At 40.8% G+C, this 72,089-nt stretch overlaps 2 protein-coding genes and 2 pseudogenes across 2 annotated transcripts; 2 read left to right on the top strand and 2 right to left on the bottom strand.

Annotated features, from left to right (window-relative positions):
* Window positions 1-18,547: 18,547 nt before the first annotated feature.
* LOC146620407 (uncharacterized) lies at window positions 18,548-19,659 on the bottom strand. Its single transcript, XM_085369887.1, has 4 exons — window positions 19,617-19,659; window positions 19,319-19,412; window positions 19,045-19,132; window positions 18,548-18,931 (listed from the first exon to the last, which is right to left on the bottom strand). The coding sequence occupies exons 1-4, from the start codon at window positions 19,657-19,659 to the stop codon at window positions 18,548-18,550; spliced, it is 609 nt and encodes a 202-aa protein (XP_085226013.1).
* A 2,967-nt stretch (window positions 19,660-22,626) lies between these two features.
* Window positions 22,627-24,541, bottom strand: LOC146620406 (uncharacterized; annotated as a pseudogene).
* A 12,244-nt stretch (window positions 24,542-36,785) lies between these two features.
* LOC146620405 (protein TANC1-like) lies at window positions 36,786-53,465 on the top strand. The gene is made up of 7 exons (XM_085369824.1): window positions 36,786-36,792; window positions 37,402-37,728; window positions 46,302-46,424; window positions 48,837-49,118; window positions 49,410-49,564; window positions 52,846-53,077; window positions 53,188-53,465. Exons 1-7 carry the CDS (start codon window positions 36,786-36,788, stop codon window positions 53,370-53,372), a joined length of 1,311 nt encoding a protein of 436 aa, XP_085225950.1. The 3' UTR covers window positions 53,373-53,465.
* A 15,193-nt stretch (window positions 53,466-68,658) lies between these two features.
* LOC146620404 (tonsoku-like protein) lies at window positions 68,659-71,656 on the top strand (annotated as a pseudogene).
* Window positions 71,657-72,089: the final 433 nt, after the last annotated feature.

Here is a 72,089-nt window from a genome sequence, read left to right as displayed (position 1 = left end):
TGGTTTTTGTGCCAAATCATAACATTTGTCTTATGTTATAGTATTACTACTAAGTGGAGGAATTTCTGTCATGTTACAGTATATGTGCTGATTACAGTATTTCTGCTAAATCATAGTATTTCTACTATATTATATTTTTCTTTCTAAATACAGCATTTCTGCTATATAATTGTATTTCTGCTATGTTATAATATTTGTGCTAAACCAGAGTATTTGTGCTGAAACATAGTATTTCTGCCAAATTATAGTATTTCTGTCAAATGATAGTATTTGTGCTAAAACATAGTATTAATTTAAAATTACAATATTCATAGTTCATCACAGTGTCTCTGGTAAATCACAGTATTTCTGCTATGTTGTTCTATTTTTCTAAATCATAGTGTTTCCGTAATGTTTAAGTATTTTTGGCTAAATATATAGTTTCTGTTATCTTATACTATTTCTCCTAAATTCTTGTATTTTTGAGAAGTTATCATGTTTCTGGTAAGTTACAATATTTCTGCTAAGTTCTGCTATGCTATCGCATTTCTGCCAAGTATTATGTTTCCTCTAAGATATTGCAGTTCTGCTAAGTTATTCCATTTTAGCAAAGTTCCTTTGCTTCTGCAAAGTTTTTACAATTTCTGCAACTTTTCAGCTTTAAAGCATCCACACTGCATTTTCGCAGGAAATGCACATTTTTCTAGTATTCATTTTGAATTGATTCTTTGAAGAAATAATTCAGACAGAGTACTTGAGTCTTTACGATATTTAATTTATATCCTGAGTTTTTGCCAAAATATTTTAATGCTTTAATCAACCGAGGAAAGGTCGTGTCAGGATCCTGTAGGTATATAATTATATCATCTGCAAAGAGACCTATTCGTTGTTCAATTTTAGAAACTAAAACCCCTTTTAAGTCTGCACTTTGCCGTATATACTGAGCCAAAGGCTCGATATACAGAGCAAAAAGGGCTGGACTCAGGCAGCAACCCTGCCTGGTTCCTCTGAAGAGCTCAAAACTGTCTGTCAGGTCCCCATTTATTTTAACTCTAGCCAATGGCCTGTGGTACAAGGATTGTATACACTCGATGAAGATACTGTTAAAGCCCATTCTCTTCAAAACAGCAAAAAGAAATATCCAAGAGACTCTATCGAAGGCCTGTTGTCAGCAATACAGACTTGTAATTCTTTTTTAATCTCTTGTACCACAGATTCATTGTTAAGAATACCAGTATTTAATTTCCACAATGATTTCTTATTCTGATTATATAAGTGAATAGTCAAGTGTATGGCGCTGTGATCCGACAGATCAGCTATACCGATATTACACTCTATGACTCTATGTTTATCGCTTCTATTTATCAAAAAGAAATCTACCCTTGAGTGTACCTTATGGGCTACTGAAAAATGTGTATAGTCCTTCTCCAGAGGGTGTAATTCTCTCCATACATCGCAAAGATCCACTTCCTTTATAAGTAAATTAAGAGCCTTGGATTTATTATTTTTGCGTCTTTTTAAGCCTGTAGTATGTTTAGTATGATTTAATACACAGTTCCAGTCACCCCCACATATCAGAGTCCCTTCACTAAAACTAATAATTTTTTCAGATAGTTTTTGATAGAATTTTGGGTTGCCCTCTGGAGGGGCCTACACATTTATCAGAGATACCACATTATTATTAATCCTCCCTTTAACAGCAACATATGTACCATCCTTGTCACAGATTTCCTCTAGAATTTCAAAATTTACCGTATTAGAAATTAAAGTTATAACTCCTCTTCGTCTGCTAATCTTACATGAGCTGTAAAAGGAATTTACATAGCCAAACTTTTTAAATTTTTCATGTTCTTCTTTTGACATGAGTTTCTTGAATGAATATAATCTGCGCCTTGTGTCGTTTCAATTTAGATAACAACCTACTCCTTTTAACCGGATTCCCCAGACCATCATTGTATTTCTTGGTTTGTTTATTCTTGTGTTTTGTTTGGTCTTGTTTTGGTCCGTTTGTCTCTTCTGTTGTTGTTCGGTTTGGTTTTGCTTTCCCCCTCACGGTGATTAAATTGAATTTGTTGTATATGTTGTATAAATAAGAAAACTAATAAAACATAAATTTAAAAAAAAAAAGAAGTGTGTGTTTCTGTCGTCATTATTTTACGCGTCGGGAGTGAGAACGGGTTGATTTCACTCACATGTGCTGTACCAGTGTACCTGCACATGTGATGTGACAATAAGTGATTTGATTTGAGAGTTCAAACTCACTGCTGTAATAACTTATAATGATTAATATAATAACTAGAATATTGGCCACATATATTTACACTGACTTTAGTCTCATGAACAACATTAACTAATTGTTCAGGGCCCTAGAGTGCGACCAAATTTATCAGTGGTGCGACTAAAATAAATATTTGGTCGCACCTGTGCGACCAACTGTTCCGGTAACAAACAAAAAAAATCTCTGCAACTCTCCGTGTGGTCAACAACAGACACACATTATGCCCCTATCGTGGACTAAACCAATCAGAGATAGTCAGGGGCGGGACCTCTCTGATTGGCCGTGGTCCAGTTGAAAGTGCAGGTGGAAGAGAGAGGTGAGTAGCTTGAATAAAGCGATATTAATTCATTAACGGATTCCACACAAAGACCTAAACACAGAGCGGACCCGACACATCAGAATCAGCTTTGTCTTTCTCGGCTTTCTCACCCGACGGCCCGAACACGGACACGCTGTCGGAGCTTAGCGATTCTTCGGGTCCGCTCTGTGATAGAGCCATAAAAACCATGAAAAAATGTTGCCGTAATATGAAGCGATAGACTTTTTCATATCGTCATCCATATGTGTCGTTATATCGAACAGCCCTATTTTGAACTCTCCTCGTCCTTTGAGTGCGCAGTCACCTTTGTTATATAGCAAGGTATTTAAAATGAATAAATAGATATCCCGTTCATTTCAATACGCATGATCTGAGCATGCGCGGAATGACACGGAGCTATTCTTTGATCCTTTGATCTTCTCAAAGGGGAGACTGTGACGTGACGGTCGACGTCACCATCTCTGCCACATGAGTCCATAAATAGAGGTGCTTTAACACAGTTTTCCTTGGTGCTTTTCAGACATGGCCCTGCAGCAGTTCCAAAGTGAGTCAATGGAGAGAATAGCTCAGCGTTTAGAGCTTCTCATAGAGCAAAATAGAAGGCTTAATGCTAGGATGGACAACATTCAAAGGGAGTTGAATGAACTAAATGAAGAGACTGAGAATGTGAGGCATGAGAAAGTACCACAGAGTGCTGTTGCCAACTTCGTGCGTTTCGTAGGTCTAGGTCTTGCCATAACAGGCACTATTCTCGGTGCAGTTTGGGGCAAGTTGTCTCATTAACTTTGGGGCAAGTCGTCACATGTGACAACTTGCCCCTGCTATGATCCTGGGCCATGTTGGCCCAGTATTCTTAGTTTCTTGTATTTTGTTCCTTATTTAGGCCATGTTTCCTGAGTTGCCCTGTTGTGTTGTTCCCTAAGTGTTTTCCCTTCGTGACTCTTACCCCCTGTGTGCCCCTCTGTGTATTTATGAGCCCTCGTCTCTCTTTGCGTTTATTCCATGTTTCCCCTGCCCGTTATTTCTATGTTCTCCCTGTGCTCTCTCTCTCTCCTCCTGTCTGAACCCCCGTGTACTTCCTGTTTTACTTTGTGACTCTCTCGCCTGTATACGTCATGTTATGTTCACCCCGCCCTGTCTCGTTATGGTTATCTGTGTCAGCTGTGTCCCCGTGTGTTCCCATTTCCCTCGTTAACCCTCTGTGTATTTATGTGCATGTCTCCCCCAGTCCAGTGTTGCGTCGTCAATGTCTCCTCCCCAAACCTGTGTGGCTTTCTGTTCCCTCGGTCTTCTGTTAATATTTCCGCTTTGGTTCTGTTTCATTACAACTCCTGCAATAAAGCAGTCTTTTGAGTTCAGTTCCTGTCTCCATGAGTTTTGCGTCTGGGTCCTCTTCTGCCTCCACACAGCCAGTTCATGACAGACATGGCCCCTGCAGCAGTTCCAAAGTGAGTCAATGGAGAGAATAGCTCAGCGTTTAGAGCTTCTCATAGAGCAAAATAGAAGGCTTAATGCTACACTGAAAAAAGAAAATAGTTGAACCAACTTAATTTAATTATTTCAATTGGTAACACCAAATTTAATTAAGTTCTTTGAAATGAAGTTAATACATTAGATTAACACAACTGATTTAACTCATTCACTGCCAGCCATTGGCAGTGAATGAGTTAAACCCATTGACTCATTCACTGCCATTGACGGCTATAGACGTCAATGGCAGTGAATGAGTTAAGTTACATGTACTTAATCAATTAATTGTTGTCAAATAAACATTTTGCATTAATCCAACTTAAAATTAAGACATTTCAACTTAAAGTTTTCAGTTTTTCCAACCCAATAATTTGCATAACCCAAAAGTAAAATATTGCTCTTTGCTAACCTAATCAATCAATCAATCAATCTTTATTTATAAAGCACTTTTCATACAGAAAATGTAGCACAAAGTGCTTTACATAGTTAAAAGCAGCCCACCCCACCCTCCAACTCACTCCCCACACTCTCATTAACATAAATGATGTGAATACACACATCTTCCCCCACCCCCCACCCACACACACACACACGCGCGCACACTTAAAGAGTAAAAATTGGGCTGGGTTCACATGAGCCAAGTGAGGAAACACTATAACAGGGAGCCGTCTGCACCGGGAGCCGGTCACAGACCGCAGCCTCCAGGCTGGGCACACAGCAGGAGGGAGGCAAAGGAGCCCCCCAGCCAGGCTGAGAGGACCCCCAGAGACCCAGCAGCCACGGTCGATCACAGCCCCGGTGCAGAGAGCCCCCTCCGAGGAAACACTGGAGATATGACACAATAGGCTATATACAGGGTAAAATGATAAAATAAATAAGAACGGGATACAATATAAATATAAATAGAGTAAGAAGATTAAAAAAATGGATAAGAATAAAATCAATAAATATTAGGTAAAGCCTAAATTAATAATAAAATAACAGGATAGAATAAATAAGCATAAAATAAATAAACGTTAAGTAAAAGCTAAATTAAAAAGGTGGGTCTTGAGCCTGTTCTTAAAAACATGTACGTTCTCTGCGGCCCAGGGCCCTGTGCTTCGTACGTCGCTTACTACATCCAAGATCAAATGAAACATCCAAGACCAAACCATCGCGCTAACCGTGAGCGCGCTAATCCGGTTCCCCGAACACACCTGCTGTTGACGATTAGTACAGCTGGACGCAGTAATGTGACATCACTGGGTGTCGTAAAAGGGGCTACGCATCGATAGTAGAAACATTGATCGGCAACCCTCTGATTGGTCGGCGAAAATGTCGACGGAGCGCGCTCGGCTCAGTATTTTTCGGCAGCAGAGCAAGAACTCTTGAGTGAGGGATTTCAGGAGTTTCAGAGTTTAATCAGAACGCAAGGGAACACTGCAAAGGCTGCAAAAGCAAGGAGAGAGGGCTGGCAGGAAGTTGCTGACAAATTAAACTCGTAAGTAATTTAATAATGGAGTGGATTGATATAGCGCTTTTCAAGGCACCCAAAGCGCTTTACAATGCCACTATTCAGTCACTCTCACATTCACACACTGGTGGAGGCAGCTACAGTTGTAGCCACAGCTGCCCTGGGGCAGACTGACAGAAGCCAGGCTGCCATATCGCGCCATCGGCCCCTCTGGCCAACACCAGTAGGCGGTAGGGTAGATTTATTATATTACACTATATTATCCAATATTATATTACATTATATTATAATATGTTATATTTTATCCTCTTTCACATTAGAGCCACGACAGGACCCACTAGAACATGGGAACAGGTAAAAGTGAAATATAAGAATATTCTACAGAATGGTAATATTTATCACTTATATTGCTTTTCGTCTCTTGGAAAGAGACCCTGGAATAATCTGTTTGTTTATAACAGCAACCAAGAAAAGGGCAGAGCAACAAAAGACAGGTGGTGGTCCTGCACCCCCTCGTCAACAAGTTGGTTAAGTAAATAATACCCTCACGGGAAAATCGATATCTCTCTATGAGCACACTGTCGCGCTGAGCTAAAGGATCCTGTCTGTCCCGCAATATACGCTGAATTCTGAGGACTCTCCTTATCAATCTTGCACCTTCCGCAATGGGTGGCTCGCGTATACGGACAGGACATGGCTGCGACAGACTTCCCAAATCCACCTTCGCTTTTATAGCCGTGGTCTCTCATCTTGATTACACGAAGTAATTTACAATTGCTACTCTGAAATATGAATTACATCTGTAATAATCACATACATGTAATAGAATGTTAATAGTACATTTCCCTTTTTTAGGAAATGACCTGTATGTATCTGTGTGACATCAATAAAAGGATCAAGTGCTGCATTATCTTTAGTTACATTGATGTTATTTATTTATGGTGAAACAGTGGTGGAATATCGCTGTTGCTTTCGTATAAATGACGCGGACATACCTGCGTGGCCGCGATCTAATCCTGTTTACATAAAGTAAACCTGCTCCCCAGCAGGTTTACGCTTACGGCTCTGTTGCTATGACAGCAAGTCCCGGATGAGCTTCGGGGAACCGAACGATCCAGGATCACGCAAAATCGTCAACAATCTAATCCAGCTAACTTACTTAGCGAGGTACGAAGAACAGGCCCCTGAGCTCCTCCAGCAGGCTGTTCCACAGACGAGGACCATACCACTGAAAAGCTGCCTCTCCGTGAGTATGTGTCCTGACTTTAGGGACAATCAAAAGGCCAGTACCAGAGGACCTCAGGGTCCGCGAGGGTTCATATGGTAAAAGCAGATCTGAGAGATAAGAAGGCCCAAGACCATTAAGACATTTAAAAACCAATAAAAGAACTTTAAAATCGATCCTGAAACACACGGGGAGCCAATGCAGCGATTCTAAAACCGGTGTAATGTGGGCCCGCCCTCTGGTCTTCGTCAGCACACGAGCTGCCGAGTTTTGCAAAAGTTGTAAAGTTGAAATATTCTTCTTAGGAAGACCAGAGAGCAGGGCATTACAGTAATCAATGCGACTGGTAATAAAAGCATGCATCAGCATCTCCGTGTTGGCCCGAGAGAGAATAGGGCGGAGTCTGGCTATATTTTTTAGATGATAAAATCCAATTTTGGTTACATGTTTAATATGTGGGATAAAACCAAGCTCAGAGTCAAAAATAACACCCAGGTTTTTCACTTGAAGTGAAGGACATAGTGAAAATGCCTCTAATTTAGACAAGAGTTTCTCTCTCTGAGCCTCAGGACCGACGATTAAAACTTCAGTTTTGTCCTGGTTAAGCTGTAAAAAGTTTTCTGCCATCCAAGATTTTATATCTAAAATACAGTTAAAAAGGGCATCCATTGGTCCGGTGTCATCAGGAGACACAGAGATGTACAGCTGCGTGTCATCAGCGTAACTGTGGAAGTTCACTCCATGCCTCCTGATGACACCGCCGAGAGGGAGCATATACAAATTAAAAAGTACAGGGCCTAGAACCGACCCTTGAGGCACACCACATGTCATTTTATGGATCTTAGAGGAGCATGTATCCATGCTCACCATAAAAGTTCTGTCTGAGAGATAGGAAGTGAACCAGTTGTGTACAGCACCAGAGAGGCCCACCATGTGTTTCAGTCTGTTTAAAAGAATAGCGTGGTCTACTGTATCAAAGGCTGCGCTTAGATCCAGTAGCACCAGGACTGAGAGCTTTTGGGCGTCCCAGTTATATCTAAGATCATTTAAAACCTTTAGGAGAGCAGTCTCTGTGCTGTGGTTCACCCTAAATCCAGACTGGAATATCTCCAGGATCTGTCTATCATTTAGAAAGTCATTAATCTGAGTAAAAACAAGTTTTTCTAAGATTTTACTTAAAAATGGTAAGTTGGATACAGGTCTGTAGTTATTAAAATCATTACAATCCAAATTGCTCTTCTTCAGAAGGGGCCTCACCACCGCCGTTTTAAAGGCAGCAGGGAAGACACCCAACTGAAGAGAGCAATTCATCATGTATAAAAGCTCAGCCTCAAAAAATCCATAAAGTGTTTTAAAGAGTGAAGAAGGGATTGGATCTAAAAGACATGTGGTGGGTCTCACTGTGGAGAAAACTTTCTGAAGGTTCTCAGCATTAACCAGGACAAAGCTGTCCAGTGTCTCCTCAGGTACAATCGAGCCCTCAGATGTGTTTACAAACATATCGCATATTGCCGCACAGCAAGAAGGTCCTGAGTTCAATTCCAACATCAGGCCGGGGTCTTTCTGTGTGGAGTTTGCATGTTCTCCCCGTGTTTGCGTGGGTTCCCTCCGGGTACTCCGGCTTCCTCCCACCGTCCAAAGACATGCAGCTTGAGGGGATAGGTTAATTGGAAAATCCAAATTGCCATTGTGTGAATGGTATGAATGTGCGAGTGAATGTGAGTGCGAATGGTTGTCTGTCCCTGTGTGTTGGCCCTGCGACAGACTGGCGACCTGTCCAGGGTGTACCCCGCCTCTCGCCCTATGACAGCTGGGATAGGCTCCAGCGCCCCCCGCGACCCTGAAAAGGATAAGCAGAAGCGAATGGATGTATGGATGGAAGAAGGGATTGGATCTAAAAGACGTGGTGGGTCTCACTGTGGAGAAAACTTTCTGAAGGTTCTCAGCATTAACCAGGACAAAGCTGTCCAGTGTCTCCTCAGGTACAATCGAGCCCTCAGATGTGTTTACAAACATATCACGATTAGATAAAATATCAGATCTGATGGCGCTGACCTTTCCCCTGAAGTGGTCTGCAAACTGCTCACAGAGTGAGTCTGTGGGGGTTCTTTGGGAGCTGTTAAAATCAGGGTTAAATAAATGATCTATGGTGGAAAAGAGGACCTTGGGATTATTTTTGTTATTACTGATTATTTTGGCGAAGTATGAATTTCTCACAGTTCGCACCGAGGTCTCCCGCTGAATAAAACCGGTGATGTTAAAAAACACACAGTAGTGGTCAGAGACAGCCAAGTCAACAACAGAGGACACGCTGGTGGACAGCCCATGGGTGATGACCAGGTCCAGAGTGTGTCCACTGTTGTGAGTCGGCTGTGTGACGTGCTGGGTAAAATCCAAACAGTGAAGAATGTTTAAGAATTCTTTTGATGCAGAGTCAGAAGGATTATCTATGTGCAGGTTAAAATCACCGGTTAAAATTATCATATTATAGTTTGAATGTATGTTTGTTAAAAATTCTGAGAATTCCTTGATAAAAGCAGCGCTGTCTTTAGGTGGTCTATAAACTGTGACAGATAAAACTGAAGGGCTGCTGAAAACAATAGCGTGGAATTCAAAAGTGGTAAAATGATCAAATAAAATTTGTTTGGAGGTGAGTGTGTTGTTGGCTAAAGATGCAGTCCCACCACCTCTCTCACCACTTCTAATAGAAAAAGAGAAATTAAAATTTGGTGGGGAGGCCTCAGTGAGAACAACTGGTGCATCCGAACCCAGCCATGTTTCAGTTAAAAATAAACAGTCAAGTTTATTATCTAAAATTAAATCATTAATAATAAAAGACTTGTTCAACAGAGAGCGGACATTTAAAAGTGCCATACTGATTGAGACTGGTGGATTTTTGACAATAGAGTTGAATGGATGTTGATATTTTTGAAGAGGCCGGAGGTTATTAATGTTTTTGGAGTTACTGGATTTCTGATAATTCTGTTGCTCTCTGTTTGTGATTATGACGGGTATTGTGTTGACTGTGGGAAAGAGAGGTCCGAGTCCAGAGTTTTGTGTATTACTGTTAAAAGTGGAACAAATATAGGAGCTGGAGCCAGGGGAACATCAGTCAGTGGCAGACAGATCTGCAGGTAATGTCAATTTGGGGTAGTGACAGGGCGATGTGCGGGAGTGCTGTACACCAAATGCCAAATTGGCGGACAGCAAACGGCGTCCCCAGGCGTTGAGGTGGAGCCCGTCTGCCCCAAAAAGATGCCTCCTCTCCCAGAAGGCATCAAAATGTGGTTTAGTGTAAATTACTTTTTGTAGTGACTCTAAAATGAAATTTTAGTTTGTGTAATAAAGCTTAAATCAAAATTTTAAGTTGGCTGAAAATATTTTTCAAAAATTCAAAATCCAATGTTTTTTTTTTTTAAATGCTTTATTGTATAAATGTAATAAAGTATTACCTTTATGGCAACCAACACAGCTTTTGATCAAACACATTACACATTTGTCCTTTTCAAAACACATATGCACAAAATGCAAGTAACGCTTAGTAGGACCACAAAGTTGTCATCAAAGTGTAAAGTGCAACACAGTATTACACAAATATCAATCTCAACACATATAGTGTCAACTATGAAAAAGTGCCCCAAGAGTATACAGAAACTTCTCTTCAGCTATAGCCAATGAATAAATATCTGAACAGTGTAGCTGACCAATGGGGATGAAAAAATATAAACACTCCTTTAGAGTTTTAGAATGTCACAACAGTTTGTTGTATAACTGAGCACATCAAACCTGAAATGCAACCTTTCCCTTGAAACGAAGGCAAATATGTCTGAAAAAATTTTTAAAAATAAATAAAAATACCATACAAAGTATGTATAAAAGCACATTAAATTGGGGTTTGAGGTCTCTTGGAGCATAAAAAAGGCCCAACATCCAAAAGAGACTACATATTTTACATGCTATATGTCCAAACACAGTTGTTCCTTCGCATTATCCCAGCCAACATTTATATGTGGGGCCCATATGGTTTGGAAATGGGCTGAAAAATGGGCCCCATATAGGATTGTCCACGGGTTCCGTAATGGCCCCATGTTAAATGCCCATATAGGTGTTATATTGGTAAAATCTAGGAACTAAATGGGCCCCAACTGGGCAACATACACAAAAACCCACCCAGGCCCCATCTTTCCAGTTTTTGTGGGTACCATGTGGGCATCACATAGGCTAAAAAGTGGGTTTTAAGTGGGATTGTCCACGGGTTCCATAATGGCCCCATTTTATAAGCCCATCTTGGTGTTATATTGGTAAAATCTGGGAACTAAATGGACCCCAACTGGGCAAAGTACTCATAAACCCACCCGGGCCCCATTTTTCAAGTTCTTAGTGTGTACAACATGAGGAAAACATGAGCTAAAAAGTTGGAATGGCATTATCAGTGGGTTCTGTAGTTGCATCTTACTACCTGTTTGAATTAGCTAATTTCTGGCACTGGGTGGGTCCCATGTAGAAAAACAGCCACAAAATCAATTTAACAGACAGCCAATACGGCTTCTGTGACACAAAGACACTAAATATATTAAAGCTGACTGCAAATAGAAATCAAGAGGGGACACAAAACACATTTTGTTCACATTAATTTTGTCACACAACTGTGGGTTTAAGTAACTATTCCAAGGAGTGTGAACTTAAAAAACTCGAAATATCAAACTACATTCAAATTGCTTAGAGTTGGAACTGTAGCAACATGGGAAAAAATAAGAAGGGAAACTCAGAACCTTGACTTGAATCAGCAGAGGTGTCTGTTATGTTTTTTACAGAGCCGTTAGTCTATTTTGTCCCCTAGCAGCCCTCAGTCCTCCTCTGTCTCTAGCTTCAGTGAACCATTTGGAGAGAGCTTTCTCTGCTTCTTGCAGGTTGACTTTTGCAGTCAAAGAATTCTTCTTCAGTGCCTCTGCAAATGAAGAGGAAAAATGGGTAAGCCAAAGTAAAGGTAACCGTAGCTTACTTCCTTTCGGAAAGATTTACAAAGAACAATGTTTATTTCACTTTCTTGCCTCAAATATATAAGATGGCACAATAACCAATCTCACTTACACTTTCAAACACTTTATTAAAAAAAGTGTCTCAAGTGAAATTAACTTACCATACACAACATTAAAGAGGCGCAAATCTCGGAACTTTTTCTTCCCATGTCGGCCAAGCAAGTTGTACTCCACGGCAAGCTCGGGTGATATGAGGAATTTCATCATTCTCCTTGTAGCATCATCTACGCTTGTTCCCCCTATATCTGCTACCATGGCAACCTGAGGGGAACATACAAAAAGGACAGATTAGATCATAAGTGTCAAACTCTGGCCCGCGGGCCAAATTTGGCCCGCAGCCTACTTACATTTGGCCCGCGAAGCCATACCAAATTACTATTAGAGCTGGCCTACTGGTATTATACAGCTAATATATATATATATATATATATATATATATATTGTTTAGTATTAAGCTTTGCTTGTTCCATATTCAGTTTTTCAGCAAAATGTGTTTGAGTCCATAAGAAAAGATTCATTCCTATATCTGGAGGAATAAATATATTTCAATAAAAATTAACGTTAGCCCGCGACTTTGTTCCAGTTTTGAATTTTGGCCCACTGTGTATTTGAGTTTAACACTGGCATCTGGGTAGGATGCCTCCCTGGGGCGTTTTGGGCACATCCAACCAGGAAGAGACCCAGAGGAACACCCAGGACATGCTAAAGGGACTATGTTTCTCTGCTGGCCTGGAAATGCCTTGGGATTCCGCTGGAGGAGCAGGGCCAAGAGACTGGAGAGAGCGAAGTCTGGGCCTCTCTACTTAGTACCGGATTGGGTCACAGGGGGAGCAGCCTAAGCTTAAGATAATGGACCAGGAATGGAGGATAAATGGACGCTTTACATATTACTTAATGTTAATTGTGTGGAGATAAGAAATACTACACAGCAAAATCTCCAGTGTTAAATTAACACTGGAGAGTGTCTATATGGGTCCACATCTCTGAGTGTTAAATACAACACTGTTGAGTGTTAAATTAACACTTTTGACAGTGTTATATGTTTAAAAGTAACCTAGTCAGTTTTGAAGATTAACAATGGTTAACACTGAGCAGTGCTGATTTTCTAATACTGGAAAATAACTCAAAATGTTAGAAATATTCCAGTACCGTCATGGAAAACCACCATGGTGGACAACCAAAACAGCAAAAGTAAGAGGGAATTCATGACGATGTTTACGTGAAGCGAAATTTTCAGTGTAGTTTGGATCTTCTTTTGCTGCTGGTTCAGTCAATATTGTTTTGAGAAAGATAAAACCTGCAGCTTCAGAATCTAGCACAAAAAACACAAAGTGCCGTCGGCTGAGAAAGGCCACATCTCACTGATTCTGATCTGTCGGCGGGTCCGCGCTTTGTGTTTACATCTTTGTGCAGAATGCGTGTCTGCTCTCATTTACTTTCTCCAAACTAAAATAGGTTTTATTTGATAAATATATAATCAAAACCCACCCCTATTCCTTACCCCTTTATCATTTATCCATAATGTTAAGCAGGACACCTGTGAATATTTTGTTGTTTTAGCTGTAAAAGTGTCATAAAATCAGCTGTGAGTGTGTGTGCTTTTATCCCAGACAAATCTTTTTTTACACACACACAAATTCTTTTTACACATACAAATCCTGATTTACAAATACAAAATATTTATGACCACATTTTGAGCCCATACAGTGCACCTAAAACAAAAAATCTGCAGTGATTTACATTTGTTGAATGATCAATTTTGTAAATTAACAGTCTGTTTGTGTGCACAGCTTACAAAACTGTACTGTAAGGCTGATTGCATGGGATGATTGATTTTGATTGCATCTGATCTGATTGCATTCTAAAATGTTGTTGCTTAAAAATAAAATCTGCAATACATGATAATTAAGAACATCAGCATAAAGACTTATTAAAAAGTAGATACACAATTTCTATAGAATGGAAAACAACTCAGTTAATTTTTGTTCCCATGAATACCAGCATCTTAAACAACTCCAACAACTATGACGAAAAGTGCTTTCCTGCTCCCCTCACCATCCGCTGATTAACACTGAGCTGCTGCTGTCAACACCATCAAACTTATTTAATGTTTAATGTTATGTTATTTTTAAATCTTTACCAAAGCTTAACGACTATGGATGCTCACACCTGGTGTTAAAAAAAACTGTTAGAAATTACAGGAGTAATTTCTTTTTTTTTTTAAAGCGGCACTGCATTTTTATTGGTTACCATGTTTATTACCACTTTTATCAGTAAAAACCTTCCTATAAAGTATAGATTTCAATTCAATTCACCTTAATGAGCTGCACTACTTTACAGTCCTGTGAGCTCTGGTTACTGACAGCAGGTGTGAATGTTTGGAGTCCTAAACTCAGATAGAGATTAGAATAACAAGGGAATGTAAAATGTTTTGATGCACCTGACAGCAGCAGCTCAGAGAGAACTCCAATTGTGAGGGGAGGAGCAAAACTGTCAGAGTTGTGGGACATGTGAAGAGAGCACTGTTGGCATTATGTTAGCACAAAACATTGAAATTTCAATAGATGTCTAATTGTGAAATTGGTCATTGACTCCTGCAGCTAAATAAACATTTATACCGATTACCAGAAGAAAAAAAATAGTAATGCACTCCTTTCACAGATGTCCCATTAACCATCACTTTTCAAAATAATCCGTGCAAGCTAATGAATATGGCTAATAAGTAATACAAATAATATGAAAATGACTTACATGTCAAAGATGGTGTTTGAGATCCCAAAGAATCTAAATGTCGTAAGGAAATAAAAGAAAGTACATGAGAAAGAAAAAGTTGCAAACGTTTCCATTTTTTCCAGGATAATTCAATATAGGAGATTTACTTACTAATCCACAAAATGAACAGTGTAATTACAAGTTTGAAATGCACTGCAAGTGTTTATATGGTAAACTGATCAACTCCAACAGCAAACACTGGCAGTGCAAAAATGTACCTAACTAGCTGACAGACTTTAAAGTCACGGGAAGATATATATATAAATGGTGACATATCCCAGAACAAATCTGAACATAAAAATATTATTAATTGTCTATCTTCAGCAACTGTGTGCTGTACAAGCACTATAAAATTTTAACATGTTTCATTTACAGTTGAATGACACAAAATCACTTAGGGGGGCACATATGACCTGCAGGCTGCACTTTGGACATCCCTGCAGTAGACTGCTACATAGACTACTTAACTATGCATAGGGGGATATTTAGTGAAAGACTTAATTTTATTAAATAGTTAATTAAGCCATCAATGGGAGTTAGATTTAATACTAGTGTTTTACACAGCATTCAGCTATAGTAAGATGTTCTGCATTTTCCTACATCACCATCTGATCTGAACAGCTGCACTTATTTATTAAATTAATAACTGCCTTGGACATTTTTCAGTAACCAATAACTAGATGGAACAGCACAGTATTTAAGGCTACGTCCACACGTACACCAGTATTTGAAAGCGGAGACTTTTTTGAAACTCATGCAAGGGTGGAGATTTTCAAAAAACGTTTTTGCGTTTAGGTGTGGATGAGGGAAACAGAGGAAACGCAGCATCAAAGGTCTGTGCCTTTTTTGACATCACACCATGTGCCAGGTTATTGCTTCGGTGAAATGAATTTCTACAATGACTTAGAAAAAATACCATTACTGTTAATTTTACTCTATGCAGTGTTAATATGCTTACATACACACAGTTACTGTCCCTCCACACATAGGACTCAGTTCTGCTTCTATGCACCATCTTTGTTTACTCTTTCCCACCCAGGCTTCATGACTTCTGATTGGCCAACATTTCTACACATTAGGAATATATCGCCACCTGCTGCTTTAGCAGCAGCGTTTTGGCTTTTACGAGTGGATGGGATTTTTTTTTTTTTTTTTTAAGGAAAACAGAAAATGTCCGTTTTCAAAATTACCCATGTACGTGTGGACGTAGCCTAAGAGAGTGATCCAGGCAGTGTTTAGGCTATCAAACCTTCAGTATTTACCTTGGTGTTAGTTTTAAATTCCTTTAAATAATCGATGTCCTCCAGGAACCAGCAAGTCAAAAATCTGCTCGCAACTGAGGACAGACCACACTAGTCCATAGGCGGCGCAATCTGCTCCTCCCTCATTTCAACAAAAAAGACTGCGAAGACTGGTTGCCGCTCACTTTAAAAAACAACTTTATTTAAAAAGTTGTTTTTTTCATAGGCGGCGCAATCCGCTCCTCCCTCATTTAAACAAAAAATACCGCGAAGGGCTTTGGAGTTGACGTCACGCCGCAATGCATTGTGGGAGCGCAGCGCCATTTTCGGGGTCTACGAATCAAAACAAACACGCTGGTCGTGTCCAAATTCATGGGCTGCATTCTCCTGAGGACCCGGCCTTCGCGGTCTATGTGGGCCGGGTCCTCAGAAGATCGGGTAGGCCGGAAGTAAACGGCCGTGAAATTGGACGGTCTAGCCTTCTCGATCTACTCCCGCCCTTAATTCAAAGTATTTCCGGTCGTCAGCGCCAGGGCACGAAAATGGACCCCGAAATCTTTCTCCGTTTTTTGTGTTCATTTTTAATTATCAACGATCTAAAAAAACTGTGTCGCGGTCGTCATCGCCGGCATGTTTTGTACTCCAGGCTCATCAGAGAAAATCATATCCAGGTAAAACTAGACGCATTTAGGAATTACTTAGCTAGTTTTATGGATAATTTCAGTGACTGAATGACGGCGGTCATTCAAAATATATGAACAAAATCTCTTAGAAAATGTTCTTCTATAAGTTTACATTTATTTTCAGTTATTCATATGATCTGTTACTTATTTTTGTACATAAAATTGCAGTAAAATTGTCAGAAAGCCAAAAACAGCGTTATTTTTGAGTTCACAAAAAAGCTTAGCTACACAGATGAAATGTATAAAATGTTATTTCTCAGTGTTAGTATATTTTACTCAAGCTTAGTAATCAGAATAATGCTTTGATGTCATAAAATAAATGAAGTCATACCTTTCTATTAAAACTGTTTATGCTGTTCTCCACCTTTTCCTTAACCAGAAAAGGCCGTTGTACTGCAGGATTAACCAAAGTGTACCAGTCCTGGACCATTTTTTTAGCCAGGAGGATCCAAGGCCTGATTTTCGGCTAAGCAGGGAGTCTCTGGCAGTGTTGTTAAATCTCCTGAACCAGGATCGGCGGCATGGATGGGGTGCCACAATTGAGATCCTGGTGTTTCTTTTCTGGTTGGCAAGTGGAGCATCCTACAGGGTGGTCTCAAGAGTGTTTGGGATGCCGCGTTCTACTGTCCACTACATCGTCCACCGAGTCACGAAAGAGGTGTTGGCCATTCGCTACCAGGTCATCCACCTCCCAACAACTCCAGAGGACCTGGAGGTAGTGTCCCGTGGGTTTGCAGGGCTGGCACGCCACAGAGCCTTTATGAAAGCGGTGGGTGCAATCGACGGCTGCCACATACGCATCAAGTGTCCAAGTGGCCCTGATGGTCAGTGCTATAGGAACAGAAAACTGTTTCCATCAATCATCTTGCAGGCGGTTTGTGACCATCGGGGCCGCTTCATCGACACATACGTGGGCTGGCCTGGGTCGGTGCATGATTCCAGGGTGCTCCGCCACAGCCCACTGTACAGACAGTCCGTCTACCCTCCTCCAGGGCATTTCATCCTCGCAGATGGAGGGTACCCATGCCTCGGGCGTCCACTCCCCCTCATCACACCCTACAAGAGGCCAGTCCAAGGTGTGGGAGCCCAGCGCTTTAACAGCCATCATTCCAGGGCACGCTCCATAATAGAGCGTGCTTTTGGGATGATGAAGAACAGGTTCAGGGCCATCTTCCTGCAAGCGCTGGAGGTGCACCACACCTTTGTACCTCATGTAAGTGACCACCCAATGTCAAATTAATTGTGTGTGTGTATATATGTATGTATGTGTGTGTGTATGAAAGAATAATGTGTATATGTATATCATTACAGGTAGTAACAGCATGTGCCATCCTCCACAACATTTGCCTCAGTGCTGGTGACATTGTGGCTCCTGAGGATGAACCTGAGGAAGATGGAGCAGAGGATGATGAGGGGGAGGCTGGATTGGAGGCAGTCAGTGGTGCTCTGTGGCGGGACCAGCTGTCTGCCGAGGTGTCTGCCCTGGAGGAGGTACCACCAGACCATGACTACTGTTAACAGGCAAGTAAACATTTATCTAAGCATCTTTTTTAATACCACTTTTTCAAACTGTTGTCTGCTACAGAGTCACAAGTATTATACTAGTAGTGAATCCACTTTCTCTGGTTTGCATATTTCTGAAAAACCTCTTAGTGGTGTGGCAGCCATCGATTGAGTCAGCCCTGCAAACCCATGGATGGACGATGCAGTGGACAGAGGGAGGAAGCATCCTAAAACTATTTGCACACCACCCTGTGCCATTCTCCACTTTCTGACCAGAAAAGACAAACCACGGGTCACAGTCGCAGCACCCCATCCATGTCTGATCTTCTTTCGGCAAATCCAGCAACACTGCCAGAGATTTTCTGTTTGTGTGATCTTTAAAGTATATTTGAAAAAAAAAAAACGGTCCAGGAACAGGTCACTTTGGTTAATCCTGTGTGAAAATTTGTAAATATTTGTATATATTTATCCTTCTCTGACTAAAATTCATGTTTTAGAAATATTCTTGTTTTATTATTATTTACCTTTGAAGAGTTTTAAATTGACAAATTGACAAGTAAGAACATATCAAAATATATTTTTAACTTATTTCGGAACTAATCTTTCTAGTATGGAAAAAAGTCTGTCCATCCTGTCCCTGCTCTCCCGTTCTCTCCTCTCCTCAGCCTCCCTTTGGTACTGCATGTCCTCTTTGATGAGCTCAAGGAGCTCATCCTGTCTTTCCCTTCTCCTCTTCCTTCCCGTTGCTGCTGGCTGACCTCCTTCCTCATCCGTCTCCCCTACCATCTCGCTTTGGTCATCCACTGCTGTACTTGGCCCTGGAGTGTCCTCAGGGAGAGAGGAAATAAGGACAGGGGGCCTAATGGAAGGCCTCTGTCCCATCACCTCATCCATGAGGCCAAACCAGGGCCAAGTAGCAGCAGTGGGCTTCCCACTGACTCCCTCACCTGACCCTGGACACTTGCAATCCTAAAGGCAGAGGAAATCAGAAATGACAGACAAATGTAAACAATACAACTTTTAGTAAATGTACATTTATTAAATTTCATTCTTAAAAATTATCTTCTTGACAGCACACATACTTTGTATCTTTTCTTTAAGTTGTCCCACTTCTTTTTGGCCTGTAAGGGGGTGACTTTCCCTTGCAGGCACATCTTCTCAAGAATAGTCCTGATCGCACACAAAAAAATAAGAGAAGAGAGAAAACCATAACAACTATGATGATCCCTAAATCCAAAAGTTTTCACAGCAGAACACAAGAGGAATACGTCTGGACATCACAGGTTCTGTACAGAATGAGGGTTATTGAAACCGTACTCAGATGAATATGATGTGTAAATTGATTTATTCGTGTACCTCCATCCCACAGTCACTGAATTTTTTACCCCGGTGAAGAGGTGATCATTTTCTCCTCTAGTTTTAATAAAGTCTGCCGTTTGCTCTTTGCTCCCTATAAACATATCACAAAAACGTTGATTGGGAAAAATGTAAGCGCCAATGAAAAACCGTGGGACCCACCATACAAGCTAGTTTACGGACACTTTTTATGAAGATTGTTTAAATAAATATTACAAGTCTATGCAAATTCACAACCCTAACAACATAACCGCTATAAAAATTTAATTTTTGTACCACCATATTTTCACATACTTACATTTAAAAGTGTATTCGTCTCCCGGTTTATCTTGTGCCGCCATCGTTACGTGAATGAAGTTGTTCTGGGCTGGCAAGCTATCGAGCCGGTGGGGTGACAGACGTCACCGAAAACGTTCTATGCACTTTTGCAAATATGCAATATCTTGACAAACAAAGCAGATATTTGAAGTTTACACACCCACATTCTCGCCTGAAAATATGTTAAAAGTTTATTTTGTGACCCAGAAAGATTAATAAGAGTAATTTTAAAACTTAGTAGCGGCCGCCATTAGCCGGAAACTGGAGCTTGGCTGGGCTATGAATTCTGGGATATGGTGGGCCACGAAGGACACACCCGACCCATCCTTCAAATTCGGAAAAAGGAGCACGCATTTGTCGGCTGCATTCGGAGGGGTCTACGAATTTGGACAGCCTTCGGCGCGTCGCTGTGACGTAATCTGTCTACAAATGCGGCCTCAGGAGGATGCAGCCCATGAATTTGGACACGACAACTGTGTTGGAACGACGACTACAAGAAAGATGCTTAAAAGCAGCTCAAAAGAGAATGGACTGTATAGAGACCGATTGCGTCAAGAGGCAAAGCAGCGGTACTTGCAGAAAATAGCGTGCATAGGAAATGTGGAGTCAGCGCGTACAAGTCGTCATTCAAACAAAGGTAAGTCAGCTCGAGTACTGCGTGTGAAATGCGTTTGATTTCCCTGCAAACATTCACATTAGTGCAGCATAAATTCATTCATGAGGGGAAATTACAGTGAGAACATGTGGAGGCTGTTAGAGGGATAACATAGTGAGTTCAGTGCATTGATGAGACATTGTCCTGAAGGATTTAGTTATTATTTATGGTTAAAGAAATTGCACTAATTTATTCATAAATAATCCTAATTATACATCTTGCTTCCATGTTTGTATCCTGTGTCACTAAAAATACATTTTATTTTAATTTTATACATTGATTAATGACCTGCAGAATCTCCTTATCATATTAAGTGATTCATAATTGTCACTTTATGCTTTCTACATCGCTAAAGTGATGACATCCTTGCATTACATACTTTAGGTTCATTTTCTGCAGCCAGGTTTCTGACAGAGAACAGACAGATTTACACTATAACATGCAGCGTTCTATAGATGGACACATAAAGAAATGAAAAATTACATGTATGTGCTAACTTTCTAAACACTTTGTTACGGCCTTGGCTCATTAGTTCTTGTCTTTAAATGAACTTTGTGTGTGTTTCAGGTCCTGCACTCTCAAAGACTGAATGAACCAGCATTGCAGCCATGAGTCACTGTGAGCATCACAGGGAAGGTTGAAGCCGTCCACTGCAGCTGTAAGGCCGGAGTCGCAGAGACCTGCAGCCATGTCGCTGCTCTTCTGTTTAATGTAGAAGCAACAGTGTTGATCCGTGGCACAAGGACTGTTACAGATGAACCTGCATACTGGGTTTTGCTGGGTAATAATACCAAGATACAGCCAGAGGTTGGCCATAAGATAGACTTCTCCTCTTCAGCTGCCTAAAAAAAGACTCTTGATCAAAACATAAACAGACCATCCGTATTGAAAGGTAAAAGGAGCCATCCTCAAAAAAGAAAAATCCCACCTGCTACTGTGGAGGAGTTGTCACTGCTATTGGATACTTTGCTGGAACACAGTAAAGCTGTGGGTTGTGGGAATGACCCATAATGTTTTATCTAGGGGTCTAGATTTATGCCTGTAGTGCACTGCCGTGTAAATAATTTGCATTTACTGAATATCTACTGACTGAGTCCCACTGTTCAAAAGTTGAATAAAGAAACAAACTAATTTTGCCTCTTTTTTTATTAAAACCACTTTATAGAACATCACATCAGTTACAGTGTAGAATCCATGTCATTTATAGTTTACAAATGACAAAATGTTTACACAAATCATGAGTGTTTACATGATATCACCCACTACTAACATTACTTTATTTACTGTATCTTTTGAAAAAAATACAGCAATTTTAACAGCACAAGACTTAAGAATATTTAACAGGAGCAGGCTTCATTCTTCCCTGGTTTTATTATCACACTGTTCACCAAACGCAGCAAACCTTCACCATCTTATCCAGGAGGGTCACCTCTTCACCCTCAGAAGAAGTAATCTGATTGGCATGGTGGTATGTTTGAAGCAGGTCCCTTGTGTAGCGCTGGAACCCAGTCACGATGTTTCTCCAAAGCCCTATAGGAACCGCTCACTTTAAAAAACAACTTTATTTAAAAAGTCATTTTATGCCTGATACAAACATTTTAAAAGGCAAACCATGCACAAGTTAAACAGATAAATTTTAGTTTTGCTTAGTTTTTTAAGTATAGGAATGGTTATTATGTTTTAAAAAATCATATGTAATAATTGTCAAATAACATAAAAATAAAACAACATAATAATAAAAGCATAATTGACAGAATATATCGTAATGATAACAATAGCAACACCTCACTTAAAAGAATCAGAATCAGAAAGGGTTTTATTGCCAAATGTTGAGCAGGTTTACAACATTAGGAAATTGCTGCGGTGCTTGGTGCAAACATACTGTCATAAACGCTTAAATAGATATAAAAATAAGAATAAGAATTAAAAGTGCTAAGTAGATAGATACATGAGTGCAGGTGGTGATCAATGCCAAACATGGAATGATGCAGTTTGCCCCACCTGGGGCACACAAAAACAGCTTTTCTTTAAAAGACTATGTTAGCACATATCTAACCCATGTGAAAAACCCAAGTGGGTCCTACATGTATTTCCCATTTTGTACCAAGTTAAGTGTTTCCCATGTTTGACCCAGCTAGGACCTACTAAAAGTGCCCACTTGGCATTGCCCACATGGGTTTAATGTGAAGAACCCAAGTAGGCCCCATACAAAAAGACCAGTTTGAGCCCATGCCCATATGGTACCCATCTAGCCCGAGCAAAAACCAGGTGGGGCCCATATATACATGTTGGCTGGGATGGCACAGGGCCATTTGTTGGTCATTGTTCTGTGCCATTACTGGGAGCTTTGAAGTTTGATATACAGATTTTGGACTTTGGGGGACATCTTGTGCTGATCAAGCTGCATGAAGATTTTTTGGAGCACTTCAAAAGTGAAGCGAAAGGGTTTTGGATAAGCTAGGTTGAGTGCATAGATCAAACCTAGAAGCAGGGCACAAGCTGAGGCAACCGAAGTTAGTTCATGCAACACTTCCACACCCTCAATGACAATGCCAATGTCTTCAGGTGGCTCCTGCAGTCCCTCCCCCTCCTTCCGAATCACATACACTGCCATGGTGACCTCCTCCAGGTCCCTCTGAACATCATCTGCTCCACAGTCCTACAGAGGGGTACAAGACACAAACACAAATCATCATTAGCCTCACTTCTTACTGTGATTAAGTGTTTGGGTGATGTACCAATATGTGTTATGTGCTGGGCTATTTCTTGGCTGGGTGTCATCACACACCAGAAACAGCAGAGAGAGGTGTATCAATCTGACTCTAAACAAATTGTAAGCAAGAAATATAAGATTTCCCAACATGTCAAACTATTCCTTTGAACTTAAATAATCAAGTAAGCCCGTCTTACTTAAAACAAAGTCAATCCAATATGTAATGTGTTGTTGCTGGGAATTACATAATGTCCAATATGGTCATGATAATAAATACATGTCAGCAATCCAACTAGGGTTCACGTGTTATGTTTGTTCTAACAGTTAACTTTTTTTGTGTCCCTTTGACAAGATGTGCTGACAAACTGTTGAAACTTACAAGGTATTCCTTGATCAGGCCATCTGCATCTTCTCCCAGGAAGATGGTGAGGGCTTTCAGCACACATTCCCTCCGATGATTAATGTCCACAGTCTAGAACAACAAATGTTGATTAATTTTAAACTCTAAATTTCATAAGACAGACATTCTTACTCTTATTGCTTAACTTACATGTACTTTATTTAAAAACAGTAATTCACAAGCCCAGAGATTCATTACAGAAAGAAAAGGGGATGAGTTCAGTGGTGTATTTTTTGAGTCGCTAAAAACATTCATGCATATGAAAGCCATGATTAGCACTGGCCTGCCCATATTGTCTTTATGAAGGATTCAGATATATTTTGACAGCCCTCTTAGTTACGAAGTATCTTGTTTGATGGTACAGATTTACCTGGTCCAATGTGTCCATGATGTTCGCAATCTTTTGGCGTGTTGCTCCTCCTTTGGCACGTATGACTTTGATCAGCTGACTTGAGTGCATGTCTAACTGGGCCATGAACTTCCACTCAAGAGGAACAGCCATGAGCCTCTGGAACTCTGTATTTATCTAAAAACAAAACACAAATGACAGTAGATATTGTATTATGGAACAAAATGCTGAAACTGATTGTATGCCAAAATGTCTATATCCCAAAAAGTATAACATATATGGGAATTCAAAATGTAAATTCTTTCATTAAGTTCAGTGTTATAAAATCTCAACCACATCAAGTTATGACCGATTCATGAAAGTTAACTGCAATAAATCCTGAAGCATACAGACTTCGATCACTTCAGTTCCATTCTTACCTCTTTCTGTGTGAAGAGTGCAGGCCATCTGTCCTTCAGTTCCTGAATGCTTGGTTCTTGGTTTACCACCTCATGTCGTCTGTAGGCAAACGTGTTAGCCATTTTGTCTGCGATGACCCTTTCATTATCCCTTATCCCGATCTCTGTCAGAAGTTCTAGTCTCACTTTTTCCATGCTGTCCAGAGTCTCACCAGTAGGAAAGGATGGATAAAAGTTAGCTTCAGAAGGTTTTGGCTTCTTCACTTAGGGAAAGCATCTGTAGTAGCTTTAGATTTCAGTGAGTTTACACACAGCTCTGGACACCCCTGTAATTTGAGCTGGGTCCTGTAGTTTGCCATTTTGTACTTCAGTCGTTGTTTCCAACCGTAGCAGCCATTGAATGATCCAGGTTCTTTCAAACATGGGTGCTTTTTGATAAGGGCCTCTGCAGCTGCGCAGAAATGTGCATCCTCTGGATAGGCCTTGTAACGGTAAATTTCTTCTGCAACTCTTTTCAGGATATCAGACCGCATTCGGGCGCTTAAAGTCAACATTTTTTGGCTCACACGGTACTCAGTATTCCCCCTCTCTAGCTGTAGCTCTGTGTCATATGAAAATTGGGGAATTGCAAAGTCTTCTGGCCACTGTTGTGTTCGAGATGACATAGATTCAGGGGATGAGAGGATAATTGTGTCATTTGATGCCACCGAAATACCGTCATCAGACTCAAATGAAAGAGACAGAGATGAAGTGGACTGATCGGCACTGATCAAAGGTGGATTTGTTTGCTGGTGGATCACTTTGATTGTCCCCAAATTCCGAAGTTCGGTGGTAGAATTCAGATTGAAGAAGTCGTTGCCAAAGTCTTGGTCCACGTATTGCAGTCTGAAGTTACCTTTTAACCCAAAGGTAGTCTTTATCGTGCTGAGAAGGTCTTCAAGTGACTCTGGGATGCCATTTGGAAGAGTCAGCTTTTCAATGTTGTTCTCTCCTAAAATCACCTTCAGTCTTGCAGGTGTTGAATCAGCCATGGTGGTCTGAGAACAACGCACAAGCACAGTTAGTGAGGATCAACATGTAAACCACTGACATTTCCAATTAGGAGAATTTAATGTCAAACTAGAGGAAAAGAGAGAAGGCAAAGAGAGGAGGAAAGGGGAGGAGAAAATGAAGAGGAGAGGTGGAGATCAGCTGAGGCAGCGAGGAGAGAAGGCAAACCGAAGAGGAGAAGGGAGGAGAAGAGAGATGGCGAGAATATGGGAGACATTGAAGAGAAGAGAGAAGGAGAGGAGGTGAGGAGAATATAGGAGACAACAAGGAGAGGAAAGAAGAAAAAGAGAAGAGAAGCAGAAGGGGGGAAGAGCATAGGATTAGCATTCACTGACTGGAATCCAGCAACCTGCATTAAAAAAATGACATAACTGATGAATTGCCAATGACATCATCACACCACTTTGGCTTGCAGTATAAAATAAATATGTTCTGAGAACACATTAGTATTGTATGGGTCTGGGTTTTGTTTTCCCACTTAAGAAAATACTTTATCATATTTTGAGGCCTCACCCTTTAAACATGGACATATCTTTTCAAGGTGACAAGACGCATCCCTCTAATTTTGTAGTCTGCCAGTGGGTAGGTATCATGCAGTTCTTGTGGCTCAACAAGTTCCACTTCTTTGCTTGGTGATGTTTTGAGATCATAAGCTCTGTAGTGTTCCATATACCATCCGCTAAGCTTTTTCAGAATGAAGATTAGTTTGTCCTGCAGTATCACCTTTTGGATGATTTCACCAAACTCTGGCAGTCCTCCCAGTGAGCCGTGGATCAAGATCATCCCACACTTGTAGATTAGTCCATTATATGCTACACTTTTAGCCAAGCACACATTGTCCATATCTGGAGACTTCTGTCTCAGTGCATTTGAGATGTCCTTGTTAAGAACATCAATGTGAACAGTGGAAACATCTGTTACTTCCAGTGGGGGTTTGGCAAAGCTAATTGCATGCAAATGATATGCAATCTGATACTGATGTCTCTGTGAAAGGGAAAGAAGTACATTTTTGAAGCATCTGATGTTCCTTACAACTCTTTTAAAAAAAACTATGCTTTGCTTCGAATCGCATAGTCCATAGTGCAACCAGTGGCCCAAACTTACGGATCAAGTATGGATAATGTTCCAAGTAGTGGTGCTTTGGTTTAAGATTAACATCTGGGAAAACCTCTTGAAACTTGATTCTGTGCTCGGAGATCTTAAAACCAAGATATGCAATGGAGTCCTCAGTATGAACAGGACTGACAACAAGATCAACAATGTCCTTCAAGTCTGTTAAGATGTGCCAAGCAGGCTCCTCACAGGGTACACTCTGCCCAACGAACAAAGGCAAAAATCTGGTAAGACTCCAGTTCTCGTGTGCATTCCCTCCTACACTTTTTTTGGATGCAAAACTGAGAGCCACAGGATGAGGTCGATTTGTTTTGTCAGCCCACTTAAAGTTGAAAGATGATATTGCTTCATTCAATGTACATAATGTGAAATACTTTTTTTTGATTAACAAATTGAGGCAAAGCGCAAGTTCAAAAGGAACAATTCCCTCAAAAAGATCATGTACAACATCAGGTGGAAACCCAGTGGTAACATCAAAATGTGAGAGGTGCTTTGACAAAATACACTTTGATTTCACACCATAATAACTGGGCCATTTGTTTTCCTCGATAATTCGTAAATGATCTGCATGAATGTCTTTTGTTCTTAAAGTAAAGACTTCACTTCTGACTTCAATAGTCTGGAACTCTGATGTTTCTGCAGTGCAAAATCTACATACGTATGTCCCTGAGAAATTTTCAAAGAATCCAGCAATACTGTGTGCACCAAGGTTGTCGGCAACAACACACTGAACAGTGCCTTTTACTGTTCTGCCCAACTTTGACAGAAATATCCCACTCTGTTCCAAAATTACAAGATCATTAATTACAGGTTTTAACACTTTCTCATACCCATAGCACTTCAGATCATTACTTTTGATTAAAGCAGCCAAATAGATTGAGGTTAAAGCAGAATTACAGCCTGGTGGCAAATTACCCAAAACCCAGTACAATCCACAAATTTTATGCTTCCTCCGTGATGTACCAAGGGGATTACATATTTCGAATTCATCAATGTATAATATCAATGAAATGCTTTCCTGCTTGGACAACAGTCCATTTTCATGGAAGAAGTCACCATCGAAGATAGTTTTGTAGTGCACAGAAGTTTTTTGAGGCTGATTATCTACAGTATTCAAATTAACAGCCTGATCCAAGATTGTCTGGCAGTCAAGAATATGCTGCAAAGACTTTAAAATTGAAATATATTGGAATGACTTGTTATTTTTTCGGTCAAGTATATATTCCACTGGTTCCACTACTTTAAAGTGGCTCTTATAGTATGCTTTTCGTCTCCAAGGACTGGAAAGTGGACCTTTATCTCCAATTGCTTTTTTTACAGGGTTTGTCTCACAGAGTACACTGGCTAGCTTTTCAACAACTGACTGGTCAAATTGGCATCCGTTGTCTTGTAATACTTGGCTAATAGTCTTTTGGGTAATCGCCACAGAAACAGAACCAATCAAATAGTTTAACTCCTGCAAAAGCTCATCTACAGCTGCATTAGACACAAGAAAGATGTGTTCCAACTTAAGGAGCACTGAAGCAATTTTAAGCTCAATATCCTTCTCTAAGTTTTCAGAATACCCATTGTCAAAAGCAGAATTTAAATTTACATCACTCTCTATAATTTCCACATCTGAAATATCACTGGCAACACTGGCACAAGATTCATCAACAGAACTTATTCCAGGCTTAAATGTGTTCACTGTACCAGAGTGTTTTCTGTATTTATGACTTTTGAAGTTCTCATAGACATTGGTTTTATATTCACAGTTTTGGAACACACATGTTACAGTCTCCTTATTTTTAAGATGCTGATAGATATGTTGAAAATATTCTCTTTCTGTGGAGAGTTGATTATGGCCACAAATATGGCAAGTGAATGTGGACGCAGCTTTGGAGACTGCTTGTTGGGCAGGGTGATTTCTTGATAGATGGCTCAGTAGGGCGTTCCAAGTCTTGAACCTACATGCACAATTTAAATAAGTGCATGGATATGAGTGGCCTCGTCCGTAATGCCTATGAATCAGTTTGTAGTGTTTGAGCAATTCAGATCTTTTTGTTAATGTTGTCCCACAGTCCTTGCATCTCCACATGAAGCATAGCACTGGAGAAACAAAGAGACACGCTTTACTGGGTGTATATAAATAATTTGAGAAAACACAGAGGGAGAGTTGGGCAATATTACAATATATCAATATGGTGATATGAGACTAGATCTCATCTCAGCTTTTTGCCACATTGCCCAACACAAAGCAAATCATTTAAACACAAAATGTATTCATCAAATGTAGCCAGCCCTCTCTAATTAGATTTTAAAGGGATAAGTTCAAAACAAAAGTTTAAAAACAAAACCCAAATGCCCATAGGTACATTTTTTTTTTTTTGCAATTGTTTTATATATAAAGCCGATTCCTGTTCAGTGTAAAACTGAATTAAGTTTAAATGAGACATTACTATTTTGAACTTGCATACCTTTGTTGTTGATGAAGTGAAAGTACGCAAGTTCACAGGTAAAACGAGCTGCCTGGCACGCCTCCACACAGGAATGCCCCTCTTGAAGTAGTCACAGAGCTGAGAAGAAGTTAGGTCAGAAGGTGGCGATGGGGCATCACATTGGACACCAAGCCAAAGGTTGTGGCACTGTCCAGGGTTCCAACCAGAGGTGATGTAATCTTTCTGCCATCAGCAGACACCCCTCTAGAGAGGTTGACAGGAAGGAAAGGAAGCGCTACCTAAAGATCCTAAAGATTAAAGATATGTTCGAGTTAGTCTGTCGATCTTTCATCATGTTTACAGTGTTCATCTGCATCTATGTACTTATATATGTATTCAGACACAGACCAGAAGTGTGCTAGGTCTACAAGAAATCTGATGGCTGTATTTTCTGTGTTCAATAGTGTAATACTTTCTTCTATGATTTCTAATTTTGATTTTCTGCCGCACACCATCTCCTTCTCACACGGCTGATCCGTGCGTGTACGAGCGCTGCACGCACCCTTTCTCCTCGCCTTCTTAACGTCATGTACATTGAAAGCAATGCAAGCGGCAGTAAATGCATGCTTCCTGGAGCCACCACAGCTAAACTTTACCTCCTACATCACCCGTGGCCGTGACCGCATGAACTATTCGCGCCGACAGGCATACTGCGAACAACCACTCGTGTATAAATGCGCGCGCCCGAAGTAACGTAGTCTGAAGAGAACCGCGGCCCAGCTTGCCGCTATAATGTGCTAATGCTAATGAATAACTAACAGTAAGCCAACACCGACACACTGCATGAATACACAACTTTAAGCTAGCATTACGATATTAAAACAAGAGAGTACCGCCGGAAAACTACTAACTTAACCTACATGTCCAAGCACAAACTACCAACAGGTCTGACATTTCGCTAATGTTAGCAGGGCTGAATGATAGCGGTTTGGTCAGGTCAGTTTACTAAACACTTAACAAACTTAACAATGCAGTTGGAATATTTTTATATCTAATATATTAAAATATGTGTTCTACATTTGACTTACCTTCAAGGACTATGGAAAAAGTAATATCTTCGTTACCTTATTGACCAAATTGTTCACGAGGTCCTGCCTGCAGCCAAGTGCCTCTCAAATTGTTGTTCTCAACCGCAAGTAGAAAATTCTGGAGAAGGCGGAGACGTCATGACATCAGACGCACTGCGTCACGAGAAACCTAATTGATGCAGGTTGACTCCAATGAGAATAGCAGGTTACATGTGTACTGAGGGAACAACACGTAATAACAAGTTGATATACTCCACAAATTTAGACTGGCTCCACTAAAGCAGAAATCTTAATGAAACTGACTCTGAACTTTACATAACTTCAACTACTGCTGAAATTCACTTTTTAGAGTGTAGACACCAATTACAGGTGCTCAATCCCACCTGCAGAGCGCCTGTCCGTCTGCCTGAGGTTAGTAAAAGTGTTTAATACGGTAGTCCTTTATTGATACCTGTGCTAATATATGCTAAACCATCCAGTTATACACGGCTAACATGGATGTGCTATGCTAACAGTGAATGCTGTCGGTGTTTGCTGAAAGCAAACTGTGGTACAGAGACGATTGTTTATAATATTTCTAGTGATACTCAGAAGGTCTCATCAAGCCCCGATTTAATTCGATTTATGCTGTTATCAGTGTTTGCGATGATAGCATGGCTGTGGTGTCACATCAATGTATGCGCTCGGTGTTTGCTGATAGCAAACTGTAGCATTAGGACCACTGAGTTAACCTTTGTAGTGATACTCACTCCTTTTTATTTAGACCTGGTTTAATTCTGGGATAGTTGAATATTTGTATATAATCCCTGCAGCTGTCAGACTCTATAGCAGGGGTCACAGCCTTTATTAAAACAGAGTTAGATAAAACTGTGAACAGTTTGGTTCATCTCTAGTTACATGGTTCTATCTTGATAAGCTGTCTTATCACAGATTAATTTTTCAAAAATATTAATGATTTAAGCAAGGAAAGGGCTACATGTCAACATACAACTCTTTATTTCTATTAATGTCTCACTTCATTCCTACCGGATTGACATGTTTAGGAATTATGAGTGATTGGCTCACTGTAGTGGCAAAAGTTGCTACCAATCAAATTATGATATGTTAAAGTTAAAACAAAACACAACTGTTTTAGATATTATCTAATATACATTTTGTAATTATCCTTATAATTACAAAATGTTTTATGTAAGATTCATGTTTTGTGATTTAAATCTGACATCACAAAAGTATTTTGGAATTTGAATAATGTATTTTGTAACTGCAGTACACATAATACTGATTTTGAACAATTTTGTCCAGGTTCCTTGTCACCGGGGACTCCTTCAGGACCATCGCGTTCAGTTTCAGAGTCGGTGTGTCCACGGTGAGCCAGATCACCCCCCAGGCAGCGACGTCCATCTGGGACTGTCTAGTGGACGACTTCATGGCTGTGCCTTCACCTGGAGACTGGCGGTCCATCACAGAGGGATTCCAGGAGCGCTGGAACTTTCCTCTGTGCTGTGCAGCTCTGGATGGGAAGCACATCCAGACAAAGGCACCCCATATATCATATAGGAGACACACACATTGATATACACTAAATATTCATTTCATTTCTTTTTTGTGGTGCCCAAATTGATGCACCTGCTTGATTTTGTTTAAACAATTATTGCACACTTTCTGTAAATCCAGTAAACTTCTTTTCACTTCTCAAATATCACTGTGTGTGTCTCCTGTATGATATTTAACTGACATTTTTTATTGTAACAACCAACGATTTATACAGGAAAATAATGTCTATTAACAAGGTTGCCCAAACTTCTGCATCCCACTGTATCAGTATATTTTGTCATTAGTATAATATGAAATAAATTCTACATGTGTCAAGTTGTGTGCCAACATTTGCTGTGTAGTAGAACTGAGACATTAGTCATTATAAACATTTATTTGAAATAATATTAAAAGTCTCAAACAGAAAAACATTAAACATAAATATATAAAATATAAGAATTTACAGAGAGACAGGAATAAAAAGGACCAGCTGCTCTCCAGAGCAGGAACAAGGCTGAGGAGGAAATGCTCCATTGGAGACTGGTGTGGCCTCTTCAGGGACTCCAGGATGGCCAGCTCCACCGCCGATGGACCGTCCTGGGACCCGTCCCTCATCTGCCTCGGAGCCGTCCTCCTCTGTGGGCCTGTAAAACAGCACAAAACACAAAGAAATGAGAAGGCTGCTACTAGATTTTAATTTCAACATTGAAAAAAAAAAAAAAACAATAACAGGATATAATCAGATTGGTTGTAGATATTTAGTAAAGGTGATCACAAGGGAATCCCACCGACTAAAAAGGTATCAGTGCTTGCTGTACATATCTGTGGGTGCAGCAGCAGGAGCTCAGGGACTGGGGATGCTCTGCTGCAGAATCAGTTGGTTCTATCAATACAGTATTAAATGTTAACAGGTTGGATATAATAATCGTAGAGTAGACAGTGGTCCCTCATTTATTGCAGGGGTTCTCAGAATAACTAGCCCCTGGTCACAGTTCTCACAATTGATTCTCAAAGTGCAAACCTTTGTAGATTGCAAAACGTAAAAGTATTATTATGCCGCGGTTTGTCTTCATCTGCCCGCCACTTTCGTGCGCCTTTTTCCCTCACGGTGCAGGTGTCTATTTCCGAATGAGGCTCATAGTTATGGGTGTTTTTGTGCTGTTTTTTCTATTGGACGCGATGGTTATCAAAACCAAACGTGATAAATTTGGCAAGCGCAGGAGATTTGTCAATCAGGCTGCAGAATGCAATGCTGTACTGTGCAATAAAAAATCAGCGAAAAAGCAAAGCAGTGACGGATGAACAGCGGGACCACTGTGTGCTGTTTATTAATAAACAATAAAATATATTCCTAAATGACAACATGCATAAAAGCAGAACGGTATTTGTACGTCAGTGGGAAAATAGCGGTGGCTTGCTAGCTTTTGTGCGGCTTCCCCGGGTCAGTGAAAACTTTCAAAAGAGAAATGAATGAACTTACCAGGTTGCCCGATCTCTTCACATATCTTCCTCCAAGCTCGGTCCTTTATATTCCTGTCTCGGTACTGAAAGCAGCTGGTGTTGTACAGCTCCGAGTTGTTTGCTACCACATTGATTAGCCTTCCCCTCCATTGAAGTATGAAAGGCTTTGGCTGGATCTGCCCCTTTGACCTAGGTAACAGCCACGTCACCAGGCTCCTGATTGGTTGTCGCGGCGCGATTTGACGCTGGAGTTCAGATTTTTCCAACTCGAGCGGTAGACGCGAAACGCGCGTATGCACAAAATGCAACACAAAAACTCACGCGCGTGGTTTTATTCGCGACTCAAACGCGCCAGACGCGCTACACTGACGCGCGTTTCACGCGTTTTGGCATTTTCGCGACGCAAATCTGCTTCCGAATTTTCGCGGGACCCGCAATCGCGCGTCATCGCGCCTTTCCATTGACTTTACATGTAAACCTGACGCTCTATTCGCGTCCATCGCGTTCGGTGTGAACACACCGTTAAAGATGACTGGTTTTTTAAGGAAGCAAAAGAAGATCAGATCAGATGAGCATGATGTGTCTATTGGAAACAAGTTCAAAGAATTGTCTAATAATGAGTTGCTGTGCATCCACACTGCCTGACATATTTTACCTTTACAAATAAAGCAGGTACAACAGATTCATATACCAAAACAAATGTCAGGAACTTCACCAGATCACAGGGCATTGATCCTTTCTCTCTCTCGCTTTTTTTTTTTTTACTCATCTCTGGAATTTTTCTTTTGTGTTGATCTTTACTCATACCAAGGCTGCTGGCTTGGGGCTGGCTATGAGCTCTGGATAGCTTTAACTTTAACAACATCTTCTTCTTCCTTACCTTCTTTAAAATATTCAATGTTCAGCTGGGTGAGGGTGATTTAAGGGTCTGTGGAGTTTGATGTTGGAAACACAGTGAGGCGGTTTGCCTCTAACAACAGGTTAGTGTGTGTCTGTGAGTGTGTGTGCCTATATGTCTGTGGCACTGTGCACATATATGAAACTAGCTGGCTTGTAATCAGACATACTGGAAGCTGATCAGCCAGTCACTACTCCATGTCGAGAAGTTGAATATCGTCTGATTCCGATCCCTGGCCAGTTGATCGGTCCATTTGTACTTTGTACTAAGGATCTGACAGATTAAACAACATTTAATGTCGACTTTGAAGGATATTTGAATACTCTTTACGGGGTAATGTGTGCAGAAGTTCAGGGTTGCGCTGTATGCATTTAAAAATGTCTTACTTTGTTCATAATCTAGCAGCTATACACAGGTCAGAGGTGGAAGTAGGTGGCACTTAAATTTCATTTAAATGAATGGTCTTTGATTAAACTGTTACTTTTCACATCATCTCTTTTAATCCAAATTACATAAATCTAAAAAAGAAATTTTCAGTGAAAATAATTTCTTTTGTGCATAGCTCAGAAATATGGCCTCACCATTGCCTCCTCATTTAGTTTGCATGGACCTGTGCAAATTAGTCCCCACCTCACCCTTTCAACCATGTGTCCTGCATGACTGAGCAGCTTGGTGCGAGATGCACTAGTAGCACAGCTCATAGCAATGACAAAAATGTAACACCAGCCTCCAATTTATCACTTGTAGCTTACCAGTGCCTGCACTGGTTTCTGGGTTTGATGAGAACATTAATAATACCAACAGCTCTGCTGATTCCTTAGTAGTCTATTAGTTTGCACTTTAGCATGGACACCCAGTCCCCTTTGCAGCATTGCTTATAATCACTAATCACTTCCTGTGAAGCTCTTCTAATTTTAATTTGCAATCTGACTTGCTTCATCTGCACTATGAGTTAGAACAAAGAAAACACAGCTGTGCAGTGTCAGTCACTACTCGTTGTGTGAAACCTTTTGGGATCGAATACCATCTGTGTCACATTATATTCATCCTTCCCCATGTACGTCATTGGGTTTAGACAGAGCTGTATCGGCATGAGACGGCGTTAAGGTGACAGTTGCCACAGTGTGACGTTGTGCTGTATCTGTAGTAATAGCCCTAAAAGACGTCAGGGGATTTACTCAAGCTGACAGGAAGATGGCATAGTCTATTGATGCATTAATTCAACTGCCGTTTCTACTCACAAAGCCTCCAGTGCCTATAAAAATGCTGGGATTCCATTCTGAGTGAGGAATGAATAGCAAATTGTAACTCTATGATGCTGTATTTATCCACTGTTGAACCCCCCCCCCCCCCCCCCCCCTTTTTTTTTTTTTTTTTCCCTGACTGCACTCCTAGACTAGAGGACAGGGTGCCAGATTTTAAACTTTTCCCTTGCCCTTATATTTGTCTGATATTCTTGAACTAATAAGAATATCGGACTTGCTGATGAAAATTATAGTTATGCAGGAGAAAGCAATGCATGCCAAAGCAAGATCCAACACAACAATTTGGATTTCCAATACTCCAGAGTTGACATAAATGATTACCATGATTCAGTCATTCTGCCCCCCAAAGCAATATCATTGCTAACGTGCTGAATAATTTATGTAAGCTGCGATATAGTATCTTCCAGCTTGCAGCTTTGACACCACCCAGGATAAGATGTGCACTGGTGCCAAATGTGTTGCTGTCAGTTGCACGCAATTACGTTACTTTAGTTAACTCAAAATGAGTTTTGTGAGAGAATGCCATCTCTGCAAGTGTGGTTGTTAACTTCAGTAAGCAGGTTTCAGGAAAGTTAGCGAAACGAGCTGGTATGAAGTAAAGTCATGCTGCATAAAACCCAGTTCTTAATGGAAATCGGTGCCTCCGTCTCTCTCAGCTCTTTGCTGTGGTCACAGACAGATTGCTGGGAGGGTGCATTAGCTGCTCAAACCCACAGACCCACACAGACATGCAGAAAGTAACACTAGTTGTGCATCAAAATCTGTCAGTAATGAAGACGTTATGAGCAACTATCAAACACCTGAACTTTGAAACGGACAGAACACAGTTTTGCAGAAATGCAGCATGTGCTATAACTATGGTCAGCTTGTTTTCCTTTCTTGATCCCTAATTCTACGACCCCTTTATTGTACACCCATTACAAACTATGAAATGCCATGTGCATGTAATTTTCGAGTCTAATTAGCTGTGTTTAGCTATCCTTTGAAGCTGTGACTGACTGGCTGCTTCACTGCTAACAGCAGATTCTTGAGCTGTATCTGCAGCAGAGGGCTTTTAAATCTGCAGCAGAGTGATGTTAAATTAAATTGTTACATCGGTGACTATGGCATGCTAGTCTGCTATGTACTTGAGTGGGCGGGTGGAGTGTTTTTGGGAAGGGGGTGTAAAGTACCACTGGTCTACAACATCCCACCCACACTCCTTAATAAAATTGTGCAGGAAGGAAAAGAAAGAACAAAGTCACAGTGCGTCCACAAGTCAGACTGATGCCTGTGATTAATGTTCTCTGTTCTTTGAAGTTTCACTTTGACTCTGATTTCAGAAGCACATTAATTTGGCTTTGTTTTGCATTAAAAGCTCCTTGATGGAATTAGTGAGACTTTGCAATGTCTTAACATTTACAAAACAGCTCCCTCAGAAGGTCCTTCACGAGGGGCCTGGACTTGACTGCATGTAGTTGTTTATAAAATAAAAATTCAAATTTTCACTAAGCTTGAATAAATAATTACATATTCTTCTTAGCAAGGTCCTGTAGTTTAGCCAGTCAGATCACGATGACTTTTAATGCCGTGGTCCGAGCAGGGTTTATCGTGACTGCTGCCATGAGAGGACTTCATGTTTGCCCAGGAAACCAGCGCAGGAATCACAGGGTCCAAGATGTGTTTGTTGTATTAATATTAGTGGTGATGCAACGTGCTGCGCCATTATGAAATCCAGATTAGTAGTGTGTGATGCAAACATGGCCAGCTGGCTGGCCGGCTCCAGTCCACTAACAGTGCTGATGTTCCTGTATCCAGCTGCCTGTCATCATGGAGAGTTAGTCCTTTCCTTTGCGTTTAAGATTGTGGTAGGTCGCTGTGTTGGCTCGAGGGGAGATTAAAGGAGTTCTTCTTCTAGAAGAGACACCTGTCTAAACTGAAGGGGTAAAAAAAAAATGTCCATGTTTGGTTTTATATTGTTATTCCTGCTCTTTTGCATTTTCCCCTCCGACTAGTTGTTGCAGTTGCAGTTGCTGTTTGCACTGGATGATTCCAAATCATTCAAACGCTGATTCTTAACAATAACAATACATTACGTTCTATAAATCTGTGCAATATTACTTTCCGAGTTTCACGAGTATAGGAAGACGATCGCTGTAAATATAAAATGAGCTTCTGAGAACTGTTGATAGGGCAATCAGCAAAACCACCAAGCCACTCAAAGCTGAAAGTTCCATTACAGCTCGGTGTCTCACTAGAGATTAAGACGGATAAATGTTCATCGCACATAAAGACCATTACTCAGATATATCTTGTGCCTCTTCCCCTCATTTCACCTCCCTCACTTGCTGAAAATCCCTTCTCTCTCTCTCTCTCTCTCTCTCTCTCTCTCTCTCTCTCTCTCTCTCTTTTTTTTTTTTTTTTTTAAATTTAAATCTGCTCTCAGCCACCATCACTAGTTCTTCAGAGAATGATGACCGCAGCGGCTCCAGCCTGGAGTGGAGTAAAGATGGCAGCCTAAGAGGCAGCGGTCGCCATGGCCTGGCACAGAGCGTGCGGGCGGACACCTGCTCTCCTGTGGCCGAAGAAGACTCCAGCAGTGCCACAGCAACACCTGCAGACACCCCATCCAGGACAGACCAGCAGCACCCTAACATATCTGCGGGTGCTCCAGGGCCACCACACCCTCCAAGTCACTCACCTGAGGGACCCATTGCGTACCCGCCACAGACATCAGCTTCCCTCATGATGCCGAGGCCAAACTCTGTAGCAGGTAAGACTCCTTGGTTTTTGAGGTCTTGACATCTGGAGCTCAAGAAGTATACAGGAAATGCTCTGTATACTTTTCATCTGTGACTGCATTGTGTTGCCTGTCAAGATCGTAACCGTGAGATACGACCTGTGCCAGAGGCTGACATGTGGCGTGCCAGAGGCTGACATGTGGCATGTCAGTTTAATCCAAGCGAGTGATAGACACCGAAGAGTGAGAGCATCTGTAGTAGGTTTAGAAGAAATAAGAAGTCAATAGTTCAAAGAACGGACTGTGCTTTTCAGAACAGGAGTATCAAGGCAGAAGTTTGGGATTAGACAGCTGCTGTGTGGTGTGGCTCGCCACTGCCTCGCCATGTCAAACCTAAGCACACGCTCCGGTCTGGCTGATCTGTTCTGCATTCCTGCCCTGGAGCCTCCCTGTTGTGGTTCAGCTTACCATATCCACACAGCTGTCACAGTTGTTGATATTTCCCCCTTCACCCCCTTTTCCCTTATGTCTTTTCACCCATACTATTCCCAGGTCTCCTCATACCTTATTGCTTTTGACCTCGGCCTATTTTTGGTGAATCAAACAGCAGTACGTTTAGCATTTTCCTATATATAATTTTGCCTAAATGCAGTTTGTAGCTAAGCTGACAGTATGAGTCATGTACAGCTTTTATCATCCACTCACTCACCCACCTCCCTTCTTTACTCCTTATCCCATTCAGGGTTGGAGGCGTTGCCTGCAGTTTATCCTAGTGGGGTACGCCCTGGACAGGTTTGACTAGAGATGCGCAGGACCCCCCCCCAAAAATTACCTTTCAAATGCAAAATATTATTTTTTATTACAAAAGACATGATCAAACTTTCCCTCAAGCTGCAGTAAGTTGCAAGATCTTCTCACACTTAGTTGAAAATAAAGTGCTCTGCTATTGCAAAGAGGCACAAAGAATTATACCCAGCTTTCCCTGACATACTTCACACTAGCAACATATTAGCATGTAGCTATAAGTTTGATTGCGACTATTTGCCTGCACCGCCATGTACATGTTCCGCATGGACATAGACTCGGTGCATCTGTATTTTGACACGTAAGTGAATCTTGAACTAATCAGGAGTATATTTTATGGCTCAAATGTTAATGCAAGCTTATGCTAATGATTTTACTCCATAATTAGCAGGGCTGCCCATGCTTGTTGATAGAATGAATGTACACTTGAATAAACGTTGACGGACCAGAGTGGTATGTTAACTGTAAGGCTGTAGAAACAAAAGAGTGAGACTACATTAGAGTCCAACTCAAAGGAGCAAACAGAAAGAGAAGAAAAGACAAACAGTTTAGAGCACAGATGAAATGTTTGTTACATTGAATTTTGAAAGCAGACAATTCTGCCAGTGAGGGAAAATCACAGCAGGGGCAACCTGGGCTGAGCTGTGAAAAGAAGCATAAAAACATGAGTGACTCAGGTCAAACACCTGGCCTAGACAGAGACGACTCAAAGTTTAAAAGACCTCATGAGACTTTTTCCTCTAGAATCTTCCTTGAATATGTTGTTTTGCTTTACCTCTTTAGTCTGTATGTAGCAGCTGCCAATGTTTTGAAGTTCAGATACTTGACTCCTGCCTCCCTTGGGTTTATTCTTGATGAAATATAGTAACAGTTCCCGTGTGTCTACTTCTAGACTGTTTTCTCTCTTTGATAAAATCTAGTCCCAGTTCCTATTCAACATACCAGAGAAATGCAACTGTGTAATGTCCACTCTAGGCCCTTACAATTAGAAGCAGGTAAGCAATTTAACTTGTGAAGGCAGTAATGGAGTAAGATGGGATGAGGACAAGCTATAGAAGAAGTAAGGAGTAGTACATGGTAGGCTCACGGTACTGATATTTCCTTGCATACCATAGCTCATAGCTTGCGCATGTATTTTACACAGTGGCCACTGCTTTGATATTTTCTGCAGCCCACAGTTGGATGTGTTGTTCCCTGATGATTCTATTGTTCCAAGAGTCCGTACCATTTTTACATCTCATCATTATTGTGTGTGACATAAACCTGGACGGTCCAGGCGCACAGTGGCTCATAAAGCTTAACAGACCAGAAAATGTTTGGCTGTTTATGTGTGTTGGTTTGCGTGTGAGCACCGGTGTGCTTGTGTCTGTCTGTCCTCCCAGAGTTTATGGGCTGATGTCATAGTTATGCAGTGTTGCCCTCTGAGACCGGCAGAACACGCACCTTAGATTGGTTCAGGCCATAAATGAAGTTGTCTCATCGCGTCCTTGATGCTCTCTCCCAGGGTTTCGTCACACAGTGTAAAATCTTTCTTGGGGTCACAGCATAGCAGAGACGGCACTTCTGTTCAAGGAAATTGTATTCGGTAAAAACCCCCAAAAAGTAACGAGTCTAAAGAAGCAATGAGAGAAAAGAAGCTACCACGGCGAAACATAATATGTATTCATCATTAGTGCATTCATTCTGTGCCAGAACCTTGGTGACTATTGTTTGTCCTGTGTTTGTGAAACAGCATCTGAGATAATGAGCTGTCTGGTTAATCTATAAATTTCTCTTTATTTTATTGATAGATATTAAATAGGAGCACAGAGATTAAAGGCAGAAGCAAACAAATAATCATGAGTTCATTTAGGGCATAATTGCTTCATGCTACAGTATTGCTATTAGTTTTTAATTTTATCTTATGATTATCAACAACTAAGCTGTAGTGCCTCTGCACCTCACTGTACAATACCTTGTGCAATACTTTTTGTAAATAGTCAACAGTGCAATAGACTCAATACTTGAAATGTGCAATTCACTTGTATTTTTATTTTTTATTCCTATTTATTCTATTTATCCCCTTTGTATATTTTATTTATATTTGTCTCTGTATTTATATGTGTGTGTGTGTGTATATATATATATATATATATATAACAGTTCTGTAACTGTAACTTCGGTCGTTGCTGTGCTTTTTTTGGAAGTGGAATTTCCCAGAGGAACCCACCCGAGGGATTAATAAAGTTCTATCTTATCTTATCTCTCTTATCTTATCTCCACCAAAAAGACAAGGTGCTGGAAACATTCCTCAGAGTGATTGAAATTATGGCATGATATAGTTGCTGCTCATCCATGATGTGAATCTCCTGTTTCACTACATCCCAAAGGTGCTCTATTGGATTGAGATCTGGTGACTGTGGAGGTAGAGTGAGTACTGTAAACTCGTTTTTATAGACAGAAGATGAGTACACTTTGGACACAAGGGATCGACATGGTTAGCAACAATACCCAGGTGGCCTGTGGCATTTAAAACCATGTTCAGTTGGTACTAACAGGCTAAAAAGTGCAGAGAAACACCACCAAGAATGGATCAATGCTTTCGTGTTGTTTAAGCTAAATTCTCACCTTAAGCATTCAAGTGTCACAGCAGAAATCAAGACTCACCAGACAGTTGTTTGTAAAATGGCTTGTTGTTGGACAAAGGTCACACTTTCTTAGTGTCAGAGTGTATTTTGGCCATCTGTCTGATGCCGATCAACAGATGCATTGCTGGGCCTCTTGAAGTCTCCGTAATTATGTAGAAGGAATGTCTGCATATTGCTGAGAACTGTCGTTTGCACTGCCTTGATGTTGCATGTAGCGTGGGTGTCCCTAGGTTTTGGTGGGAGCGCCACTTTTTGGTGCCAACATGTCCTGTGACAAATTGCACAAATGTTACAAGAACAACATGAATTCATTTAGATTTGTCTTTAGCAGAGCTTTATATTAGGGATTGTATATTACTGTCCACCTCCTAAAGGAAACTGCTGCTGAGGCAGATTTAAAAGGTTGTTAAAATTGTTACTGATTTTCATCTGGCATCGAAATATTGCATTTAAAGATCTAATACGTGAAATAATCTACGTGTAATCATGTTTACAACAGCTGTTCATTAAATCTAACAAACGTGGCAGGTGCATTGGGTGTAAGATGCACTAAGAGCCTGAAATAAATGGGAACAGCTTTTTCCCGGGCTTCCAGGTGCTTTGTGAACTTCTCTATATCAGTTTCTGTGAAAGTGAAGCCAGTCTGCCCTGTTTCCCCCAAATAGTTCCATCAAACCAAAAAGCAGTGCTGTGGTAAATTAAACTTGATGTCAAATTTCAGCATCAGGATTAGTAATAAGCACTTGTAAATTAACTCTATGCTCTGGTGTTTTCTTTGTTTTATTATTTGCAATCCACTATTTACATCTATCTGTCGCCTCTATTGTAAGATCTTCTGTATAAACTAGAGTTGTTGATGGAATTTCACCTCCTCTCTGAGGTGATATACTCAGTTTATAAGAATCCTAATTTTGAGTAATTGGAGTTGAGCTTTTTTCTTTTTTCCTCTATAAAGGCTTACAGAGTCAAAGGGCCATATTAGTGTTGGCCACTGGAATTCCATGGTTTTGAAATCTTAGCCTGAGCTGCTTGTGGTTGGGTTTCTCAGACAGGGAGATTTGAGTGAGGGTCACCGTGGCGGAGGAATGGTGCTACAATGCTTGTGTGGTGTTTAGCTATTCAGCAGAGCTTTGTAGTTTGAGACAAAGTCAGGTATGGCGCACTCATTGCTCGCTTGTACTCCAAAGTCATACATTCCTCTGGCAAAGCTCGTGCGCCGGGCTCTCTTCACGAATGATAACGGAGCCAAGACTGTGGACTGCTGACAGGCAAATTCGAGGATATGTTGTTTGTCTACTAAAACACTGATGAGGTAACATCTGAATGCTTTTGTGTTTTATTAGAACGACTAAAATCATCTTAACCTTTTCCACATAAATACAACCTATGATTTAAAGATGTTTGCAAAGGTCACACAGTAATTACAAACTCATAAAGTGGCGTAGCCCTTAAATTTAATAATCTCACACTGATTTATCTCATTTGCTCTCATTTGCTGTCTTTCCCGGTAGTTTCTGAGACCATGTGGTCTATTGTATTGTTTTAGGCTGTGTGATCATGTTTAAAGACATGCCAACAGTGTGTGCGATGTCTCCAGGTAGACACGGGAGTCACTTCTGCTTCTGGCTTCATGTATATATTGATCTGTTTAGTGCAGAGTTTAAAATGAAAACAAAAAGAGGAAAGAAAGCCCATTCATTTTCTCGAGCATGAAAAGGTCACAGAGACATCTTCTAACGTGCCCTTTTTTCAGAGAATTGTTTGGTCCAGCTGTCACAGCAGGAGAAAAATAAAATCTGTTACAGATCAATCCGTTTGAAAGCCCCTTTTAAAATTGTGCTCGGCACTCCATTGACAGATTAGGGCTTATCAAATGCCCAATCTTAAAAGGAACAGAGCGTTAGCTAACCACAGAGGCATTTATATATATGAAATAGCTTATGGAGCAGTTACAGTGGTGGTTTGTTTTTTTTAAAGTAAATGTTGTTGATCTTAGCATAAGGCTATGCAATTATTACAATAATAATTATCCCTTAATATTTACCACATCACATTTTGGGTTATTTAGACCAAAATACTCAATTCTGCTCTACAAGGGCCTGATATCCACTTATGAGGACATTATACTGCTACTGTTCTCTCAAAATTTTAAACTAATATCCTCATATGTGGCTCTTATTTTTCAAAAAAAACAAAAATAAGGTTAAAAAGAAAATCTGGTAATTCTTTGTTTTTACATTCATCGGGCCCCAATGTGACCAAATATCAAAGAGAAATTAAAAATGCATGCCGTGGAAGAGTTCGGGTCTTAGGAGTAATAGGCAGACAAATGGACCAAACATCAGTGCGTGCTGATATCAGCCTCTTTGCAAATAAAACAACGTTTATCGATATGAGGGATCAGATTTTCTCATTTGTGTCTGAATGTTCAAACGTTCGTCATGAAAAGCTATTAAGGCGTGTTTATACCAGCAAAATCAAACCAAATAAAAGGAAAATGGGTATTTGCATTGGCTATAAGCCGAGAACAGCCAAGAACTGATTTATTCATACAAAATCACAAAATGGGTAAAGTGTAACTGGCTACTATAAAAACAGGAAGATATGTGAAGGGAGTATTTGACTCCCTTCTCCTCTTTAGTAGATTCACCTTGTAAGGAGGCGAGAGGGAGTCAAGTTGGGGAGGGAGGGTGGGGGTGGTTAGAGCAAAGGAGCTCAGTCCTCTTCTCTGTTCTGTCATGGGAAACACAGAACAGGGGGTTTTCAAAGGGCAGATCTGCCCGAGGAAAAAAGAATCCCATTTTCATCAGAATACAGTCTTGACACATTTGTGCAGCTTCAAAGTGACTGCAAGTGCAGACTTCAAGGTATCATATGTATGTTTTATCAATGAGTAGAGGTGAGGAAGAATAGGAGGGAACTCGGGAGTAAAAAGAGGAGAAGAAATGAAGGGGAGGATTTGAGGGATGAGGAGGAATCGTGTGGGAAATCTTGGCCTTGGGAAAAAATGTTGATAACGACTCAACAAAAGAGAAATGTAGTTATGGTGCTGGGTGCGCTGTCTGCCACGGACGTGAATCAAGGAGTCTATGCAGCTATGCAGCTCCTTTAGCAAGTCAAATTCGGTATTACGTGTCTGTTGAATAAAGCTCTACTGTGCTATTTCTTTTATTCCATGCAAAACAAAGAAGGAAGGGGGGAAAATAGACTGACATCTTGCGGCCCTCCTATGTCAGCATGAGGATTTAGTGGCGATTTGTTGCATAAAGCTGATTTTTCTCTTTATTCTCTTTTGAGTCTTGTCCATACCTCCCACAAAATCCACGTGATACTCTTTGTTGCACTCATTTATGAGTCTGCTGCTTTTTCGCCTTCATTTTTTTCCACATTCCCCTCTTTTAACCCCATCTCTGTGCAGTCTGGATTGTTGATTAATACTGCAGCCGTTGGATAACAAACTTTAATCAACCACTGCGAAGTGAATCTCTTGGTTTTCCGTTTATATTTCCTCTAATATTCTCAATTTCCCCCTCTGCTGCTTGCATACCGAGTTATTTATGTGTGTGTGTGTACGTGCAGCATGTGGACAGAGATGATGTACGCATACGTGTTAAAATTGTAGAGAGGGTGATGCTCTGTTGGAAGGCAGCGCGTTCATTTAGCAAGTGCCTAATGCTGTGGGTGCTGTGACTGACTGAACACTAGAGAGGAAGCAGCCAAGCACTCGGCTCGGCTCCCAGAGTGCCGGCATGGGAGCACCGGGGTGGAGGAATCGCTTTTGTGCCCTCGTCCACTGGGAACACTCTCCAGAGATTTAGCTGTGAGTTTACACCCTGCCTACTTGACTGTATGCCTGCCCAAGTATCTCGTCACTGGGGAGATAGAGAGGGCTTTGAGAATTCCCACCATCCTTCCTTGCTTTGGTCTTAGATGTAAGTAGTTGTAGCTGATGAAAAGTGGCATTTGCTTTACAGCAAAAGGTCTTCCAGGTCATGCGCGTTTGCTTTTATTGTTTTCTTTTCTCTTTGTTTGCAATTCCTTAAGCTTTATCCAGTGTAGATGTTTGTGTATGCACAATGCACTGCAGTAAAAGTAACATCAGGCCCTTCTCCTGTTCCAGTCAAAGTTGCGTTGATGGCAGCTTCCTCAGTTCCCTTTGCCAGCAGACCGGTTTTAATTAGCGGGACATTCCGGAGAGTAAGTTAGCGACCGAGTGAGGGAGTGAAGTGAGCGTTAGTGACAGTCTTTCCCAGCTGATATTGATAAAGAAGAAGAAGAGAGGCTTTGATTCTGCTCTTCACTAAGCCCAGGAGAGCGTGGATCGCAACGGCGATAGCATAGTTGAAAAACGAGCAGCAGTTGGAGGAGAGGCCTCGCCGCACTAATGCACATTTTTATTATGTTAACAGACCGTGTCTTAGACTTCAAATTAAAAGCTGAGTTGTAATCACTGGCTCATCAAGTGGTTTTAATCTGTAGACTAGTAGTTTCAGGAGATATCCTGTGTTTGGGGATGGAAATCATTGCCTGCTTTGAGACTTGTTCTCTCTCTGCTTCAAAATGAAGCTAAATCCTAATGAAATCTCAGTAGATTTGAACTCCATAACAACTCAAGTTGTGATCTGGTTTTAATTAATTTTATTATTTCATTTCACGTCAAATGACTTACAGATATTGTAGTTTGTAGTACACAAAAGTCCTGAGATTACACCTGTGCGTCCTGTAGATTGACAGTGATGAGTGCCAAACCCGCGGTGAAGCATTTCTATAACTCGTTGTAGTTTTATGAAAGGTAAAGGTAATCTGCCCTCTCCGTACAGCCTAGCAGGCGTGCTTGTGGGGATGGACCTCTCATTGCTATATCGTGTCCAGCTGTCAGCTCAAATCAAAGAGAATCGGTGCATATTGCTCTTGACTTTAGAATACTGCTATTCTTCCTGCCACAGTATATGCTGGTAGCTGCTCACACTGCCCCTGCAAATGTCAGAGCGCACTGGCTTTGTTCTTTCCTCACTCATCCACCCTCAGACATGGCATAAGTGCCACAAGGTTTTACTCTAGTGTGTGTTTCTGTCTTTCTCTTTATAGTTGTGATGACAAATGTACTCGGGAGGTACTAGACTGTCAGCTTCACTCTTTGTGTGTGTGTGTGTATGTCTTCTCTCTTGTCTACAGCCACCAGTTCCACAAAGCTTGAAGACCTGAGCTTTCTTGATGAACAGCGCAATACCCCCCTCCGGACATCCATTCGCCTACCCTGGCATAATACAGGAGGAAGGCCCCCTCAGGACGCTAAAGGTGACTGGGCTATTCATACTACTGCTGTAGGCACTCAGGGGAGATATTTGTAAAATAAACATGTAAAATATCGCAGTACATAGGATAATGTTATGTGGTATGACTCTGAAAAACCCTGAAGTTAATAGGCAGCCAACGGTAGTTCTGAAGTTTCCAAAGTACCACGTCTGAGTGCAGAGCCAACAACAAAACTGTGCAAATACTTGAACACTGCAATGTAAACAATGCAGCACTTATGGGTATTAACATTATCCTCAAAAGCCTTTTTTTGGCTTTTAAATCATGCCTTTTTTCCCAGCTAACTTTTATCTTGGTTATGTGTTTTGAATCCTCTGAGAGATCCTGCAGATTAAATATTTCATGGGAACATGAATTACTGAATAAGTCATCACTGGATATATACTCAGACTATTTAGTCTTCCTTTTGAAAATGTCCTCTTTCATTTTCACTCAGTCTCAAACATGAAGCTGATACATAAGCATATGGTCAGTGGTTCTGAGCAGGTTTTTTCTACATGAATTCGTACATACGCAACAATCTTAAACAATTGGATTCTTTTCTATAAATTTTATGGGAGATTCAGTTCAACTCAATTCAGTATTATTTATGCAGCGCCAAATCACAACAACAGTCGCATCAAGGCACTTTGTACTGTAAGGTAGACCCTACAATAACGCATACAGATGAAAACCCAACAATCATATGACCCTCTATGAGCAAGCACTTTGGAAATAGTGGGAAGGAAAAACTCCCTTTTATCAGGAACAAACCTCTGGCAGAACCAGGCTCAGGGAGGGGCGGCCATCTGTAGCAACCGGTTGGAGAGAGAGAAGGAAGACAGGATAACATACATGCTGTTGAAGAGAGCCAGAGATTAATAACAAGTATGATTCAGTGCAGAGAGGTCTATTAACACATCTTGAGGGAGAAAGGTGACTGAAGAAGAAATATTCAATGCATCATGGGAATCCCCCAGCAGCCTACACCTATTGCAGCATACTTAAGGGAGGATTCAGGGTCAGCTGATCCAGCCCTATCTATATGATTTATGGTATTTGTTTTTCAGATTTGGGTGTGATGGCACCACCTTTACCTAAATTTTGCAACAGTAGGTCAACATTTCAGTGCAGTTCATTGCAGTTGTATTCATATATTGCAAAAATCCCAACATGTGCCATCTTAGGAAACTCAACCTAGTACGCTGAGGACCTTACAGTTCTGATTTGAGCAACATTTAGTGACTTCCTTTTTGACTGGGCGAACCCTCCGACAGAACTAGACTCGGGATGAGCAGCACTCGTTTGATTGCCATGAGAGGAGAGTGAAAAGAAAGGGGGGAAAAAAGATGAGAAGGAGAAAAGCTTCAACTGTGGGAGAGAGAATACACAAACTGACATGCATGAACAATGAAATGGAGAAGAGGTGAGGATGTCGGTGCACCATGTGAGGCCTCCTGAAAGCAAAGGCCTGTCGCAGCATAATAAGTAAGGGGTGATTCAGACGTTAGCTGAGTGAGCTTTAACTATAAATCTATGAAAGGTTTTGAGGCTAATCTTAAAATTAGAGATTGGGTTTGGCTCCCAACCCTAAACAGCCAGCTGGTTCCACAGGAGCGAAGCAGCTTTAGCCTCTGCTTGTCATTCCGGCTTAGGATACTGAAAAAGCAAGTCATGGTCATTAGGGGCTTTATATTCAAGAAGATGGATTTGAAATCTAAGGGGATCCAATAAAGAGAGGTTAATAAAAGATAACTCTTTTTCTAGTTCCCGTCGATACTCCTTTTGCTCAAGTTAGAGTTTTTCAAACACTGTACTTATTTTGCTGGTATAGTAGAAGGTGGTGATCATTTCAAGTGTCTCAGAACCAGCTCGTTCGCTTTTTGGTTTCATTGTAGGGCACTAGAAACATAAACAGACCTACACCTGCCAATATAAACACTCTCAACTGCCCCTCCAATTACAATAGGCTTTTGTGAACACAGGCAAACTCGCAAGGTGAAAACACTAGCAGCTAACAGCAGTGATAGTTGTAATGTTGAAAGGTGCATTAGCACTAAAGGTAGCAGTCATTTAGTGATGTTAGTTAACAAGTGTTATGAGATCTAATTAGTGCTGAAGTAGACCAGATAAGAGTCCTCTTTCAGGTCTTCACTCTGATTCCACTTAATTGAAAATGTATCCTCTACAGTGTTCAGGGTTTTTCATGTATGTGGCTCCTTCTGGGAAGAAGAATGCGGGAGATGCTCAAAGCATGTTTGTAGGTTAACTGCAACGGAAAACGATTTATTACAGTAAAGTTTCCAGCATTTAAAAGAAGTAATCATTTGTTAACTTCCCGGAGACATGGGGGAAAAAAATAGAAGTAGTGTAAACAATTTTAATCTGTTTCATTTCTTTTCCCGTTTCCTTCAGCGCGTTTTGCTCCCTACAAACCCGTGGACATCATGCTCAAACCTTTGCTGTTCGAGGTTCCCAGCATCACCACAGATTCTGTGTTTGTGGGCCGAGATTGGCTCTTTCAGCATCTGGAAGATGTCCTGAAGGCCGGCGAGTCCACAGAGAACCACGGTGCTGTGGTGGTGGGCAGCGTGGGGTATGGGAAGACGGCCATCATCTCCCGACTTGTGGCGCTGAGCTGCCATGGAGGACGCATGCGTCAGATCGCCTCCAACAGTCCCAGCGCCTCCCCGAAAAGTAATTAGTTTTAGTATTTGCCTTTGGATGTGAGCACTACATTAACTGCTCGTGTTTAGCTAATGTTATTATAATTTCATTTCAACATTAGCTTGCAAAGTGTGGGAGGGAAGTAATTATATATTCATTGGCAATATAAAATCAAGTTGACTAATATTACATTTACCTTACAAAAGAATGCCCTCACACACAACTAATGTTATTAATGCTAGCATATACATATATAGAGAGATGTTAGTTTATATTAATGTAATAACTTTATATATTGGTGACCATGTGCATGTCTTCCAGCTGGCCCAGGACAAAGCACAGAACTTCCTCTCAGCCAGCCTCCACAGCCCACTCCACCATCCAGTGCTGCCAACACACTGAGGACCAGCAGTTGCCCAGGAACTCCCGAGATGCAGCGGCACAGGGAGGAGGCTGTCAAACGCCTGGCTGCAAAGGTGCGCCTTTCAACATCTAAGAGAGCTCACAGTAACAAAGAAGCAGGAATCAAAGAAGCTGAAAAAAGATTGCACTAGTTATGGTGGTGTTTACTCAGGGAAAAAATGTTTGGTGTGTGCACTGGATCAAAAAAAGTAATTTTAACAATTTTCAACAGTGAGTAGATTATTTTTTGTTTTTGATGGATGGATTTGTTGTTTCTTCCTTTCTTTTTAAAAAAAAAAAAAAAAAAAAAAAGGAAAAAGAAAAAGAAGGAAAATCGACCAAAAAGCATCTCAGGTTTTACCAAGTACTTCTACAACAGCTTCAGTCTGACTTCTGAAAACTCCTCTTTAATAGTGACCACAGATAATTGTGATATATTCTGTTGAATGATGCATAAAATTATACATAACAATAAGGGTAGGTTGCAGTTTACTAGTCAGTGATTAGAACCTCCTCAGGGAGCAACAACCCACAGCGAGCCCTGTCAGCCATGACCTGAGAGCACAGAATGTAAACACACACCAACGTCAAACAGAGCCAGCTTCATCAATATTAGACGTCATTTAGGAATTTACAAACATCAACACACGTTTCAAATAGCAACACCATTTATCTAGGCGGCTATCAGTTATACCGACATGTATGGCACTACTACTGCTTAATTACTGGTTGGTATCCGTTCCTGTGTCAACTTCAAATAGGTGCTTAAATATATTGTAAGGCCGCCTGTTCACGTGTTGAACTGGGATGTTTGAACATGATAAGGATCCTCAAAATTCCATGAAGCGGAGCAACACTGACTACTGAGGACAGTGCTTACTTTTTTGACAGATGAATATTCCATCTGTTGATTTTTCTGGCGTTACAAGGATCGCAAAATAAAGTCTAAATACTGCCTCTCTGGGAAGTTTACGTGTCAGCGCTGTTGAGCAGAAGATTAAGTGTTTTCTTGTATAAGCTTGTCAACATTTTTCACAAGATATAAAGTACTGCACGGTAACAGCTTTACATGTGTTCTGTTACTCCCCCACACCGTCAGTAACATTGTTAACCACTTGTCTGTGACCGAAACCCCCCCCCCCAAACATGCATACCAGACACTGAGCATATTTCTGCACATCTTTCTCTTTCAGACTTGTGAAGTGGACAGACAAGTCCTCGATGTTTCACTTTAAAATGTTCCTCTCTCGATGCACGCCGACTAAGCAGTGTGCGGTTTTTGCCTATGACTCTTTTATTTTAGTTTTGGAATTGTTCGCTCTGTTTCCACTGAAATTTCTCTGTCGATTTTTCACTCCCGCATCTTTACTCGCACCACCTCTTCTTGTGTTGCTGAGGGTTCAGTCACATAGCAGGTGCACGTTCACTACATTTTGGAAATACTGCTTGCTAAAAGCACCATTTGATGACTTTGGCACTGCTATTGCCTTGTAGCAGGTCTAATAAAGATGATTGGGGGCCACCGGGATTCAGAGAAGATTTGTGATCCACTGTTGTAGTCAGTTGAGTTTGAATAGTGCTGTGATGGTAGGTTGTAAGGTAATTTAATAGGTGGCAGCTTTGTGAAGGACTTTCTCAGTGGATGTGACGTCTCCTACTGATTCTGCTGCGTTTAATGGTACTGATTACAACCTGTTGTCCTTCTAACACCTTTAGAATTTAATACTCTTATCCTGTCAGGGAGGCCTCCTAATTAGTGACCCTGTCAAAGGGGACAGTTCATGCACCAGACAGCTAGGGTAATGCAGTGAGCTTCATGTAAATGTCTGTGAAACTCAAGCAGTATCTCTTGAGCCAATTATGGTGAAAAGTGTTTCCAATAGGCGCCTTCACAGGGGCTCTGTTCCTGTGATGTGTGATGCAACGCTGAGCAGCTTCTGTCAGATTCTGCCAGTGCTTTTTTAATCATTGATTTAAAAGTGGTCTCATAACAGGAGCACTGAGGCTACTACCCTTTCTGCTTTATTCTTATTATCGAGACGTGCCTTTAGGTAACATTTCTGAAAATGCATTTATTGTTTTGCCAGCAGATGAGCTACCGAGGTTTGACTGCAGAGCCTTGCATCATCGTGTGTCGAGATTCGTATTGCTCATTGATGAGGCGGTAGTCTGCGTGACTTGTATGCTAAATTAAATCATCACTGCAGTAGGGGGCTTATTAAGAGTTGTGTTCATGCACACAGCAGGTTACTTGACTTTGTACAATAATAGGCATTCAATATATCAGTTTCCCTCTTTGTTATGTCACATTTGTGATGAAGCTCAAAAAACGCGTGACGCAAAAATGACAGAAAGGAGTGTTCGGACTTCTCTCAGACGTTTGCTGCTTTTAGGGTAAAGCATAACATCAGAGAAAAATTCTGGTGGTCGTGATTTTTGACAGTTTCTGGAGAAGATGTGAATCAGTGGTTGTGTTATTGTTTCAGTTGGTCCATCTTCTGACTGGATGTCACATGTTTTCCTTACTAAAGATGGGTTATATACATCCAGGGAGTTCAGCTATAATTTTTAAAATCTTACCTCCCTCTTTTCTAATTTGCGCTAGCTTTAATTGTGCCTTTATTGGCATGTGAGTTATATGTTATTATTTGAAAAAGAAAGAACCATAAATATGCATTTAGATCTGTGCTGTGGGGAGAAGTTTGGGTCCAAAACATTTATTGATGCTAAATGTTAAAAAAAAAAGTCTCATATCTTGAGGCTTTAGTCATTTTTCTAGAAGCTGGTCATCGGTTTTCTGTGGAGAACTAAACAGCAACAGCTGAGGTTGAGCCGTCAGAGGAACCGATCACCTGCTCCTCCTCCTGTGGGCCTGGAAGTGTGTCAGCTCCTCCAGGTTGGACTGTAATTAGTACAGTCATCTTCCTTCTTCTCCACCTCTGTCCCTACATTTTCCTTTTAAATCAGACCTCCTTTGAATGCTGCGGAAACCTGCTCAGGTACAGAAGATTCTACCTTTAGATATCCACCTGGGATCTACTCACTTCTTTTTATAGCTTTTCATCCGTTGCCCAATCTCTTCATCATCCCTTCTGTGTGAAATAATGAAAGGATAAAATCATGTCTTTGACATTGTAGAGATAATATGTAGTTTTATGGAGGCTTGTTGGTATCAAAAGCCTCACTTACTTACTTTGTCATGGTAGTTTTTCAGTCACCAGAGATGTTGGTGTTTGTAAACGCTTTAAAGTTATCAAATGTACCCATCAGTCAGTGAATCATATTTTTAATTCTTCCTGATTCTCAAAAAGCAATGGCTTCACTCGCGTTTGTTCTCGTTCCTTTTGTCTTCCAGGTGGTGGCTTATCATTATTGCCAGGCAGATAACACGTACACTTGCTTGGTCCCAGAATTTGTGCACAGCATCGCAGCCCTTCTGTGCAGAGCTCATCAACTGAGTGCGTACCGGGAGCTGTTGCTGAAAGAGCCCCACCTCCAGAGCATGCTCAGTCTGCGCTCCTGTGTCCAATACCCCATGGCTGCTTTCCGGAGAGGAGTCCTGGAACCGTTGGCCAACCTTCGGAAAGGTAAAACACTGTAGTTGTATATTGCACTATTTCATTTTCATCGTGTATGAGACCACTAATCTCATTTCATAGTATTTTAATATTTAGTTTATTTGTAAATGTCTTTGCAGAGCGAAGGATTCCAGAGGAAGATTACATAATCTTAATAGACGGGCTGAATGAAGCGGAGTTCCACAAACCAGACTATGGAGACACCATTGCATCCTTCATCACAAAAATCATTGCCAAGTTCCCCTCCTGGCTAAAACTGGTTGTCACTGTTCGAATCAACTTGGTGGTAAGAAAGAACTTATAAAGCATGGCTCTGAGTTCACTCAGATGACAAAATATTCACTGTTATAATCACCTCGAGTCAGAATTACAGATGTCACATTATACTGGTGATGAGTTTTAGTTTTAAAAAGTTTATCACTCTTTCTTCCCTCTCGGTAACTACTCTGCTTATCCGCAAACTTTACGGCTGATTAAAGTAACTACTGCTAATGGCATTCACTCTTCTGTTGCTGCAGCTGCTTCTCTCACACACTCAGAGACTCGCTTCCCACAATGAACTCACACAGGTGCAGTTTGGCTGTTACACTGTTGAGTGAAGTACTGGATACAGGCAAGCTGTTAAGGGCTTGATTCTTAACTTAATTACCAGTTTCGTGTCTGCTCTTATCCTCTACTATCTGCTTTCCAAGCGCTCTGAGCTGAAGCTTATCAAAAAGTTTGAACACTCAAGACTTCTGTTGTTATATTTTTTTATACAAATTGAATGAAATTTGCACAGGCTGGTTTAACTAAGCATCTTTAACTAAGTGCTTTTACAGTCTTACCTTTTAATATATTTTAATGTTATTAGTGCTAGTTTTCACTTACTTAATATACTGTATTTTTCGGACCATAAGGCGCACCGGATTATAAGGCGCATTAAGCGAAACAAAACAGTCAGATAAGTCAACTCATTTTTCTTGCTTCCTCCAATCCACATTGATTCATAAATGCTGAATTCTCTTGCAGCTGCTCTATTCCCATGTTGTTGCAGCATATTAATGACTAACCTTTGTATTGTGGATGGATTACCTCAGTTGTTCTCCTGATTGAAGTTTGGTCCGTTTACAGCATCCCGCCATGCGATTGCATTTGTCCCTAACCCTCGGGAACCCTCACATTAACTTTTATGAGTGAAAAAAAGTTAGCCTTCATCCTCTAGCTTCACTGTGTTTATGTTATGCTAACATAGCTGTGTCGCTAGCATATCATTTTATACCAGCTAGCCAAGCTTCAGTAACCCTATAAATGTCACTGCTGTTTAGTTTTCTGTCTTCATTTATGTCGAAAGGGACGGCAGAGCTGTACATTTAAATTTTTTCAGAAATCTCTTAGTCATGTATATCATGTTTAGGTGGAACTAGTGAGCTAACTTCTAACTCCGTTAAATTTAATAAATTTTGTTTTCATGGATGCTTGGATGTTGAACTTAATAGTTACACCTGATAAAGCATCAACGCTGTCGATTTTTGAGAAAATTAAAGGATTTTAAGTGCGGCTTATAGTGCAGAAAAAAAAAGTATGCCGGTTGTAGCCAACAGTCCTCCTGCACTTACAGTTCACACTGGCCCTGTTTCCCAATCCATAAAACACTGTAAAACACATTTATTGATTTGTTGACCAGAACATTTCATATCCTAAATCGGAAAATCTAACACTGTGGCAACCCTAGAAAAGAAATGAATCAAAATTCTCTCATTTTAACAAATGTCTAGCTGGACATGCCGTCACCTCTCTAGGCACTCACTCACTGTCACCAGACCCTGCACATTTTTACATTTTGACAAGTGTTTCCTGAGCTGCTCCCGCTTGTTATTCTACTCTTTACAGAGTCGGGCATATCCAGCAACATTCAGGAAAGAATTGAGACACATGACCTGCAGGGCAGGAGAGAGATGAGTCAGTCACTTTGAGCTGACACTAGGTTGACCAGTTCCAGAAATGCTATGGACTTGGATTAAATTCACGCTGCTGACAACTGAGGCTTTGACACTACTGATGAACTACATGAAAACTTATTTTCCTTGCTGGGGGAAAAAAGAAAGCACTGAGCCTTGGATAATAATGTGGTTTTTGATTGACATCTGGAATTTGAGTTATTATTGCTCAGTCAGAAGCCAGGGTCGAGTGTTGTCCATCAGTGTGGGCTGTACTATATAGTGAATTCAGCCTAGCTATTAAGAATTCAGGCAAGGCCCTGTCAGTGTGGTGAATCAATATATTGTAGCGCTGATATTTTGTATTCACCTCTTATGCTCTTCTATTAATGCATTAGAATTGGTTTTTTGACGTGGAAAGATGTTCCAGGTGACTGCACTTAAAGTAATACATTTCGACTACACTGCAACATCCATCCATCCATCCATCCATAAGCAGAAGACTGCAACATATGTGTTGTAATGTCTTCTGACAAAGTGAAACAGTGTTTAATGAGAGGGAGTTACTGTTTGTGTGAATTTGCTAGGGTGACGTTTTTAGCCACCTGGAGGCTGGCAAAGCAAGAACAGCAACAACAACAAGGTTGCAGTCGGTTATCGGAGATGTGTTTTTGTTGTCCGTGTGGTAGATTTCATAGTAACAACTGTGCTGGAAAGGAAACGTGTGGTTTAAGGCATATGTAACAGTAGCTGTTTTTTTTATAACCTCTGTTAGTGAATCCTGTGCACATGCTGGTCTGTGGCAAAGGATAGCACATTGTTAACCATGCCATATGTGTCTTTTACTTTCTTGTAATCATATTTTTCTTGTTATATTTCTGTTTTGTTCACATTCCCACTGTAACCACTTAGCAGTTGTCTGCAGTAATGAATCGAATGGCACTGTTGTTTTAATGGGAGCTATATGACGACTTCGCATGTGAAAACCTCGGAGTCGGTTTGACAATGTTTTTGTAAATCAGGCTCCTATGATGTTCAGTAAGTTCCCTTTAAGTGCAATGGAAAGGCTGTTAGTCACTGACTGAAAATGTCTAATTTTCCAAAAATGTAACAGAAGTCAGTTAAATAGTTTTTAAGAGAGTTGGCAGTCTTTTGCAGAAAAACCCTGTATGTCCTCTCTTTTTATTGTTTATTTTTTTTTGGGGGGGGGGGGGGCTACGAGTCCACATATTTGGGTAAGATGCAGGAAATGGTTGCAAAATCACAAAGAAATTCCAAAATTAAATTCTCTATGTCCGGTGGGACGTGATGAGAAATATTACAAAAGCAGAATTCAAAATGAAAACAATGAACAAACAGGGCTGCGTACAACCACATGCCATGACACATAACGACAGCACAATGCTTAATAACAGAATTAATGATAAACTGAAGATATTCTACGATAACTGGACCATGCACAGCATTCAAAATAAAATAAATAGAGAAATAAATACAGTAAATAAAGAAAATGTATATAAAATGTTGTTTGGACATGATGGTTGTCAGTCCTGCTCCATGCAATAGACTATAATGACCATACACTTGCATTACTCAAAGGTTCTTGAAACTGAAATATGAGCTAATGATGATGGTTCCTACTTCCTTCAAAAGTTTTTAGAGCAAGTTCCTACAAAAGATCAAAAGCACAAACTGTACGCTCCATGCTGTATTCTCATACCGTTTCCCCTAACATTAAAGCTCTGGACACAGCAGTCAGCAGCATTGCCATTCAGTGCAGACAGTGGTTACATTCGGCTTTGTAAGTTATCTGAACCATTTGGCCATCATTAATATGCAAAAGCCATCGGTAAACCTGCGTCTGTGTGTGTATGGCTTTGCTATCTAAGCTTTCGGCTACAAGTTCAGAAACTCTGCAGCTTAGTGTTTGTATAAGCTGCAATTTAGCTTGAAATTGGAAGCACTAAATGATCGACTTTAAAGCATTATCACTTCATACTTGTAATATTATGCGTGTACATTTGTACTTGTCGCTTGTACTCAGGTGTCTCTTGCAAAAAACCCCTCAGTGAATAAATAAAGCTTATCTGCTTTACTGCCCGACTAACTCGGGGCATAGCAAAAATGAATCATGGAAGAATAATCAAGATAGCATTGTTAAGACAAGAAAATATGAAGGCATGAAATGTTTCTTATTTGCAGACAGAATCAGAGTTGTGCATAGAGATGAAATTGTCACGCTATTGTTTTGTGCTTTGAACAGACAAATAGCATCTCACCTCGGAGGAAGGGTTCGATATATTGGCCCTTGCCTGCTAGACTAATATCTGGACAATCTCTGAGGTGTTGTTTGCACCCCCTCCCCCCAATCTTGTGGATTGTGTTCGGTATGTTTTATTGAGCGTGTGCATACATGTGCTTGTGTGTGTTTGTCTGTTTGCGCTGCCTTCTCATGATGAGGGAGAGGAAAAATGTTATCTTGCGGAGGCAATGTTTCTCTAGCCTCAGACAGGCAGAGGATTGGAGGATTAAGGTGCATTGATTTCTCCAACCCCTGGGACACAGATTGAAATGTGAGCCCTAGTTCAGACCTCTGCTTGCCCGCTAGCTACCATCCCATCCATTTGCGTCCAGTGTCACCTCGGTCACCAGGAAATTGTCTCACTGCTGCTCGAGTTCGGCGCCAGCGTGGATGTTGTTTCAGAAAACGGCATGAGCCCCCTCTGCTTCTCAGCTGCTGCAGGACACTTGGGACAAGTCATGCTGCTCTGTAAAAAGGAGGCTAAGGTGAGGACTTTTCATATTGTGACTACTTGACAACTCTACTGATGTAGTTTTCTTGTGATCATAGACATTTGGTTTCATTTGGCCATCTTTCTGGATCTCTGGCTTTTTCATATGCAGGGTTTGTATGGGTGCTTGAAATCATTAAAAAAGGCTTGAATTTAAATATTGTCTTTTCAAGGTTTGAATAGTGCTTGAATTTTAGATGTGGTGCTTAAACGTGGTTGAAACCATATTTCATTCACCACAAATAACTGAATGAGTCACAAAGTGTGAAAGCAAAATTTCTCCATCTGGTCTGCCTTGCACCTCTGCGTGCCAGTCTGTTTCAATGTGTGACCCCGCCCTCCCCCTGGGGATGAGTGCACTAACTTGACGTTGCTGTTTTAATGAGTGTTTGATGGAAAACGACACTGGTGGAATTTGCACTCTGAGTCACATGACAGGTGAGTCCTAGTAAATAATTTTCGAGTATGTGTACATAACACATGCTAATTTTAAAACTATTATTATTATTTTGCTAGCTATCAAACGTGCTGGAGAAATGCACTGAGTGTGATAGTACAGTAGTTGGTTATGGCATGGTGATTTATGGTATATGCTGTAAACATAGCTAACATTACTTAGCAGTAGCAGTAATGTGAGTTACTTCACTCAAGTAAAAGCTTTAAACGTTAGTCTGATACTTAACTAGCCAACTTGAGGCTTAAGGGAATAATGGTAATAAGAGGGACTGATCCATATGGGCACAGAGAATAGCCACTTTTTGTGGTACTGAAGTTCCCGGGCTTTCATTCAAAATCTGTTTATCGTGAGCACCCACCCATTAAACATAAAAATTATAAATAGCTTCAAGCTATTTCAAGCTATTGATGCCTGTGGGCACTATCAGCCACTGAGACAACAGACAAATTTTAGTGTTTTAATGAATGAATATTTCATACATTAAGGCTGCCTGTTTATTTAAGAGAGGTGAACAATACATTATAATTATACATAATAATATCACAGATGATAGACTAAGAATGAACAAGCATCTAAGTAAAATCTATTTATTTAAAGTCTTATATGTTGAATTGAACTGAATGTCATCTGTTCAAAGGCTCTCCCAGTCAGTGCTGTTCTCCATGCCTGTCTTACTGTACATGATGTTATTAGCACAAACACTTTAAAAGTTACTGTGACTCAAACATAGAAAAAATGATTTTTTATTTCCCTCACCTAATTTTTAAAAGTATTTTATAGCATATAACACGTTTGAAAATATGCTTTGGTTCACATTTAACTCCAGAAAATCATAAATCAAAATAGGGATATTACCAGTCCACAGATTCATGGTGCAGTAACTGCTCTTTTAACTGTCTGGTGTCTTTGCTTTGTTTGGTGTTTGTAGACATGGTTTACATGAGTTTTTAGCTGAGATTCAGAGGTTTCTGTGGACACTACTCATGTCAGCACTTATATTTCTGACCTCGTGTTATAATCGATTAAACGTGGTCTCCTCTCTTTTGCCCCCATTTTTGATGTTGTGGGTGCAAATGATCAGGCGTGACATTCTCATAATAAATCAGATAAAATACTGCAAAGAATTAATCCTGCATTTGTGTGATTGAAATGTGTGTGCAGTGACACTGTTTTAAAGATTTGGCCTAAATAATTCTGGAGTGAATGAGCCTAAACATGATGACCGGACTAATGACACCATATCACCTGTGACACTCACACACGCACGTATGACTTTGCCAGTTTCAGCTGAAACAATTTCAGTGTTTCAAACCATGTTCCAGAGTTTTTAGTTCACCGTTCATGAGGTTTCAAGAAGAAAATGAAAGACAGATCTGAATGTTTGAAAGTGTTTTGGAAAAACTCTGTAAAGATTAGATGAACAATACTCAAAGGATAAATTCAACTGTTTTATTTTGTTAGATAAGTTGAAAAAAAAGTTAAACAAGCAAGTAAATAACGAAACAAGGTTAAATGAAGTAAGAGCAAAAAGTTAACAAGTAAATAAAGAAACAAGGTTAAATGAAGTAAGAGCAAAAAGTTAACAAGTAAATAACGAAACAAGGTTAAATGAGGTAAGAGCAAAAAGTTAACAAGTAAATAACGAAACAAGGTAGAGGAGAGAAAACCCCAACAATCCCCTCTGAGCAAGCACTAGGCGACAGTGGGGAGGAAAAACTGCCTTTAAACGGGCAGAAACCTCCGGCAGAACCAGGCTCAGGAGGGGGCAGTCAACTGCCGGGACTGGTTGGGGGGGTGAACAGAGGTGGAGCAAGACGAGGCTACATCAGTTGAAGAAGCAGTATTGTCCCTCTACCGGAAAAAGCTGAAGAATCTTTTCTTCTTTTTCATGGACTTTTCCACGAGCGCCTTTTTGTCCAGGATGAGGGTTCTCAACTCATCGATGGTTTCTGTGTTTTGCCTCTCTAGTTTCTTGCATGTTTGTTCCACCTGTTCTAATGTTGCTTGTGTTTCTTCAAGCTTTTCTTTGAGGTCTTTGGATGTTGCCTCCTGTGTCAGCTTTGCCTTCTGCAGGTCTGCATTTCTCACTTGATCTTCTTTGTGCAGGCCTTCTAGCTGCTCATTTCTTTTCTGGATATCGCGGAGCGTACACTGCAGGTCCTCATGCGTTTTGTCTTGTTTTTGCTTTTGGGCCTGCATTTCTGTGTTTTCCCGCTTCAAGTTGTTGAATTCCAACAATATCCCCTTAATGAGCTCTGAGTTGTTTTTGGCCATGTGATCAATCTTTTTCTGCATCTGTGAGCATCGTTTTTCTAGTGTTTCCTTTTCTCCCTCCAGCTCACTTGTTTTGACCTTCAGTTCATCACAGAATCCTTGCAACTTTTGATTTTTACTCTCAAAGTCCTTGATAATGCACTTTTCTTCTGGCAGTCTTTCTTTCTGTTGCTCTTTCTCTTGAAGGAGGTCTTTATTTTGGACCAATGTTTGTTCCAACTCTGCCTTCACCATTCTGTACTTTTCCTGCATGCCTTGGAGCTCGCGCTGCAGGTCTTTTTGCTTTGTGTCCTGTTGTTCCTTCTGTTGGAGGACTTCTTTATTTTTTTCTTCAGCTTCATCAAGCTTTCTTTGGAGCAGGTGATTCATTTGGTCCATGTATTGCAGATCCCACTCCATTTGATCAATCGTCGCTTTCCTGCCTTGAAGCTGCTCGGACATTTCTTTAACTTCAGCGCTCTTTTTCTTGTTTTCTTTGATGAGGGATACAATCTGCTCTCTGGCTTGAGCAAACTTGATCCCCCAGCCCTCATTAATAATGTTGATGTCGGGCTGGCGCTGTAGTGTTTCTTCCAGGTGTTTGTTTTGTGCTTCCATCTGTAAGCACTTCTTCTCCAGGTGACGTTTTTCTTCTTCAATTTGTCGAATTTTGTTCTGGAGATGGTTGTTTTCATTCCTACTCTCCTGTAATGCCCTTTGGATGGATAAGAGGCCATTTGGAGAAATTGGCCGGCCACGCGTGGAAGGAGAGGCGGCGAAATCTTTTTGTCTCGGTTGCCGTAATCTTGGATACATGTTGGCGTTTGTATCCGATGACTCTGAGAGGTTTCCAAATTTTTCTGTAGTCAACGTTTGAAGGCTGCAAACACAAAGGCTGCGAAGAAACGAACTGAAAATTGCTGTTTCTCACCCCTATTTATAGAAAAACTTCAAAGGATCCTTGTGACATCCTTGTGACATCCTTGTGACATCATCGCTCCTAAGCCAATCAGATTGTCACATGACATTTTGGAATGTGGAATGGGGATATGTTTTTTTTTAAACAGTTTTCAAATGTAACTTAATATTTAAGTGTTTCTTACTTGACCCGCTTAGTCGATTAAAAAGTTAATTGCCACGAACACCCCTAATGTTATATAACAGACCACAGAAAAAAGACAGGTTTTTTTCTACGTGACAGAGCTATAATAAATGTTTTGTTTTTTTTAATTATCCTACTTTTTCTAAAAGGGAACATTATTTAAAGAATATGTATTTAATTAAAAACTCTGTATTCATCTAAAGGGTATACCAAGAAGGGTGAGCTTCCTGCTTGAAAAGGAAATGACCAAAATAAATGTATTTCTCTGCAATTACAAACTCTGTGTAAACAGTCTTGGTGTCAAAATAAAGCTAACACTGGTGAGATGTCATCAGAGCTGTAAATATTACTGCAGATGTTACTATGTCAAAGTTACTGTGACTCAAACATAGAAAAAATGATTTTTTATTTCCCTCACCTAATTTTTAAAAGTATTTTATAGCATATAACACGTTTGAAAATATGCTTCAGTTCACATTTAACTCCAGAAAATCATAAATCAAAATAGGGATATTACCTGTCCACAGATTCATGGTGCAGTAACTGCTCTTTTAACTGTCTGGTGTCTTTGCTTTGTTTGGTGTTTGTAGACATGGTTTACATGAGTTTTTAGCTGAGATTCAGAGGTTTCTGTGGACACTACTCATGTCAGCACTTATATTTCTGACCTCGTGTTATAATCGATTAAACGTGGTCTCCTCCCTTTTCCCCCCATTTCTCTGGGCATGTGTGCTTAACTAGTTAAAATAACAAACATCTGTCTCCTATTTTTGTGTCACAAAAATTATTAATTATTATTAATGATTAAAGACTTATTAATTTGTGCAGTTTTCTTGTTTTGTGTGGTTGTTGTTTTTTGTCAAGTGGAGATGAATATCTTTAAGTTGATTTGTTCACATTTGCACATCTTTCTGTTTTAAGAGAAATATGTGTTTTGAGTTTGTACACTATATGCATATAAATCAACCATTTCCTTTTTCAGTGTTTTCGTGTGGTGCATTTTTCTCTGTTTTAACAAAAGGAGAACAAAGGACTTTTAAGTCGACCTAAGATGATTTGTTTCAATTTTTACATGGTCTTATTGAGGTAATGCAAATTGAAACATTCATTCTTTTTTTGGTAATGTACTGGAAAAGCTTGATAATGGACTTTGAAAGTGCGTAAAAATTACTTAAATTTGAAAAATGCGTCTGAACCATGCATACGGTATATTTACCTCACAGGTTTTTGCTGTTTCTGTTTATTAAAACCAAGAATCTTCTTTTTGCCAGGTTGATCATGTAGATAAGAGTGGCCAGTGTGCTCTGGTCCATGCTGCCCTACGAGGACACCTTGAGATTATCCAGTACCTGCTGGAGCTAGAATGGAGTGCTGAGGGGCAGCAGCAGGACTGCTCTCTGAAGAGCAAAGCTCTGCAGCAGGCTTTGATTGCAGCCTCGAGCATGGGGCACACACAGGTCTGACTGACACACATGCATGTATTTTACCAGATCCATAGACATAAATGCCCTTTTTTTGTACTGTTTCTCGCTACAAAAGAAAGAAAACATGGATGTACAAAAAACATACTTTAAGCCACACAGGATCCTGGTTTTTCCAGTTTTAATAGTGAGACAAGACCTTTTCTTTCTTGCATGGTTTCACAACAGCCTTCACAAAGAATTTCTGATTTATTTTTTTTTAAAGATCAGAAGGAACTATAGATATAGAAAATAAAAATGAGCACACAGCGTTCTCTGTGAATATGACTCAAAGCCAGAAGTACTGTTCAGAATTGCATGTAGATTCACAATCGATAACAGTGCAGCGCCTTCAGCTGCCCCGGTGAGACGTAGACTCAAGGTTTAGTTTGGCTCCCTCGTTAGCTGGAATTGGCTCCCAAGGCCTGGATTAGAATAACATAACTGGGCCAAGTGAAGTCAACCTGCATGCAGAAAAGACCCTTTTAAAGTTCAACTATTTGAATGCGCGTTTTTGTTAATGTTTTTTAAGATTAGCATTTTGTATACTGTAACCTCTCAAAGGTTTATTTGATTTTTTTTTTTTTTCTGCTGAAACAGCATGTCATTAATCTAAGTTTCTTTTTTGGCAGGTTGTGAGAGGCTTGCTGGCGTTGAATAATGAGCACGCTGTGCAAATTGATAGTCATGACACACTGTGGGGAGAGACAGGTATGTTCTCATCAATCTTTTTGCATTACACGGCTCTTTTGTACTATCACCAGCTGTTTTTGCATTCTGAACCACACTGCTGTAATTGAATGCTGCAGTGGAAAGTCCTGTATCTGTGCTCTCCACAGTAATGCTCTCTGTTTGATGCAGAGGTCGCTCAACCCAAATGTGGGTGCATTTTAATGGCTGTTGTAAGTCCTCCTGTGCTGTACTTTCTGGTAAAAGCATTACTTACTCTTGTCGTGTAGCTTTCTGCTTGGAATTCAGTCCACACAGTATTTTCCTTTTTTTTTTTGAAAAATTGTCCCACTGAATTTTAGGAACAGTATTGCCTCGGTGCTTTATGTTAAAACAACAGCGTCGACTCCACAGTTGGTTTTATACGCTGCAAGTCCCACTCAGATTTAGAATGAGTAGTAGTTCCTGTTTTGTTTTTCCTGAAAGGATTATTTTGGACTTTTTAAAAGTTTGTCCGTCCCTCTGTGGGACAGTTTGTTTTCATTTGAAAGTGATTGAGGAGTCAAAGCAAAAAGCCATGTGGTGCTGCAGGAAACGGCATGAAGTCGGAAAAGCAGAAGGTGGCTGTCAGATTTAAGACGGGTTACTTGAAGGTTGTCTGACAGAAATGATACAGCAGACTGCAAGGCTGCATTGGCCGGGAAGCGTTCATGCATCATAATTTTTAGCCATTAAAGCATTACTACTTTGTCTTTAATGCAGTATTTTAACGGTAACTCATTACTTTTGCTGAACTCAGTAATCGCATTAGAGTGAGTACTTAATCATGTTATTACTTGTGTTCCACGAGTCTTCAATCTGAATAATGGCAGGGAAAAAAATCATTAAACATACAATTTCATCACGTGCACAGCATGGTAAATGGCCTGTATTTATATAGCGCTTTACTAGTCCTTAAGGACCCCAAAGCGCTTTACATATCCAGTCATCCACACATTCACACACTGGTGATGGCAAGCTACATTGTAGCCACAGCCACCCTGGGGCGCACTGACAGAGGCACTGACAGCAACCACCTGACGCCATTTTTAAAATACGAGACGAAACAGATTGTCTTCAGTTTTTAAGTGTTTGACTTTTTTCGAATGTCTATAATCTGTGATGGAGAAAGGGAAAAATTTTATGTACTACATAAGATTTCTATTTTATGTCACAGTGCAGAGATCCAGATGTTCAATACAGATGGTTAAAAAGCACAGCTATGCTTTATTTTTCATTGATCCTAGTAATACTTGTGATGCATTATGTAAGAATGAGACACATGTGGTGTTAGAGCTTCAATATTCCTCACAATCATTAGTGCAGGTTGTGTTAAAACATTGGCCACATTTTTGTCATCATCATTATGAACATCTGCCCTGAGAGTCAAGTGTCCAGATAGCATTAGACAACAGTATTAGTTGTCGCTGCAGTCATAGTAGAATATGTATAAAGAAGAATTCTCTTTGTGTGTCTCTCAACTCTAACCCAGCAGGATTTAGCATTCAAAGTTGGCTGCTTTAAGAATGTAGGTCAGCTTCTTAGTGGAGAGGTTGTCCAAAGTGTGGCTAACTGCTGCTTGTTCTCTGTTAAATGACTGCTTCAGATGATTTTGCAGTGCTGGCCTGGGACAAAGATCTTTCCCTCTGAAATATAGATTAGATCTGCTTGGAGCAAAGTAAAATCCAATAGTACACGTGGCTTTCCAGTATTTGACTTTCAGCTCTTTTTAACAAAGTGGATGTTTAATCATTGCTATCACCTCACCTCTTCCTTCTAAAGTAATAACATAGTGGGTCACAGGTGGCAGTAGTCAGAGCTGTGGCTCCGCTGACCTGAAACACAGTGAGTCTTAACCCCTTGACATGACCTTGAATTAACATATTTTTGCACCCACCTGGCACTCATTAAAACTGTGATCCTGGCTCATCTGTATTCAAGGGGATTAAATCAGTAAACAACAGTAAACACAGTTATGACCACAATGTAGATTTGTCTGCACTCAGTCATGCTTGGGGGGGGGAAAATGAATAAAAAAAGCTGGAATTTTGCTGCAGACATAAATTGAATATTTAGTGGTGGAGTGGCTGCACTGTCTAGAAATGACTAGATACAAACACCAGAAATTATTAGCGATGAAGCAATATTTGAAATCCCTTTGCTGCTATTCAGCTGCAGGTTTATTAATCCAATTGTGCTGTGATGCAGAGAAGATGGAAAGCGAAAAAGAAAATTCAGAAATATCCCCTTGAAAACCAGCCTTTTGTCGTTGCCTCAGAAACGCTCCTCTCATAACGATGTGTGAAATGTTATAGCGTGTTTAAAATTCATCGGAGTATTACATCTCACTGCAAATAGACCTGCTGTCTCTTGTGTTTAAATAGAAGAAGATTTGATTGTACATCTGTGCAAACTCTATCTTTTAAAGTGTTAGTGACGTCACACCTATGCGCCACTGCCCTCTGTGGAGAATGGGAGAAATGTGCTTGCACCTCAACCTATGGACTCAGACGGACATTCAATCATCATCTTCCTCACTCAAGGTAACCTTATGGCTTGTAGGAACACTGCACGTGTATGATAAGACTGTAGCCGTTCAACCGGCCCTCGTAAGGTTGCTGAAGACAGTGAACACCGTGGAATTCTCAGTATCACTGTGGCCCTGGGTTTTTCCACTGTCCTGCTAAGTGCTTATGTAATTGTAACCAACATAGGAGAGAGACGTAACATCGTGGAAGAGACATAAAGTGAGTAAAAACGATCTAAATGCATTTAGAATATATTTAGAACTACAAATTACACTTTTCTTAGCAATTATTGTTTTTTATGTCAAGCTTCAAGCTAGCTTCTTTATTGGGGCTTGGGACCAGCAAAAGTGACCCGAAATTTGGTCTTTAAGTCTGGTCATTAGCGTGTCTGGACCCAAACTACACTGCAGGTCCCAAAGTCAAATGATCACTGAGAGTTAAAAATCTGTCTGAAGTTAGAAGTTAGCAGAGAGTTAGCTCACTAGTTTCCGTCTAAATATAATATACCAGGTTCTGACTGAGGGATTTCTAAAACAAATTAAAAGGCACAGCTCTGCTATCACTTCTGACATACATGAAGACAGGAAAGTAAGCAGCAGTGATGTTTGTAGGGTTACTGAAGTTTGGCTAGCTGGTATATAGTGATGTGCTATGTGACTAGCGAAACAGCTATGTTAGCATAACATTAACACAGTGATGAAGGGGAACTTTTTTCCACTGGATAAGAGTTAAGGTGAGGGTTCCCGATGGTTAGGGACAAATGCAGTGGCATGGCAGGATGCTGTAAACGGACCAAACTTCAGTCAAGAGAACAACTGAGATAATCCATCCACATACAGGTTAGTCATTAATGTGCTGCTGCATTGCCTGGGCTGTAGTTACATGGTAAGGTTTTAAAAACTGAGCTTTAAAATGAATAGTTGTAATAAAAACTGAGAGAGGCCGACAGTGATCGCTTACTTTTTGTAAGGGGCTTGTTGAGATTAAATAGAACAAGTTACAAAGCATTAAAACATGTTAAAAACACAACAGCCTTATTAAACGCAGAGTAGTTTGGGCCCAGAAGTAGGATTGATCACGTCATCACTTAAAGACCGGATAGACACATGGTGGAGTTACTTTGTTGTGTTTGTGTGTGTTTTTAAGAAGTTTTAAACTTTGTGATCCACAACAGGTAAGAGTAAAAGATGAACATTTTTAAGCATAATGCTGTTACCAAACTACATTAATGGCCCAAAAACAGACCATAGAAAAAACCGGGCTATGTGAAAAAAAATGATGACAACTAGTCCTAATTCAGGCTAATTGTTTTTTTGTTTTTTTGTTTTGTTTTTTTCCGACATCCCTCCACACACACAGGCTGTGCTGGCTCACAGAAAGAGTGGGTCATCAACATTATCAGGCAGCTGGTGTTCATAGCAAGCCTCACCAGACAGCTTCAGTCCATATCGGATGTACAGGATGGAGTTAAGGCTCTGCAAGGACATCTGATTTGTAAGTTTGCTTTTTACCACACTCATCTGGGCCAAGAGTAGAGGAAACTGCCTTATCTTCTGCAGCTGGAATTCAAAACAAGTATTTGAACTCGGACACGGCCTGCAGATTAGACTGGGTTTGTTTGGTTTTTCTTTTTCGTGCTTTTCCCACTTTTCTAGCTTGTTGTGCCCTTTTTCTTTCAGGATCTGCAGTTTCCTCCCTGTCCAGTAGAGGCCTCTCTCAGAGAAAGAACAGCTTGGGGATGCAGATGATGACGATTGGAGATCAGACACACCGCCCCCACCTCTCCTTATCCATGCTTAGGTCAGAAGTGGAATGCTCTTTTGCTGTTTGTTAGTTACGGATGGAGTAACACTAACTAAGGAAATACACACAACACAGTGATTGTGAATAAGTCACTCCAAGTGTGAAAAGGTGATAGTCAGAGTGAGACTACACATGAATTATTCAGGAAATGCACACTCAGTGAGAGAATAACTATAATTCAGTGTCACTAGGGGATATAACTTGAAGATGATGTGTCTTCATTTCTGATTCATTTTGAACAGTGATGAATGTGGAAGTAAATGAGCGCGAGCTGATCAAAACGGGCGAGCTGTTTTTACATATTTCTGCAGCCTGGATGCCGTGGGCTTTGTCCACGAGTAAAAGATGACATCGCCCATTTCGGATCTTATATATAGTTATACCTTGGTGTTTTGTAGCATCACCTGACAAACTTTTACTTTCCTGATGTTTAGACTTTCTGATCCCTCCACAGACTCTGCTTTGTCTTTCTACAAAGAGTTGACGACATTAAATACAGATGTTTTAACAGTGCTTGAATGTTTTATTTTGTTTACTCTAGCCTCCAACTCAAACTTTGGTTGCTCCTATGCCCACGTCACTTCCTCCACCAATCAGAATGAGGGTCCGGGTTCAGGAAGACTTCTTCCTGATCCCAGTTCCACAAAGGTCGGTGAAAAGTTTTAAGTTTGAGCAGTACATAAAAATAAATCCCAATCTGATTGGTATAGTGTTTTTTTTGTTGTTGTTTTGTTTTGTTTTTAATTTCTGTTTAATCGCCGGTCATTGCTCTGCATCCCAGTGAGGCCAACTCCTGCTCTGTGTCGTGGCTGTGTGAGCAGGCAGCTCAGCGTTACTACCAGAAATGTGGCCTCCTGCCTCGTCTCTCTCTGCAGAAAGAAGGCGCTCTGCTCTCCCCGCAGGACCAGCTACTGGCCGTCCTGCACACAAATGAAGAGGTGAGGTTGGATTAAAAAAAAAAAAACCCCACAGTGACAAGAGGACAGCTATGACTGTGAAACAGCTTGCATGTCAGCCAGTGAGCATACTCCTTTTCTTAGGCAAAGTATGGCCCAAATTCATAAAATAGACTTTCTCATAGACACAGAGGTCTTTTCATTAAATCACTGATAGAAGGAATGGAGGTTCTAGGTCCTTCCACAATGACTTCATCTTTCTTACCCAGATGAGGCGTGCAGGTTTTAGACTGTATGATTCTGGTAAGAAGGTGAAGGGCTGATTATGTTAACAAGCTGCCTGAGAAACTACAATCTGAGAAACTGTAAAGATTAGAACCATTTCTATTACCAGACTGGATGCTGACTTGCTTTTGGAGCCAGCTTCCAGAAGACACTGAAGGAATCACAGTTTTTGGGATTGAATCCTTGGCTTCACTTTCCCGCACCAGTGCAGGATAACTGATGGGTTTGTGTTGTGGGTTCTGGCTGACGTTTGCTCGTGGGGATCTCCCTCCTCTCCCTGAGCAATACAAGAAGGCCTGTCAAAGTCTAGCAGTGGGTGAGCAACACAGAGGAAATGCATTATAAAACGGACACATGTGCATTCTTGTATTCTGTTATGAAGTACCATCTCTTTCTACCTGTAGATGAGAACAAGCGTGTCTCCCGGCTATGTGAGGTTCGGGACCGGGGTTCCTCCGTGTCAGGACTCCAAATGTCTCGGTTTGGCCGCCTCTTCCCTCAGCCCGCTCCTCCGTGCCCTAAAACTTCAGGCCAGCCTCACGGAGCTGCGAATTTCTGGAAACCGTATGTCTGACGACCTTCTCCCTGAGCTGATTGCCACAACGCTCACCATGCCTCGTCTGCAGCTGCTGGACATTTCTGCCAACTGCATTACAGGGGACAGCCTGGAGAAGGCTGTAAATGCTTTAAAGGGACAGAGTGCACCTGCATTCCCGGTAAGGGCCTCAGCTAGCCAATAGTGGCAGCTCCAGGTTTACCATCTAACCTGTATTTAAGTACCTCTGGTCTTAATAACTACCTTAGATCTTAATAACAAGCTAACCTGATTCATATCAATGATATCTGTCAGAGAGAATTGGCTCTCGTGATCATTTGCTTTTTCTGCTCGTTTCCACTCAAAGTGCCTGGAGGAGCTGGACCTCAGTATGAACCCACTGGGGGACGGCGTGTCTGAGTCTCTGTCCTGTCTGCTGTCCTGCTGCCCTGTGCTAGCCAAGCGGTCTCTGCAGGTCTCACTGCTCATTTCCTTCAGCAGCATCGACTGCTGCTAGCCAGCGTGCTCACAGGTGACTCTCTAACAAGCAGCTGACTGAAGCCTTAAGCTTCACTGAACTCCCACCCATAAGCAAAACTGCAACTAACTTTACATCTTCTGAACGTTCAGGCACAGGCCATTTGAAAGCAGTGTGCCTGTCCCTCAATCCCCTGGGCTCCACCGACTTTGAGCTGGTGTTAAAGACTCTGCCCCTCCACTGCCTCCCACACGTGGACCTGTCAGCTGTCTGCAGAGGGCCTGCTGATTACCCGGCACTGGAACACCTCGCCAAAGTCCTGTCACAGGTGTGCACGCAAAAATCATGCAATGTCATTTATTGTCGAAAGATATAATTGTGCAATCAGGTTAAGACTTTTGTGTTTTTGCAGGACGAGTGCTCTCTGACCCACCTCAGCCTGGCTGCAAATGGGCTGACAGACAGCAGTGTAGCTACCTTGGCGAGGTGTGTGTGTGTGTGTGAGGGCGTCATTTCTACGGCTCAGTTATTACTCATGTTAGTGGGGCTTTGCCTTTGTTTAAATTGTCACTCTTTACTGGCCTGTTGGACTTTTTCTTATTATTTCACAGGTGCCTCTCGTCGTGTCCCACACTGGTGAGTCTGAATCTGTCAGGAAATCCGTCTGTTACATCAGTGGGACTTCACAACATCCTGGCGTTTGTCAGAGAGGCCCGTCGACCACTGACACTTCTAAACCTCGAAGGTATGTCTGAACTTGGAGATACTCCATGGAGTTCCTTTTTTTTTCTAAAGCTATTCTTAGATTCACCATTTCACACTAATTCACAATTTGGATTTCTTTGATGTTTTTATCACCTGTGCAAAGTTGTACTTGGCAACAGTTTGTTTCTTGCTATCAGTGCGTTTCCTTTTGACGCATTTCTAAGTTTGAACATTTAGTATGTATGCACAGAGGTGTTACATGATGATTACACACACAGACATTACAATATAGAAGTGTGGTTTAAAGATAAAAAAAAAAGATTAGCTGTGAATTAATTTTCCATTTTATGGAGCAGAAAACATTGCTGAATGCTAGCTAACAGGCTACATTTGGATGTCAAATATTTATAGGGGGGAAAATGGAAATTATGGATATGAAATAAAATGTTTCTTTGTTGCTTAACCTGCAGGTTGTCAGGTCTCTGGCCCCTGGGAGAGTCAAGACCTGGACAGTTTGTCAGAGCTGGTCCAGGATATCCGTCTTTGCTCTCAGACCCTCAACAAGCTGGACCGACAGACCTTGAAGCAGAGCTGGGACAGGACTCAGTCACACGGACACTTTCTCGACCGAAACTCCAAGTGCCTCCTCTCTGCCACCTCTACTTGAGGGTGGCAGGTGTGTTCATAATAAATAATTAATAATGAATTATTAATTTCCTAATAATTCATAATAAAAGTGGTCATTTTTATGAACATTTTGTTTAATGAGGCTACACCAAAAAGAAACAAGATAAAAACAAAATAAAGTGACATGGCGTCCACCGACAGTCTGTGGATAGCTTGTGTTTTATGCATTTTTGTCTGCCTTATTTATACATGTAAAGCTCTGTATCTGTATAAAGAGTTTGTGTTAGTGTGTGAGAGGTTTTGTGTCACAATGGTCCTGTTAACTCCAAAAGTACACGGACTGTTGACATCATTCTTTCACTGTAACAATCAGCAGGCTTTAATAAAAAAGGAAAAAAAAAAATCAAGGCGGTTTTCAGGTCTCTAAAGAAAAATACATCTAGGAGATATGAGGAGTTGAAAACGCCTCTGTT

Source organism: Diplotaxodon limnothrissa, linkage group LG13 (genome assembly GCF_057381915.1).
Source record: "Diplotaxodon limnothrissa isolate DT_005_m linkage group LG13, D_limnothrissa_male_GT1.1, whole genome shotgun sequence".
Taxonomy (NCBI): Eukaryota; Metazoa; Chordata; class Actinopteri; order Cichliformes; family Cichlidae; genus Diplotaxodon; species Diplotaxodon limnothrissa.
The sequence above is the reverse complement of the archived record's forward strand: the minus strand, read 5'-3'. Positions and strand labels throughout refer to the sequence as shown.

Excerpts from the sequence above, each read along its gene's own strand:
- LOC146620405 (XM_085369824.1), top strand. Across the intron at positions 37,729-46,301 it reads GAGGCCAAACTCTGTAGCAG|CCACCAGTTCCACAAAGCTT; the intron begins GTAAGACTCCTT and ends TCTTGTCTACAG. Across the intron at positions 49,119-49,409 it reads TCCCAGCGCCTCCCCGAAAA|CTGGCCCAGGACAAAGCACA; the intron begins GTAATTAGTTTT and ends CATGTCTTCCAG.
- LOC146620407 (XM_085369887.1), bottom strand. The coding sequence starts at position 19,659 with ATGGCGGCACAAGATAAACCGGGAGACGAATACACTTTTAAAT. Across the intron at positions 19,413-19,616 it reads AGACGAATACACTTTTAAAT|GGAGCAAAGAGCAAACGGCA; the intron begins GTAAGTATGTGA and ends ATATGTTTATAG. Across the intron at positions 19,133-19,318 it reads TCAGTGACTGTGGGATGGAG|GACTATTCTTGAGAAGATGT; the intron begins GTACACGAATAA and ends GTGTGCGATCAG.